This window comes from Budorcas taxicolor, chromosome 6 (assembly GCF_023091745.1).
Source record: "Budorcas taxicolor isolate Tak-1 chromosome 6, Takin1.1, whole genome shotgun sequence".
NCBI lineage: Eukaryota > Metazoa > Chordata > Mammalia > Artiodactyla > Bovidae > Budorcas > Budorcas taxicolor.
Genome location: NC_068915.1, coordinates 88686296 through 88758384, shown reverse-complemented (window position 1 = coordinate 88758384; position 72089 = coordinate 88686296). Strand labels below are relative to the sequence as shown.

General features: G+C 39.4%; 1 protein-coding gene across 1 annotated transcript; it reads left to right on the top strand.

Moving 5' to 3' along the window:
• The first annotated feature begins 17687 nt into the window (after positions 1–17687).
• On the top strand, positions 17688–71055 carry RASSF6 (Ras association domain family member 6). Its single transcript, XM_052642235.1, has 10 exons — positions 17688–17779; positions 42888–42966; positions 47337–47476; positions 59517–59614; positions 61016–61200; positions 64888–64989; positions 65859–65910; positions 70574–70692; positions 70784–70881; positions 70980–71055. Exons 1-10 carry the CDS (start codon positions 17721–17723, stop codon positions 71053–71055), a joined length of 1008 nt encoding a protein of 335 aa, XP_052498195.1. The 5' UTR covers positions 17688–17720.
• The last annotated feature ends 1034 nt before the right edge of the window (positions 71056–72089 follow it).

Genomic DNA, 72089 nt, shown 5'->3' with positions numbered 1-72089 from the left:
TATTGGAGTTTCAGCTTTAGCATCAGTCCTTCCAATGAATATTCAGGACTGATTTCCTTCAAGATGGACTGGTTGGATCTCCTTGCAGTCCAAGGGATTCTCAAGAGTGTTCTCCAACACCACAGTTCAAAAGCATCAATTCTTTGGCACTCAGCTTTCTTTAGAGTCCAACTCTCACATCCATACCTGACTACTGGAAAAACCATAGCTTTGACTAGACAGACCTTTGTTGGCAAAGTAATGTCTCTGTTTTTATTATGCTGTCTAGGTTGGTCATAGCTTTAGTGTAGCCAATGAGGCAGAAATAGATTTTTTTCTGGAATTCCCTTGTTTTATTTATGATCCAACAGATGTTGGCAATTTGATCTCTGGTTCTTCTGCCTTTTCTAATCCCACCTTGTACATCTGGAAATTCTCAGTTCTTGTACTGCTGAAGGCTAGCTTGAAGGATTTTAAGCATAAGCTTACTACCATGTAAAGAGAACACAATTCTACGATAATTTGAACAATCTTTGCCATTGCCCTTTTTTGGGATTAGAATGAAACTGACCTTTTCCAGTCCCGTGACCACTGCTGAGTTTTCCAAATTTGCTGACATATTGTTTCTTAAGCTTTTGTCATGGCCCTGGCATTGCTGTAGACACTGAGGACAGAACAGTGGATCTAGAAGTCAAGATTCCTATTCTCTTTGAGCTTATGTCTTAATGAGGGGAGATATAAAATAAACAGGTCATCCAAAGCAATAAATACACATTCAGTAATAAACAGAAAATAAAATTCATTCAGATAGTGATGATTTCCACTAATGCAACAAAACAGGTGACTCTTATATAGAAAGACTGAAAGATTTATTTAAATAGAGTGGTCATGGGAAGCCTCTCTGAGAAGCATCATTTGAGAAAAAAGCAAAAAATGCAAAGAAAGAAGTCATGACAAGGGCAGAGCTTTCTTGGCAGAGACAAAACCAAGTGCAAAGGCAATGATGCTGGAAGTAGCTTAGTCTCTTCTGGGAACAAAAATCAAACCGGGACAGCAAGAAAGAGTCAGTACTAAGGGAGCAGAGAATTATAAGTTCAAAGACATAGGGAAGAGCAAGGTCATGTGGACCTTGGAGGTCATAGGAAAAAGTTCAGGTCTAGATTTTACTGCAGATTTAAGGGACAACCAGCAGGAAAGTTTTCAGCAAAGGAGATGAGAGGCAGCATTGTTTTTTGATTGTCTTTTGTTTCTAGAAGATTACACTGGCTATAGGTGGAGAATGGACTATTGTGGAACAAGAGTGGAGGCAGCTTTCTGCCTCACTTAGGAGACCATGTGTAGTATCTGAGCAAGAATCTAATCTGCTGCCTGATCTAAGGGGTAGAGGAGATGCAGAGATTAAGATATAACTTCAGGACTTGCTGGGAGGGGAAGGACTGAAAGAAAAGAATCCAGTGACTATTAAACATTTGGCCTAAAGAAATAGATTGAGGGATACAGAGAAGAAACTAGTGGTTACTGGTGGGTAGAGGACAAGATGTAGGTGGGGGATTAAGAGGTACAGACTACTACCTATAAAATAAATAAGCTATAGGATGTATTATACAGCACAGGGAATATAGCCAATGTTTTATAATAACTTTAGATAGAGTCTAATCTATAAAAAGTTTAATCACTATGTTGTATACCTGGAATTAATATAATATTGTAAACTGACCCAATTAAATATGTCAATAAGTAAATAAGTGAATAAGTAAACAAAACTTTGACCTGAGTAACCATGAAACTGCTAGTCACTATGCTAGGATTCAGGGGTAAAATAGATCATAAGACATAGCTCTTCCACTTCTGGAGTTTACAATCTAAAACTGTTTACTAAATGCTACTTGGTTAATAGCTGACAGTTCAAAAAATCTATTTAGATTTAAATATCACAATTGTTAACATCATAAAATCCAGATGGGTTGAAATTTAAATTTAATAAACAATATCTAAATAACCTAGAAGAAAAAAATATATATATATATACTTTAAGGATGGGAAAGCTTTTTAACATGGTGTGTGTACTCAGTCATGTCCGATTGCGGCCCCATGGACTGTAACCTGCCAGGCTCCTCTGTCCATGGAATTTTCCAGGCAAGAATACTGGAGTGGGTTGTCATTTCCTACTCACCTTCCCAACCCAGGGATGGAACCTCCATCTCTTGCATCTCCTGCATTGGCAGGAGGATTCTTTACCACTGGACCACCTGGGAAGCCCCTTTTAACACGGAGGTGTAAGCAATAAAGGAAAATATTAATAGATTGTTAAAATTTTAAACTTTTGTAAGTTAAAAATCTACCATAAAATTAAAATGCAAACAGTACTGGGAAATATAGCCACAGCATATTCGATAACATGTTGATGTGATTAATATAGAAAGAGATCTTAGAAATCAATACAGAAAGAATGACCAAAGAGAATAATAAACAAAAAGCAAAAGTACAGGGTCAGTCTAAAAATGGGTTCAATCTTGCAGGTTATCAATAACATACATAGCTAAAATAGGATATGAATTTTTTAAAACCTTTCAAATTGATGTACTGTGTGTTAAGTTGCTTCAGTTGTGTCTGACTCTTTGCGACCCTATGGACTGTAGCCTTCCAGGCTCCTCTGTCCATGTGATTCTCCAGGTAAGAATACTGGAGTGGGTTCCCATGCCCTTCTCCAGGGGAATCTTTCCAATCCAAGGATAGAACCTGCGTCTCTTACATCTCCTGCGTTGACAGGTGGGTCCTTTACCACTAGCATCAGCTGTGAAGTTCAAATTCATACATGCTTATAGATAAAAATAATCCAAAAGTTAGTTTGGGAGAATAAAATTGACACGAGAGAAATTCTTCAAAAATGTACATTACCTTTCATCTGGCAACTTCAGTTTTTGAAATGTCTAAAGGGTATAAGCATGGTTGTGTGTAACTACATACAAACATTTTCTGTAGCATTGTTTATACTAACATAAATTTCTCACAATAGAGATCTGATTAAGTAAATAATGGTATATCCATATGGTGTAACACAGGGCAGCTAGTTAAAAATCACATTGCAGAAAAAAAAAAGCTGACATGTGGTACATTGTTTATAATATGTTCAATGTGATAAAAGCAGACTATAAAACAAGAAGGCAAGTGTAATAGCATTTTGGTAAATATCCAAAGAGAAAGTATATCAAACGTGACTTTTACTAAGTTGTTCTTGGTAACTATATTTCAGAGATGGAATTGTAAGTGATTTTTTTCTTCTACATGTCTGTGCTTTTCAAATTTTTCACATTGCACAAGTGAAATTATGGATTTTTATATTATAAAATAAAAATTTTTATTTGTAAAAGATTAAATACTCCAAAACAAAAAGAATCACTGAAACTAACAAAAGGAAACCAGTTGGAACCAGTCATTGGAACAAAGTCTTCAAGGATGGTTGCAGATAAAAAGGACAAAACAAGGTTTCTCTGATACTGATAATAAACAAATGTAGACAATAGGAGTGAGGCATGGATTTGGAAAAACATGTTCTGGAGTCTAGGATCTGTGGACACTGCAGTTGCTGTTAGTTGTCATTCAAAGGTCAGTCCATACCAGTGGTCAGTCACACAAGCGGGTTTGTAGAGCCAACATAGCCATCAAACTAAGATCCACAGATAATACCAGGTCACACTGTCCTCATATACGAAGCTGTAGAAGCTTTCATTGTGATCCAATAAGCCCACATGCCTGATTCTGTTCTGCTTATTAAACTAGCCCAAAGAATGGTCAGTCTGAACATCCCTGGTCTCCACACACCAAAAGTTAACTAGATAAACTGTCTGATCTTTTGAACATAGAGAATCCTTGAAGTATTGATACTATATCTAACTTATAACCTGCAAATCAGAGTAATACACAGTTAAATTGACATTCGCATATATAGGAAACCAGAAATCAACTCTACCTTCTGAGCTCATTGTAGGAATTATATTCAGTTCCTTTCGAGGTCTCTGAGGTTTATACTTGTAAAATAACCTTTTCTTTTCCCATTATCAAAGTGCTTTACATGGGAAACAAATAAAGTACCAATGATACCAAAAAGTACATTTGTGCATGTATAAATGAAAGCATTATTTCCAGAGCATTTACTATGAGTGTCTCTAAGTCTTTGTATCTTTGCGGGGGGAGGAGGAGTCTGATTTTAATTTAAATAAGTATTAAAATTTCGGTATTTGATAGTTTTCAATGCGGGAACTCTTTTTTAAAAGCTAATTTTATTTATTTATTTAAAATTTTATAATTTTGGCTGTGTTGGGTCTTCATTTCTTCCCTGGTGGCTCAGATTGTAAGGAGTCTGCCTGCAATGTGGGAGACCCAGGATCTATCCCTGGATTGGTAAGATCCCCTGGAGAAGGAAATGGCAACCCAGTCCAGTATTCTTGCTTGGAAAATCCCATGGACAGAGGAACTTGGCAGGCTGCCGTCCATGGGGTCTTCCTTGCTGAGGGCTTTTTCTATTTGCAGGGAGCGGAGGCTGCTCTCTAGTTGCACTGCACCGGCTTTTCATTGCCGCGGCTTCTCTCACTGTGCAGCACGGGCCCTAGGGCTCCTGGGCTTCAGTGCACTTTGACACACAGGCTCAGTAGCTGTGGCTCCCAGGCTCTTGAGCACAGGCTCAATAGTTGTGGCTCAGAGGCTTAGTTGTTCCCCAGCATGTTGGATCTTCTGGAATCAGAGATCAAACTCATGTCTCCTGCATTGGCAGCGGAATTCTTTATCACTGAGCCATCCCCCTTTTTAACTGTCAGTTCCTTTATCCATTCCTTTCATTTTGAGATATAACTGACATATAATAATGATTCAATATTTGCATATATTCTGAAATCATCACCATAATAAGTCTAGTTAATTACACTTGTGTCCTTTTTAAAATCAGAGGTATTGAGGGAAAGCAGCTTACCAACAGAATTCTCTAGTTAGTGACTAAATTACTATTCATTTCCTCCTGTATACTTTTATTACAGTAGTTTTCAAATTCAGATGTTCACCAGATTCTTCCGTGAAACTGATTTAAAAAACACCTGCCACCTGCCCCAAACCTACTAGATCAAAGTCTCAAAGATGCTGAGACCCGTGAAGTCTAGTGAGATACAGAAGCGTCTCTGGTTCCCTAGAAAGTGTGAGAACCACTGCTCTGTGTGATTAGGTGCTTTTTCCAAAAGGAAGTGGCAATAAAAACAAGGGGGTATATTTCAGAAATTTCTAATTAAAAGACAAATTTTAAAAAAAGAAAGACATGAATGATGACTTTCCATCCTCGTTGATGTCATTTCTTAAAGAAGACTGTTTCTCTAGAGAGCAAAGAGGAGAGACTAGAATGCGTCCAGTTCAGAGGGTAAAGCTTCAACAAATTCACTTGTCAGTTCACCTGTCCTCAAGATGTGTGACAGGACACAAAGGAGTGTCCCTGTCAGCTGCTGGGGAGAAAGAAAGTAAACACTCCCAACATGCACTGAGGCGCAGGGAGTGGCTCAGGTTCCAACACTTCCCTGCTGTGGCGACAGGGAGTAATAATTAACAGCTTCTTAGGCTGGATGATCGTCGGAAGGGCACTGCCAGGCGCCGAGGGCGCCCTGCCGCCCCTGCTCCCGCACCTGGCTCCGACCTCACCTCCAGCTCCGGGACAGGTGAGCGAGCGCTGACTCTCCGGCGATGATCAGAGTTTGTGACTGAGCTCGGGAACAAACTCCCCGGGGCAGGTTCGGCTCCACAACTAAGGTAAAAAGTCTCCTCGTATTCACACCGTAGGAGGTGAAAAATGGGAGAAGGGGGTGAAAAAAGCGCTCTAATCCACTCCCTGAGGTCAAGTTGAGGGCAAGTTGTTAGAAAGCAAAATCCATAGGCAGCCAGGTTTGAAGGTGTGCGTGTATCAGAGCAGCCTGAAACCCGGACATACTTTTCCTTTTGATTTTTGCAGAACACCCCTTCCTGATCCAGGTAAGCATGGAAGGGCTACGGGGCGGGGGACAGGGAAGGGCTTGAAGCTAAGTGTGGCCGCCAATCTCCCCTCACTTTTTAATAGGGAATGATCTCATGTTCTTTACCTGAAATTGTGATTTTTGCCAGGAAAAGATACTAGACTCTTGCAGGACTTACTGCTTCCTCTGAATAGCCTTAGGTTTGCAATGTTGCATTCAACCAGCAGACACAGAAGGTCTTTTTAATTGAGGGTTCAGCTAAACTTTTATTATTTTCCACAAATCAAAAGAGACTTCTCTCCTACCAAAATAGAAGTTAAAAAGGATTTCTGATACAATTCAGGACTGCACCAAACAATGAAAGAATAATCATAATTAAATAGGAGTTCTTGGGTTAAGGATCCAATTCTGAAGCAGGAGAGCTTTAGGTTCAAATCTTGCCTTTGTCACTTACTGGTTTGTCCCTTACTTAGCAAACAACTTAACCTAGCCAAGCCTCAGTTCATCATCTATAAAATAGGCATCATAAGAGGATGTTCCAATAGGGCTTTGGTGGGAATTAAACACTGGGCAAGCCTTCTATAAATAGCTATAAATAATTAGCATTAAGAAATAAACAGCTCTGCCAAAGTGTCCATTCAAGCAGTATGAGCTGAGCTGGTGAGACCAGACAGTATAAGGGTACTGGAGTTGAACTGGTTTCCAGTGAGTGAGTCCAGGATGTGTGAGCAGATGGCAAGTAGGCAGAGCATTACCTCTGAGAAACAATGAAATTATCTGGCTTCTTGCCACTTTTCAAATAGAGGTTGTGGTGGCCAGTTCAAACTTCTTGCTATGCTCAATCATTTTTTTTTTTTTAATTTTTTATTTTTTTTCATTTTTTTAATTTTTTTTAATTTTAAAATCTTTAATTCTTACATGTGTTCCCAAACATGAACCCCCCTCCCACCTCCCTCCCCATAACATCTCTGTGAGTCATCCCCATGCACCAGCCCCAAGCATGCTGTATCCTGCGTCAGACATAGATTAGCGATTCAATTCTTACATGATAGTATACATGATAGAAAGCCATTCTCCCATATCATCCCACCCTCTCCCTCTCCCTCTGAGTCCAAAAGTCCATTATAGACAGCTGCGTCTTTTTTCCTGTCTTGCATACAGGGTCGTCATTGCCATCTTTCTAAATTCCATATATATGTGTTAGTATACTGTATTGGTGTTTTTCTTTCTGGCTTACTTCACTCTGTATAATCGGCTCCAGTTTCGTCCATCTCATCAGAACTGATTCAAATGAATTCTTTTTAACGGCTGAGTAATACTCCATTGTGTATATGTACCACAGCTTTCTTATCCATTCATCTGCTGATGGACATCTAGGTTGTTTCCATGTCCTGGCTATTATAAACAGTGCTGTGATAAACATTGGGGTACATGTGTCTCTTTCAATTCTGGTTTCCTCGGTGTGTATGCCCAGCAGTGGGATTGCTGGGTCATAAGGGAGTTCTATTTGCAATTTTTTAAGAATTATTTTGAAGAAGTCATACTTATATTAATCTGTTATTTCTGACTGGAGAAGGGAATGGCCACCACTCCAGTATTCTTGCCTGGAGAATTCCATGGACAGAGGTACCTAGTGGGCTATACAGTTCATGGGGTTGCAAAAAGTCAGACATGACTGAGCAACTAACAATATTAGAAACTATAATTTTTAATAAGAGAGAACCACTCAATCCTATGTTGTGGAACCCATCAATTTTGAGGTTTATTGATAAAAGAGACTGCCCCTGAATAACGTCGATAAAATTAGACCATATACTCCATGTTCTAATATTGTAACACATATTGTACTGTTCACAGTAAAGTGATACAGATTTTTATTTGTGTATAGACAGGCAACATGAAACATAGAAACTGATGCCTGTGTTTTGTTGGTCTTTACCACCTAAACTTAAATTACAAGGAAGTGAACTTACTTCATGAATTTTTATTTAAAGGGTACTTTTGTTATTAATAATATTGCTGATAGGTTTATTAATGTGGATAACTTTGAGGTAGAAATAAACTTAGTAGGCATGACTAATAAAGTAATTCTATTGATGACATTTTATCTCTTTACTTTATTAATATAAAACATTTAAATATTTTGCAATTGAACTTAGGTTAGTAGTATTATTGTTTTAATGAATTCTGCCCTCAAATGCTGAGTTGAAAATCTGCACTGTATTTTTTTTTTCTTGAGAGGGGAAAATAACTTTTTTATCCAGTTTTATTGAAATATAATTGACATTTAGCACTGTATGAGTTTAAGTTGTACAACACAGTAATTTAACTTACATATTCATGAAATGCTCCATCATCTCGCATAGATATAAAATTAAAGAAATAGAAGGAAACTTTTTACTTGTGATGAGAACTCTTAAGATTTACTCTTTTAACAACTTTCATATAGCTCTGTTGGTAAAGAATTCGCCTACATTGCAGGAGACCTCAGTTCGATTTCTGGGTAGGGAAGATCCCCTGGACGAGGGAAATGCTACCCACTCCAGTATTCTGGCCTAGAGAATTCCATGGACTCTATAGTTCGCAAAGAGTCGGACACGACTGAGCGACTTTCACTTTCGTATACAACATACTTCTTTATTGTATCTGTGGCTCTGATGGGTCTTTATTGCTCTGTGGGCTTTTCTCTAGTAGCGGCAAGCAGAGGCTACTCTCTAGATGTGTGCGCAAGCTTCTCATTGTGGTAGGTTGTCTTGTTGAAACCCCGGGCTCCAGTTGTGGGCTTATTTGTTCAGAGGAATGTGGGATCTTCCTGGATCAGGGATCAAACCCGTAACTCCTGCGTTGGAAGGTGGATTCTTTACCCCTAAGCCACCAGGGAAGCCCTATCAGTGTTGATTATATTTATCATGTTGTATATTACATCCCTAGTACTAAATTTATCTTATAATTGCAAGTTTTACCTTTTGATACTTTTATATGATTCCCTCCCGCCCCCCTTATAATTGGATATTGACTGGAGAATTGGAAATAGAATTCTATAATCTAACTAAACTGAACTGTACCACATTACTGTCATCTGAGGTGTGATTGCATTTAGTGTAGTTTAACTAAAAACTTGCAAAATAATGCAATCTATTTAGAATAAGTTATAGTACCAGTGTTCACTAAACATTTTTCAAAAAAGAAATATGCCTTTATGCTAAATAAATATTTTTAGAATTTAAACAAGTCATTTGACTTTTTGTTTCATAATGGGCATATATCTAAATAACAAACAGTAGCCCCAACTAAAACAAATCTATTAACCATATTTGAGATTAATTTATTTAGCTACATAAATAGGTATAAATCTTCCTAAAGTTTATTTTAGTATATAAATGTATTTCTACTATTTCTAATGCCTATAAAATTTTGTGATAAACCATTAAATATTTTGGTCAGTCAGAAGAGAGAAATAACCAGCAGTGATTAAAACAAACTAACTTTTCTGGTTACATTTAAAATAATGTAACATATGTGTAATATATGTGTAGCATGTAATTTAAGGTTTCATATTTGATACTTATTTTAACTTCCTTAAATAAGAGGTATTCTATACTTTTCATTGAAATAGAAATCTAATGCTGTCAATTTACTTGTGCAGATTCTTTGATCACAAGGCAGACAAGGAATTTAAGACTGATAGATACATGGGCTTTATATAAAAGTTTTAATTTTTAAAAACAAGTCAAGTAAAGGTCAATTGAAGGTACAACCTCTGCAAAAGAACTTCTTTTGATTGCTCTCCTTTTCACTGAAGTCTGGACTTAGAAAAGATTGGGATCTGTTGCAAAATTTAGTCTTTTAAAGACGATCAGGTACAGTGATTTCATCATTTCATAACATCATCTCAAGTACCAAATGAACCAGTACTACCGCTTTCAGGAGTTGAACATGAAAGTGTCTCCTTCTTAAGGGAGGAGGGTGTTTTCTTAGTAGCGGAGATGGTTGAAGGACATCTCCATCATCATCCCAGAGTCTAGGAAATGGAGCTCAAGAGGAGAAAGGGATCATTCTTTTGCAGCCAAATAATGAACAGGAAAAATGAGCCTTGATCCCTGTAAAGTCAACCTTAGAATTTCCTCTTGAAAACCTAGATGAAGCAGAGAATTTGGAGCTGGGTCACAGCAGCGATTCCAGAAGGTGTTGTTGGCAGACTGAACAGCTCCCTCCCAGACTAAGCAGTGGCAAGGTACTTTGAATCCTGAAGGGGCTTCAAACTAGTTCACCCCTCCTACTGTTCCTGCTTTTCTCACCTCCCTGAGGGCACTCTGGGGAGAGTGGAGCGCCCAGGGTTAGCACCGTGTAAATGTGCAATAGCATTCTAATGGCTTGGCATTTCAAATTAGATTCCACTGGGACTGATGGTGATGGGATAGTCACATAAAAATCTGGTTGCTTGATCCACATTCTGTTTAGTCCTGTCTTAAAGACTATAATACATTTTTACTTGTATTTCAAAATAAACATTCCCTAACTGCAATCAATATCACCTGATAAAGTGATAATATTTATAGTCCAACACTCAACTTTTACCATCTCTGCAAATGAAGCACACTCCTTAGAAAAAATATGGTGCCAAGTATTTCCCAGAACCCATATTTTTCTTGACTTTTTTCCTGTTTTCTAATAATTGGATAACCGTTAGAATTACAGATGTTTTGTTTCCTTGAAGTGATATAATTGTATATGGCTCTGGACCTGAAGGAGATCAGCCCTGGGATTTCTTTGGAAGGAATGATGCTAAAGCTGAAACTCCAGTACTTTGGCCACCTCATGTGAAGAGTTGACTCATTGGAAAAGACTCTGATGCTGGGAGGGATTGGGGGCAGGAGAAGGGGACGACAGAGGATGAGATGGCTGGATGACATCACTGACTCGATGGACTTGAGTCTGAGTGAACTCCGGGAGTTGGTGATGGACAGGGAGGCCTGGCGTGCTGCGATTCATGGGGTCACAAAGAGTCGGACACGACTGAGCAACTGAACTGAACTGAACTGCTCTTCCGTACTATACAGTTTCAGGTCAGAGCTTAGAGAAAACAGCTTTATTTTAGAGTTAAATACATATTTGTAATATTCCATTGTTTTTTCAGGCCAAAATAATATTTAAAACAAAATCCTCCATGTGTACAGCCTTTAATATAATTTTACTTCATAATTGAAATACATTCTTGCTATTCTAATGTGATACTCTCTAGTCACCTTTTTTTTTTAGCAATTTTTATAATATGTGTTCTGGAGTTAGAAATGGCAACCAGCTCCAGTATTCTTGCCTGGAAAATTCCATGAACAGAGCAGCCTGACAGGCTACAGTCCATGGGGTCGCAAAGAGTTGGACCCTACTGAGCATGCAGGCATGAATTTGGTGTGTTACATAAGATATGCTCCTCATGTATGATTTAGAAAGTACATATGAAATCAAAAAGGAAATAATTATCACTCATAATTTCACAGCTTTCAGTTTCGCTGTTAATATTTTTGTACATCTCTCCATATACTGAATGACTTTTCAAGTGGCTCAGTGGTAAAGAGTCCACCTGCAGTGCTAGAGACACAAGTTCAGTCCCTGGGTCAGGAAGATCCCCTGGAGAAGGGAATGGCAACCCACTCCAGTATTCTTGCCTGGGAAGTCCCATGGACAGAGGAACCTGGCAGGCTACAGTCCATGGGGTTGCAAAGAGTCTGACTCGACTTCGCGACTGAGCACTCACATCACATACTGAACATAGAGATACTCATTGGTTTATATTAATATATGTTTTCTCTACATACTTGCATATATACATTCACTCTTGGAGTCAAAAAAATAAAATAAGCCATCATCCTGTTCTAAAGGAAGCTAGGTAAAATAAAATATGATTAGGGAGAGAAAGCGATAAGTAATTAGAAAGCCTCAGATATTTTGCTGTGAAAGTTCAAAGGAGAAACTCTCTTTGGCTGGAGGACCCGGGGAGTTAACACATATATTTTTCTAGCTTATTGTAAAATTATGACTGCTCTGACATTTCCTGCACCCAATGGCCTCAGGAATCAAGGGCTGCAGATAGAGATACAAATATAGGCTATGCTTCCTGGCCTAGCACGATAGCAGGCACAGAGAAGGAACTCTTGAAATATTTGTTGATATACAGAGGAGTGAACCAAGTTTCCACTTTTAAACAAGTAACCATTTAATTAATCCATGCTTGAACCTGGGAAGGTACTTTAAAGGACTGGTCCTTTTGGTGTTTTATTTGGGCTTCACCTCACATCCTTTGGCCTCATTCTGGTAACTGGCCAGTTCAGGCAAGTCCACACCTATGCTGGATGCAGAGCGGAAAGAGGTAAACCACTTCAGATGCTCTCAGATGCTTCCCATCCTCAGCATTGCCCATATACGGGTGCTGACTTCTCAGGGTCAGCACCTGATTTCCTGCCTTCTCAGCGTCTTCATCCCTGCTGCCTGCTCAGACTGATTCTATCTTCCTGGTCTTCTCTCTTCCCTGTTGTGCCTCCAAGGTCTATTTTAGCCTTGACTGACCTAGTACTTCCAGGACTGTTTATTTATCCAAGATTTAATTATTTGCTTATTTAATTCTATATTGAGCTGTACTCTATGTGGACAAAATTTTAAAATAGATAGCCAAACATTGAATAAGTGATCTTATTTCCTACACAAAGTCAATAAGCTCTGGCCCTAGGATGGGAGAGCCTGTAAGATTACCTCTACCAGTAAAACACTTAGATTTTTAACAGCTACCTTCCTCCTCAGTCGCTCGACTTTTTAGCAACTGAGCACTCATATCACATACTGAACATAGAGATATTCATTGGTTTATATTAATATATGTTTCCTCTACATACTTGCATATATACATTCACTCTAGGAGTCAAAAAAATAAGTTGCTAAGTCATAGTTTGTAGTTAGTCGCTCAGTAATGTCCAGCTCTTTTCGACCCCATGGACTGCAGCCCACCAGACTACTCTGTCCATGGGGATTCTTCAGGCAAGAATACTAGAGTGAGTTGCCATGCCCTCCTCCAGGGGATATTCCCAACCCAGTGTTCAAACCCAGGTCTCCCGCATTGCAGGCAGATTCCTTACTGTCTGAGCAACCAGGAAAGCCCAAAGTCATAGTTTATGTTCTTCCAAAGTAATCATGAGCATTCAAAGTAAGACCCTTAGGCTTCAGACCTGTAATTTTTCTTTTTTTTTTCATAAATCTTTCTGCCTATTTAATCATAACCTCTGGTTATCCTCCTCTTAAGCCTTTTGAGGAAACTAGCTCAGATCCTTAAATCTACCAAGTCTTTGTAATTTAGAGGATATTCACAAGGGCACTGCTGCTGCTGCTGCTGCTAAGTCGCTTCAGTCGTGTCCAACTCTGTGCGACCCCATAGACGGCAGCCCACCAGGCTCCCTCGTCCCTGGGATTCTCCAGGCAAGAACACTGGAGTGGGTTGCCATTGCCTTCTCCACACAAGGACACTACCAGATTTTAATTTACGATGAATCATGGTTAATGGGAATGGAAAGGGGAAACTGTTTGAATTCATAGATCTATTTCTCACTTTAGCAATTAATAATAAGCTGGGACTTTTACCAAATCACCTCATTACCTTTCAAGTATTTCAATTGTTTGAGTATTTTGCTTAGCCAACTTTTGGATTCAATCAATATTATTTCCTATTCAATTAGCTTATAATGCTTATCAAGAAAAATGTTACCCCGTTTTCATTTTCTTTCACAGATTTCATTCAACTGTCCTTCTTTCTAAGGTCAAAATAATGAAAGGACTTTTGAATTCTTATTTGTTTGTTTTGAAATTTAATTACGTCTTCTGAAGCTAGCTACAATTTGCTTCAGCATAGGTCATGAGTGACAATATAATTACATCACAGTTGTTTGCTATCTTTAATAATACTTTAGCTAATGTTTTTATGAATACAAACAGAGTGGGGACCAATCAGGAAGCCATTGCAATGATTCTTCAGCGCATGATTGTCAATTTGCCTTTGTACTTCAGTTCAAAATATTGTCCACTTCCAGTCCTACCTAAAATACCATATTAACTATGAGGTCAAGAAAAGTTTTATTAGTAGTGGACAGTCCTTTGGATCACAGGTACAGCTTGACATTTAGTCAGTCACTAAATAAATATTATCTAAATTCCTTTTACGTTCTAGGCAAAATTCTAAGAAGTGGAGGACATGATTGGAAAATGAGATAAGGTATAAAATGATCATGGCAATACCAGTGGGAGGCAGAGAGTGACATCACAGCAGTGTAGAAAACAGACCATGGGGAGACTGATTTGGTTCCTTCTGAGCAGAGACAAGAAGGAAGTATAGATCTGAATCTGCAGAGAAGAGGGAAAGGGGAATGGTGAGAGGAGACTGGATGACACGTGACTCCATTAGACTTTAAAGCCTGGTATTAAAGAAAGTTTCAGTGCTGTGTTTGGAAAGGTAGGTTTTGGTGGAAATACAGAAAGCCTGAAAGTCAGGTTATGGGACTTGAGCTGTATTTGCAAAGAATGAGAGCTCGGGAATATCTGATAGCAAGATGATGTGATGATCAAAATGGCAAAAGCATAAAGGGAAATTAGTCAAGCATTCAGCTTACAGACCATTATAATACGCCTGGTGGGACGTGCTCATAGCTTTCTAACAGATTATATAATTTCAAAGTAACAATGTGCATCAGGGATGGACTAAAGGAAAATACGCATCAGGGATGGATTCTACGAAATCTCTTTTCTTCTTTTTTTTTTTTTTTGTTGTTGTTTTTGACTGCAGTGTGTGTGTTAGTCACTCAGTCGTGTCCAACTCTTTGCGACCCCATGGACTGTAGCCCACCAGGCTGCTCTGTCCATGGGATTCTCCAGGCAAGAATACTGGAGTGGGTTGCCATGCCCTTCTCCAGGGGACCTTCCCAACCCTGGGTTCAAACCCAGGTCTCCTGCATTGCAGGTGGATTCTTTACCATCTGAGCCACCAGGGAAGCTATTCTCTTGGAAAAAGAAAACATGAAATATCTTCCACACACCTTACCCCAGCCAGAATGACCTACTTTAGAATCACCTCCCCTTCTTTTTAAAATTTAAGAAAAAAAATGGAATTTTTCTCTCCAGCCTATCCTTTTATTCTGGCTATAACCCCTCTGATTCTGTAGATTTGAAGCAATGGTAATTAAATATTCAATTTCTGCAAAAGGGAATGACTAGAAAATATTCTCTGGTCACACCCTAATGCCATTTATATGAAGATATAAATAAGGTTATTATTCATATCTGACCACAGTTCCCAGAGCCTGAAGGAAATCTGAAGGATGTTATGTCACACTTAATTAACCCCACGAGTCAGAGCTTGATTTTGGCTGCCTGGCAACTTGAAATTGTGTTTGTGGAATGGGACAGGGTTCAGTCAGTTTGAATTCAATTGCTGGAACGAAAGGAATATATTTTCTTGCACAGTCATACCAAAGAGAATTCTTTCTAGAAATATTCCAAAAACAGACTTAACAAACTAGTTGATCCTTCTCTGCCTTGGGCCAGTTTTTGTAGTTTTTCAGTTTATATAGTTTTCATAGCTTCATAGTTTTCAGTTAGCATGCCTTCAGACATTGCTCTAGAATTTCTTCTCTACTTTAACTAGCTCGTGTTCTCATGTTGCCCCCCAAATTTCAATGATTGCAAAATGCCTCTTTTTGGATCACATAAGCCTTTGGAAATTTAATATCTTTTTAAAGAAAATAACACTTGGCTGCTATATAAACAGAACTTTTAAACTAGATAGAAGTTTTCACAAGTGTCTAGAAATTTAACTTAAAAGTATAACAAGATATTTAATTTTTTTTCAAAAATACCTGGAAATTTTACTACAAAATCTAAAACCAAGAAGACTTCTGAAATATTATTTCAACCAGGCAGAATTCCTCAAGGAGCTTCTCTTTTTTTCCTTTTTATACTTCTCAATAAAGCATAAGCTCTGCATTAGGAAACAGCTGCTTCAAACACCCTGAGCCCATCTGTGCATTTATGAAGAGATGGAGCAGGAGGATGATTTTTAAATCACTGGAACCTGCTAGCATCAGAACTGTGGATAAACTGAAAAAAATGAAGAAAATTCTTCTCATGTATTCCAAATCAAATACTAAAAATTCATAGTAGGGTTCCTTACAATGGGAGTTATGCCAAATTTAGACATACTGGTGGGTACATTCATTACTGGGAGCATAGCTAAGTACAGCCATCAGCTGGAAAGTGACTGTCAGCACAACTTTGATCCAGGATCTCAGTTACACATTTGCACATCATTAGCATTTACCATGGGCCAACACTGTACTTTGTATGGTCCTTTGATATCCAGCCCCTTGTTGTACCTTTCTCTCTTCCCATTTCTCTGTCACACAGTTAGTTTCTCAAATTGATCACCAAGGGGAAATCTGTATGTCAGGCTAAGTATTTTTGACTCATCTACTGTTTCCTAGTATGCCCTCTTTATCATCTTTCTTTAGTGGGTCAAAATAAAATTATGTGTTCCTCTTCCTTCACTGGCTACACTGGTGGCTCAGCTGGTAAAGAATCCTCCTGCAATGCAGGAGACCTGGGTTTGATCCCTGGGTTGGGAAGATCCCCTGGAGAAGGGAAAGGGTACCCGCTCCAGTATTCTTGGGCTTCCTTTGTGGCTCAGCTGGTAAAGAATCCTCCTGCAATGCAGGAGACCTGGGTTCAATCCCGGGGTTGGGAAGATTTCCTGGAGAAGGAATAATACCCACTCCAGTATTCTGACCTGGAGAATTCCATGGACCGTATGGTCCGTGGGGTCACAAAGAGTCAGACACAACTGAGCGACTTTCACTTCACTTCATTTCCTTTACTAATATTTTCCATAAAGTAAATGAAGAATATAATTTTCAATTTAAAATAAGAAATGGTTATCAAAAGAGGATAAAAATGGATTTTTTTCTTAAAAGCACATACTGAATAATGAGAATGGAATGAAATACCTAAATATCTTAAAGATTACATGGAGGTGGTGGAGAGGAATGGAAGGGTCAGAAAAAACATGTTATTACTTGTTCCCAAAACAAATTATTCTCTGAAAAATGGGTTTACAGGATGCTATTTAATACCCACTCAAAGTGAGTTGTAGTTAAAACTCTGAACTCTAAGTTTATTTTCTTAAAATTGAAGATTGTGGAAAACATTTTACTTATCCTCAATATTAATTCCCTTGGATGTAGGAAAAATATATCTTTGAAAAAAATCTTAAAATGGACAAATCTGTAGAAAATCAACAATATTTAATCCGTACAACCTTTTTGCAAATTTCAAAAAGAACATTGGTGAAAAGGAAAAACAGGAAACAAACATATTCAGACCTTGCTTCAAATAATTTGTTCCACTACTTACTGTTTGAAATGGAGATAATAATGCCCCTTCCTTGCTAGGGAGGCCTGAGGAGTAAATCACATACAAAGTATGAGATTCAAAGCAGACACATGGTAAAAAGTCTGTTTACTTCCCTCTCCAATCTAACCTTCATGCTCACATACACAAAACACTACTTAAAAACTGCCCCCAGAATATTTTTACAAACTAGGGAGATAACAAACAATTTCAATGTAAACTAGAGACTAATTTATGAATGTATCCAGGAACATACCATTAATATTATTCTAATGTTTTAGGGCAGCCCCAGATGATCTCAGAAAGGGGCAGAAGAAGACTATGATGGCTTTCCAGCCTTCCTCTTGGATCTTCATCAATGAAAGGACATTCATTACTGGGTAACTATACACCTACAGCTATATACCTTATATATTATTCTGGTCATCAGTCATTTGTGGGTTATACCTTATGTTTATTATGCATTATGTCATTCTAACCATCATTTTAAAACTTCGGCTGTATTGAAAAAAAACTGGAAAATGACATCGTTACATTTTCTAACTATTCTCATTTTTCTATAAAAAGAACCCAGTGATATATATATTATAAAAATTATGGAAGGGCTTTGTAAAATATTTCAGAACATATGAGATAAACAGTGTATAAATTTGGTTTTTCCACAGGAATTATAATAAAGTCTAAATGTATATCAATAAAAAGCATGACATATGATCCACAAGATCAATGATGCAAATTATCAGTTGAGACTTTGAATATCAAATTAAGTAAATAAGTTCCTGAAGACGGCAAAGCCATAGCCTATCATGGAACAATCACTCTATTTCATAAGTAGTGGTCTAATGTCACCAAAAGCTAAATTTCTATGTTAATAGTTGGCACAGTTCTCAGGAGCAGCATTCAGTAAAAGATCTAAGACTCGTCATAAATGATGTATCAAAGGATTAGCCCACAGGCCTGAACCAGACTTTCCTGTCCTGTTCTGTCCTTCCCCTTCCTTGCTCTTCAGGACACACTTCATTATTTACTATTTCCCTCTGGATGTTAGGTTATGTAATAGATGACCAGTAGCTATAGTTATTTTCTTATACACAGCAAATAGCATATATCATGTTAGTTTAGGTATAATAGAGCAGGGATTTGAAAACTTTAAGAGTAGAGATAAAAATTAACCTGGCTGAGCTAAAGCAGAAGCTGAATAAGAGAAAGACACAAAAGTAAGGAAAAAAAAAAAAGTGGCCCTGAAACATGACCCATGTCTTACAGGGAAGAGAAACAAAGCCAAATAAATGATAAAGTAGTATAAATGGTGCTGGACTGCACAATGGGAAAGCAAAGAGAAAAATTTGGTTAAAATGGAATCGAAGCCACAGGTAGAGGATGAGCAAGAAATGAAAAGGCAGAACACAAAAGACAGAGAATTCACTCATTCATTCCTCAGATACTAGTTAACTGCTCCCTGTGGACAGGTACTCTTGTGGACCCTGAGAGTTCAGGAATAAATGAAACAAACCCTTGCCCTCATGGATGTGCTAAGTCACTCAGTTCTGTCCAACTCTGCGACCCCATGGACTGTAGCCCACCAAGCTTCTCCATCCACGGAACTCACCAGGCAAGAATACTGGAGTGGGTTGCTATTCCTCCTCCAGGGGATCTTCCTGACCCAGCAATCAAACTTGCATCTCCTGCAGTGTCAGTCACTCAGTCAGTCAGTTCCGTCGCTCAGTCATGTCCCACTCTTTTTGACCCCATGGACTGCAGTACCCCAGGCCTCCCTGTCCATCACCAACTCCTGGAGTTTACTCAAATTCATGTCCATTGAGGCGGTGATGCCATCCAACCATCTCATCCTCTGTCGTCCTCTTCTCCTTCTGCCTTCAATCTTTCCCAGCATCAGGGTCTTTTCAAATGAATCAGTTCTTTGCATCAGGTGGCCAAAGTATTGGAGTTTCAGCTTCAGCATCAGTCCTTCCAATGAATATTCAAGACTGATTTCCTTTAGGATAGACTGGTTGGATCTCCTTGCAGTCCAAAGGACTCTCAAGAGTCTTCTCCAACACCACAGTTCAAAAGCATCAATTCTTCTGCGCTCAGCTTTCTTTATAGTACAACTCTCACATGCATACATGACTACTGGAAAAACCATAGCTTTGACTAGATGGACCTTTGTTGGAAAAGTAAGATCTCTGCTTTTATTAATGTCTCAGCCTATTAATGCTGTCTAGGTTAGTCATAGCTTTTCTTCCAAGGAGCAAGGGTCTTTAATTTAACAGCTGCAGTCACCATCTAGGGTGGTTTTGGAGCCCAAGAAAATAAAGTCTGTCACTGTTTCCACTGTTTCCCCATCTATTTCCCATGAAGTGATGGGACCGGGTGCAATGATCTTCGTTTTCTGAATGTTGAGCTTTAAGCCAACTTTTTCACTCTCCTCTTGCACTTTCATCAAGAGGCTCTTTATTTCTTCTTCACTTTCTGCCATAAGGTTGGTGTCATATGCATATCTGAGGTTATTGATATTTCTCTCTGCAATCTTGATTCCAGCTTGTGCTTCATGCAGCCCAGCATTTCTCATGATGTACTCTGCATAGAAGTTAAATAAGCAGAGTGACAACATACAGCCTTGACATACTCCTTTCCCTATTTGGAACCAGTCTGTTGTTCCATGTCCACTTCTAACTGTTGCTTCCTGACCTGCATACAGATTTCTCAGGAGGCAGGTCAGGTGGTCTGGTATTCCCATCTCTTTCAGAATTTTCCACAGTTTGTTGTGATCCACACAGTCAAAGGCTTTGGCATAGTCAATAAAGCATAAATAGATGTTTTTCTGGAACTCTCTTGCTTTTTCCATGATCCAATGTATGTTGGCAATTTGATCTCTGGTTTCTCTGTCTTTTCTAAAACCAGCTTGAACATCTGCAAGTTCATGATTCATGTACTGTTGAAGCCTGGCTTGGAGAATTTTGAGCATTACTTTACTGGCATGTGAAATGAGTGCAATTGTGCAGTAGTTTGAGCATTCTTTGGCATTGCCTTTTTTTGGGATTGGAATGAAAACTGACCTTTTCCAGTCCTGTGGCCACTGCTGAGTTTTCCAAATTTGTTGCCATAATTGAGTGCAGCACTTTCACAGCATCATCTTCCAGGATTTGAAATAGCTCAACTGGAATTCCATCACCTCCACTAGCTTTGTTCTTAGTAATACTTCCTGAGGCCCACATTACTTCACATTCCAGGATGTCTGGCTCTGGGTGAATGATCACACCATCATGATTATCTGGGTCATGAAGATCTTTTTTGTACAGTTCTTCTGTGTATTCTTGCCACTTCTTCTTAATATCTTCTGCTTTGTTAGCTCCATACCATTTCTGTCCACTATTGAGTCCATCTTCACATCAATGTTCCCTTGGTATCTCAAATTTTCTTGACGAGATCTCTAGTCTTTCCTATTCTATTGTTTTCCTCTATTTCTTTGCACTGATCGCTGAGGATGGCTTTCTTCTCTCCTTGCTATTCTTTGGAACTCTGCATTCAAATGGGTATATCTTTCCTTTTCTCCTTTGCCTTTAGCTTCTCTTCTTTTCATAGCTATTTGTAAGGCCTCTTCAGACAACCATTTTGCCTTTTTGCATTTCTTTTTCTTGGGGATGGTCTTGATCCCTGCCCCCTGTGCAATGTCACAAACCTCCATCCATAGTTCTTCAGGCACTCTGTCTATCAGATCTAATCCCTTGAATCTATTTCTCACTTCTACCATATAATCATAAGGGATTTGATTTAGGTCATACCTGAATGGTATAGTGATTTTCCCCACTTTCTTCAATTTAAGTCTGAATTTGGCAATAAGGAGTTCATGATCTGAGCCACAGTCAGCTCCTGGTCTTGTTTTTGCTGACTGTATACAGCTTCTCCATCTTTGGCTGCAAAGAATATAATCAATCTGATTTTGGTGTTGACCATCTGGTGATGTCCATGTGTAGAGTCTTCTCTTGTGTTGTTGGAAAAGAGTTTTTGCTATGATGAGTGTGTTCTCTTGGGAAAACTCTATTAATTTTTGCCCTGCTTCATTCTGTACTCCAAGGCCAAATTTGCCTTTTATTCCATGTATCTCTTGACTTCCTACTTTTGCATTCCAGTCCCCTTTAATGAAAAAGACATTTTTTTTAGGTGTTACTTCTAGAAGGTCTTGTGGGTCTTCATAGAACCATTCAACTTCAGTTTCTTCAGCATTACTGGTCAGGGCATAGACTTGGATTACTGTGATATTAAATTGTTTGCCTTGAAAATGAACAGAGATCATTCTGTCATTTTTGAGATTGCATCCAAGTACTGCATTTTGGACTCTTTTGTTGACTATGATGGCTACACCATTTCTTCTAAGGCATTCTTGCCCACAGTAGCAGATATAATGGTCATCTGAGTTAAATTCACCCATTCCAGTCCATTTTAGTTCACTAATTCCTAAAATGTCGACGTTCACTCTTGCCATCTCCTGTTTCCAATTTGCCTTGATTCATGGACCTAATATTCCAGGTTCGTACACAATATTGCTCTTTATAGCACTGGACTTTTCTTCCATCACTAGTCACATTCACAACTGGGTATTGTTTTTGCTTTGGCTCCATCTCTTCATTCTTTCTGGATTCATTTCTCCGCTGATCTCCAGTAGCATATTGGACACCTACCGACCTGGGGAGTTCCTCTTTCTGTGTCCTTTGTCATACTGTTCATGGGGTTCTCAAGGCAAGAATACTGAAGTGGTTTGCCATTCCTTTCCCCAGTGGACCACATTTTGTCAGAACTCTCCGCCATGACCCGTCCATCTTGGGTGGCCCTACACAGCATGGCTCATAGTTTCATTGAGTTAGACAAGGCTGTGGTCCATGTGATCAGGTTGGTTAGTTTTCTGTGATTGCAGTGTCAGGCAGGTTCTTTACTGCTTGCACCACCTGGGAAGTCCCTACCCTCATGGGGCTGCCTCCTAAAAAAGGGAACCAGTATGTAGGGTAAGTATTAAACAGCATGCACTATGAGATGCTGAAAGATATGTAGGATAAAAATAAAGCTGGAAAGGGAATAATGATCACTGGGGGTGGAGACCAGTGAGTTAGGATTTCATATAAGATGGCCAGGAAAGGCCTCAAGGAGGAGGTAGCCTTGGGAGAAAAGCCTGAAGGAGGTGAGTGAATAAGCTGTGTTGGTATCTAGCTGGAAGGCTTCCAGGAAAGGGGATGCTAAGTTCACAGCCCTGAGGCAGTTACAGGCCTGTAAGAGTGGAGGAAGCCAGTGTGGAAAGTGAAATAGGAAGGACAGTAGGAGAAGGTGAGGTCAGAGATAGAATGGGGCCAGAATATGTAGGGCCTCGTAGGCCATTGAGACTTGGTCTTTCCCACTTAAAAGATGAGACCCATTGAAGAATATTGAGTATGTGAGTTTCTGGATCAGTCTGGTTGCTCTCTTAAGGACAGACCAAAGAGGAGACGAGAGTAGGAGCAGAGAAACTACTGAGAAACTTGGAGTGCAGAGTAGAGATGATGGTGGCTTGGACCAAGGTGACAGTGGTGGAGACAGAGGGAAAAAACAGTCAGATTCTAGGTATATTTTGAAGGGAAGGACAACAGAAAATCCTGAAGGATTAGATGTGGGGTATGAGAACAATTAAGGACGATATCAAGGATTGGATCTAGAAGGATGGAGTGAACACTTGCTGACATTATAAAGACTACAAGGGGACCACATTTGGGGTAGAAGATCAGGAGATCAGTCCTAAACATGTTACTTTTGATAACTACTAATATCACCAAGGGAATAAGCATGAACAGAGAAGATTCAAGGTCCAAGGGTAGAAAAGAGCAAAATGAAGTAGGAAAAGTAGAAAACAAGAAGGCAAGGCTTTGGATGGAAAGTGGGCAGAAGGAATGTGGGCACAGAACAGAGAGGAGGAGCAGCGATATAGTGGGTACGTATATAAAGCACCACTTTGGGATGTCAACGCAGCTAACATTTTGATGGAGATAAAAGAAGGAAGTTGAGGAAATGGGAAATTGAAAGGAAAGACAAATTACGCTTTAAAATAAGTGCAGATGACTGATAATGAAAGGGAGACAAGGTAACATCTGTATAAAACCAAAGGTGAGAGAGACAGAAAGATCCTAGAGAGAAGTAAGATGGACATTGTTAAAAGTACCTGAAAGATGATAGTTTGGGAAGAGAAAAGGGTGATGATAAAAGGATGTGAGTGATCTGCAGGAGAAGCAGGAAGCAAAGGAGATTCAAGACAGAGAGATGATGGAGAAGATGGGAGATGCTGTGAATAAAAGGGAAGAAGCTCACAAGAGGGTGGGCAGAACAGGGTAAGAGCCACTGGACAGCCTCAAGAAAGCCCCCGTACACCATGTGCCTCTTAGCCCCAAAATTACAGAAGCAACAAAGAAAGTGAAGAAAGAAAGTGAAGTCGCTCAGTCGTGTCTGACTCTTTGCGACCTCATGGACTGTAGCCCACCAGGCTCCTCCGTCCATGGGATTCTCCAGGCAAGACTACTGGAGTGGGTTGCCATTTCCTTCTCCAGGGGATCTTCCTGACCCAGGGATTGAACCCAAGTCTCCCACATTGCAGGCAGATGCTTTAACCTCTGTGCCACCAGGGAAGCAACAAAGGTGTCTCCAAAGACATAGCCCTGGGTCTACACCACTGTTTATTTGTGCATAAATGCCTTTCATGCAGAGTAAGTTTAACAAACCTGGAAAACACATTTACCACACCAGGACAGAAGTTTCAAGAAGAAACATTACACAGCATAAGAGAAGAATGTACAAACCCATGTATATATTTTCCTATTATTCAACTGCCTAATTCAGGTTAGTCTGTGAAATCCTGATTCTTATCCCCCATCCACACCAGGGCATTACTAAGCCGTACCTCAGGCCACCTCTCAGTCTGAAACTACAATAATTTTCGTTTTCTTCAGCTAGACAGCTGCTCTTCAACTCATGAATTCCCAAGGAAGCAAGATCCTTTCTCACTCACAGCTTTAGATTTACCCTTGTTGTTTAGTTGCTAAGTCATCTGACTCTTTTGTGACCCCATGAACTGTAGCCCACCAGGCTCCTCTGTCCATGGAATTTCCCTGGCAAGAATACTAGAATAGGTTGCCATTTCCTTCTCCAGGAGATCTTCCCGACCCAGGGATCGAACCCACATCTCCTGCATTGCAGGTGGATACTTTACCACTGAGCCACTAGGGAAGCCCAGAACCCTTGTCATGAGATTAAAATACTCTCTAAACAGGCACCACCTAACCCAAATAGGAATCCAAAGTCCCCTTCTGCATTCACTGGTGTCTCTTTGAACTAGCATCTCTCTTCCTCTATAAAACCTCAAGACAAACGTCATAGAGAAGCCCCAGTGCCCTCCCTAACTCATGTCTGCTCTGAGGGGCAGTCCTGTTCTTCCCAGTCCTGCTATTTGTACACATGTGTTTCTCTTTATTCTCAGCCTTGAATCATCTGTTTCTCTAGAACAGCTTCCTTCCACCTTCATGAAAGTTTGTTCTGTTCTAAATTGATGTATGTTAATCTCATTTGTATCTTAATGATAACTTCTCCTCCTGGACATCATGTTCCTTTTATTCACCTGTCTAATCACAGTATGAATATCAAGAATTTCACTGAAATTAACACCTATTCCATACCCTGGTTGTCACCAGGTCAACTTTGGGTTCCTTTATAATATTTTAGTTTCCCAGTCTCAGCTCCTTACTTTTTTCATGAAATCCTCCCTGAACTGCATTAAGACTTTAATTAGCCCATTAATTACTTGTGTATTTGTTCTTTGAAAATATTTCCTGATTATGGAAGTATGATTATTTTATAAATTATTGTTTTTATATATTTATTTCATAAACTGAAAAAATATAGAAACATATAGACTGAAAGAATAAAAATTAACCATAATTTTACTACTCAAAAAAAAAGGTTTAATTTTGTCATGTTCCTCATCTTCTGAGGATTCTATTTTATACAGCTGAGATTATACTATATCTTGTTTTATACACCTGGCATTATCAATATTTCCCCGTACAATTAAAATGATCTTCCTGAAGATGATTTTAATGACATTATATCACTCAATAGCATATAATATGTCATAATATAATCATTCCTTTAATTTTGATCCTCAAGATGGCTCCAATATTTTGAATACACTAGGACTAGTTCACACAAAGAAGGGAAGGGCAACCCACTCCAGTGTTCTTGCCTAGAGAATCCCAGGGATGGGGGAGCCTGGTGGGCTGCCATCTATCGGGTCACACAGAGTCGGACATCGCTGAAGTGACTTAGCGGCAGCAGCAGCAGTTAACACAGAAGTAGAATTCCTGAATCAAAGTATACAAGTAAATCTAATATTATTGTTACAGATTAGCTTTCTAAAAATGCTTGATGAGCCTTCTCTCCCACCAACAGCTTGAGGCTTCCTGACTTGTCTCATAATATATGCTTGGTTTCCCAAGGTAGAATGTAAACCCTTTAAAGGTAAGACCTAGTATCTTTTACAACTTCTTTCCCAAGATGAGATACCTAGATGACTTTGATACATGAGATGATTTTAGGTTAAGCATAAATAATTGATTTTTATTTAAACACTTATCGAAAATATTAGAAAAATGTAATTAGCACATGAAATCTTTGATTCCACAAACATTATTTCTCAGGACAAATAAAAACTTACTTAAACGGAGAATCAACTAAGCAACTTAGTTGGGTGTCAGTCACACACAACCACAGAGTTCTAACAATAAAAAATACCTATCCTGAAGCACATGCTATCAGAACACTCTCACTTTATAATGTGTTATGTTTTTAAATTTTATTCTTTAAATAAGACTGAAAATTTAAGAGGAAAGGGTGGTGCTTCATATATAATTCTGAAAATACGAACTCAATAAATAATACATGATTGTTGAGTAAATATGTAAAAAGAAGTCAACTAGAAAAATATTAAGTGACAACAGATGATACTTGGGAGTTGGTCAAACTCATAAAAGCAGTACATAAGTAATTATTTTGAACAGCACAGCCATAGCCCTCAGCCAGAATGGAGCAATCATTTTCCCACAAAGGAGCCTTAAAGTCAGCATTTTGTAATTTTTTTATCTCTAAAAATACTTTTATAAATGCATTCTAATAATTAGGAATATAAGAGAATAAGAAAACTAACCATATTTGAGAACTTATATACACTCCCATTTTATAATTGGCCTATAACCGAGTATAGGCTTCTTATGTGGCTGAGTGGTAAAGAATCCACCTGGTAATGCAGGAGACACAAGGGACTCAGGTTTGATCCCTGGGTCAGGAAGATCCCCTGGAGTAGGAAATGGCAACCTGCGCCAGTATTGTTGCCCTGGAAAATTCCATGGACAGAGGAGCCTGGTGAGCTACAGTCCAGGGGGTTGCAAAAAGTCGGACAAGACTGAGCAACCGAGCACACGTCATGATGAAATATGTCACAATGAAACCACATATTTGGGGGAGGATATTTCTGAAGAAGTGTCTGGATTTCCAGCAACCCTTATTTTGCATCGTATTTTACATTGACTAAATTAGAGACTTGCAGTTTATCTTCTACAGGCTAGAGCCCCTTTCAGGCCCTAGTATCCATGTATTACTGGCATTCTAGATGGTAAAGTAACATAGCCTTTACACAAACGCCAGATGAGAAAATAGTGTTTCTCAAAATGTAGTCATGGGTCACTTGCCTTCTGATTAAGATATTTGTTAACAAGCAGATGCTATGGTCCACCCCAGTGTTAATCAGGTGACTTTGATGCAGTACTGAAGCCTAGAAACTACTGCTTAGAGGAGGAAAAGATTAAAGTTTGAGAATTTCTGGACACCTGAAATAAATTTCTGGAATTCAGGAAAATCTTTACAAAATAATCACCAGAAATTATAGTGATACGACTGATCACCTACAACATCCAACTTGTCATAAACCTGACAAACACCTCCATTCATTTATTCACTTAAGTAGTTATTCAGCTCCCACTCTGCAACAGGGATTGTTCTGGCAAACAAGGCAGGAGCCACCAACTTAAGGGATGTTTATTTTCATGCAGAGAAATACATAAAAATGATGAAGACTAATAAAAAAAGTCCTTAATGAGAAATTTGCTTTCAGCAGATTTCATGAGAACTATATATGATCTGTGAAATAAGAGGTCTTGATTTAATAGTACAGTAGGCAATAGAACATTTATGTCTTAGTATTGAATTAGAGTTTGGAAACTTCTCTGAGTGAAGGGCGTTGGCAGAAGTTAACTTCATGCTCAAGTAACTAAGGTTCCAGTTGCTATTTCCTTGCCTGGGGTTATCGCTGCTCTGTTGTTTCACCTGGTAAATATTCTAAGTGAGCTGAGTCATTAAAAAAAAAAAAAAGTTGTTCCATATGGTTGCTTTCAAAGTGCTTTTACTTCAGGTCCTAGGCTGAAATCTGGGCATTTTAGGAGTGAGTAAATGCCTATCCTAAATTTGAAAAAAGATGTTCAAATCCAGTTTTAGGATATAGATCAGATTTCACCCTCAGAACTTGCTAGATTTTTTTCCCTTCCTACTTAGGAACCTAATACAAACCCTTGCAGGCTGCAGCTCTTCCAAAAGCAGTCACAAGGCACGTGTGCATTCTTGTCCTTACCAACTAACTTTAATTAGCATGATGTAATAAATTTTAGCAGAAAGTACATCATTCCAAACAGTTTCTTTTTCCAAGGGTGTTGGCCGGCACCATTTGCTGAAACAAAGGAACCAGCCACCTACACCTCTGAGTACAAGTTCAGCACAAAAGGGCAGTGTTCCTGAGGCTGCCTCCTACCTGGCCAGCAGAGCCAGAGGGCCATGTTTTCCCAGGTCTAGTGGCCAGAGTCTTCTCTGAATCAAAGGAACTGGAACAAACACCACGAGCCCTAGCATGCCCTGCGCTAGATGTTAAAGACTGGGCACCGTTGGACTTTCGTCTTTAAGAAAGCAGAAAAGAGCCCTCCCTAACATATTTTTATAGCAGTGAGGATTTTAAAATGAGCCAAGAAAAAAGTTTGAGACATAGGTAGGACCATCTCCTTTAAAACTGAAGAATATTTTTTCTGTGTGGGAGTTTTCTTTAGTTTTTAATTTATGTAAAAATTTCCATTATTCATGTTTGGTGGCCTAGTAAAAATACATTTTTATCAACAGAAATTGGATATCACAGTTTCACAAAAAGGTCAATAATGTCACTCTCAGACATGTACAAATGGTCATTCAGCTTTATATCAGATATTTTTCAATGAGTATATATTTTTCACAGTCATTGAGCATACCAAGATGATTGCTATTTGCAATAACATTTATCTACTCCACATTTTACTATTTGATCACTTTGGTCCATTAAAAAGGAAGATCATCTGTCTGCCCAATACACACTGAATATGCTTCAGTAGATAGTCTGATGAAGTCAAAAGTCAAAAACTCTAAAAAGTTTACTTGAATTTCTGGTCATGTTAGCTATGCTGGAAGAAGATCATTCCTCTCTAGGCTTTCCCCAGGACACCTGTTTGATCCCTTGTCTGTAAGTTCCCACATGCCACAACTTTTGAGGCTGCGTTCTGGAGCCCAAGAGCCACAACTACTGAGCCCACATACAATGAGAAGCTCGCATACTGCAGCTAGAGAAAAGGCCCCAAGAGCTGCAACTACAGAGTCTGCATACAGCCACCACTGAAGCCCAAGTGCCCTAGGGCCTGTGCTGTACAAGAAAAGCCACCACAATGAGAAGCCTGTGCACTGCACCTAGGAAGTAGCCCCCACTCTCCGCAACTAGAGAAAAGCCTGTGAGCAGCAACAAAGACCCTGTGCAGCCAAAAATTAATTAGTTAATTAATGTAAAAAATTGTTCCACTTTAAAAGCTGGTCAGGATTCAGTTTTCTGCATTTTATTCCCTAAGCAAATAATTACTAATAGCTACCGTGAGCCAGATGCTGTACTAGAAGCTGAGAAGCTGGGGTAGCAATTCTGAATGAAAAAGACCAGAGCCCTGCTTTCATGGAGGTTTTAATCTGAAGCCACAAATCTCCAATTTTTGAGCCTTCATCAGAGTCACTGGAGAGCTTGGTAAAATAAAGATTGCTAGGCCTCATTCCCAGAGTCCCTAATTCAGGAGGTCTGGGATGGCTCAGGGGTTAAGAATCTACCTACCAATGCAGGAGATGCAGGAGACATAGGTTCGATCCCTGGGTCTGGAAGATCCCCTGGAGGAGGTAATGAGAACCCGTTTCAGTATTCTTGCCTGGAAAATCCCATGGACAGAGGAGCCTGATGGGTTATAGTCCATGGGGTCGCAAAGAGTCACACATTCCTGAGCACACAGGCATGAGCATTTGCGCATATGACAGGTGCCGAGGTGGTACAGATGTTACTGCTCTCAGAATCACAGTGAGAACCACAGCTCTAAAAGCCTGATTCAGAAGCCAAAGAACCCTTATACTCTGACCCTTATACTCTGAGAGAATAAGGATCTAGTGTAAGCAGGAAAGGCCAGAGATCTGAAGGAGGATCAAGCTAACAAGTTTAAGGAAGTCAGTGGGAGACCACTCCTGATACAGGGGGCCAGCCCAACATCCTCAAGCCCAGACAGAGCACAGAGTTCCAGCAAGTCCGAGTTCCCAGAGTGGTGGAGGTGCAGGACCCAAGGAAAAGTGTCTCTGTCAAAGAGGCTAAAGAGGAAGAGAGACCAGGCAGGACTTCACCTGCTGTGATGAGGATTTGAGGTTTTTATACCAAGAGCAGAGGAGAGATATTTAAGGATGTTTGGCAAAGTAGATGATTCGCTTACAGGTGTTCTACATAATCTGGATTGAATGTGGGAGTAGATGGAAGATGCCCAGCATAGAAACAAGGAGGTTGCTTAACATATATATTTTTTCGAATATGAAGAGAATCTGTGGTTATAGTCTGGTGGCATTATCGAAGAGCCGTAAGAGCCGGTGGATCAGCAGAGTCCTGTCTCAGTCTTTAGTTCATGCTCACGTAGGTGGCCCCAAGGATCACTGACCACTTGCCATGTTTCAGACACTCTAGTGACAGTCCTGATGATCCAAGTGGCTGAAAGATATCAGTAAAAATAATTGAAAGTCTTCATTAACTGAATAGATAGATTATTTCCCCATCTCAAGGGAATAGGGACATCAGACTGTGAAATCAAGATAGTGAGTGTTGTGTGTGTGGTCAGTCATGTCCAACTCTTTGCAACCCCATGGACTATGGTCTTCCAGGCTCCTCTGTCCATGGGATATTTAAGATAAGAATTCTGGAGGGGGTTGCCATTTCCTCCTCTGAGGGATCTCCCCAACCCAGGCATCAAACCTGCGTCTCCTGCATCTCCCACATTGGCAGGCAGATTCTATACCATTGAGCAACCTGGGAAGCCCAATAAGTACAAAATTCCCCCGCTGTTCATACACAAAGGGTGTCCTTTTACAGTCAGCCTGCAACTGCTTCAATCATGACGGGTATTGTGTGGCACACTTGTGTTTACTTTTTAACTGGCTCTTAAAAAAAAATCTATGGGGCATGTATTAGAATGACTTGAAAGTTTAAATCATGGAAAAATGAGAAGCAAGATCTCAACAGAAACTAGACACCAACCTCACTGTTTCATTCCCTCATTGCTACACCCAGCCCCACAGCAAGTCCCATCAGCTCTACATCCAATATCCAACCACCTCTCACCATCCAGTCCAAGCAATCACTAGCTCCTGCCAGGACACCTACAACAGCCTCCTAATCAGGCTGCCAGCTACCATTTCCTGGGCCTGCAATCCATTCTCCCAGAGAATGGATTCTCTACAGAGTAGTCACAGCATTAAGGAGTCTCTAAGACCCAATGCAGTTTGGCCTGAAGAACTTTCACAACTCCTCCTTTCTTTATCGCCTTGAAATGTGCCAAGTTTAGTCCTGCACACAGGATATGGCACTGGCATCTCTTGTTTTGGACCCTCTCTGACTCTTCACATGGCTGACTTCTTCCCACTATTCAGGTGTCAGTTTAATAGGTCAGGCCTTCAGATCACCTTTTCTAAAATGCCTTCTTTCATGTGCTACATCACAGGATGACATTTTATTGCTCCCATACCTCTTACCCATATGTAAAATCAGCATATTTCCATATGTAAAATCAGCATATTTCTTTATTTGTTCTTTTTTCAATCGTCCTTCTCCAGACAGTAATTCCCATCACTGCAGGGGCCCCATCGGTTTAAATATTGCAGTCTTCCTAGCACCTGTTATTTTGTCTGTTACATAGTAATCCTCCAATAAATTTGTGTTGATGATGAGTGAATATGGGAGTATCAGTCTCAAGGAACTAAATTAGGACCTTAGTATTTTGGTTTGACGTGTGTGTGTGTGTGTGTGTGTGTGTGTGTGTGTGTTAGTCACTCAGTTGTGCCTGACTCTTTGCAACTCCATGGACTGTAGATGGCCAGGCTCTTCTGTCTGTGGAATTCTCCAGGCAAGAATACTGGAATGGGTTGCCATTCCCTTCTCCAGGGGATCTTCCCAATCCAGGAATCAAATCCGGGTCTCCTGAGTTGCAGGCTGATTCTTTACCTTTGGAGCCACCAGGGATGCCCTTTGGTTTGATGGGTGTTACTCTCAAACACTGTTTCATACCTAGTGGTAGGGTGATTATCTACATCAGGGTTTCTTTCCACTTTAATGTGCATGCAGACTTTCCTGGGGATCTTGGTTAAAATACAGATTGTGATTTCTAACAAGATGCCTCTCAAATGTTCAGACAATATTTGGATAGACAGAGTTACCCTTAAGTCTTGTGATAGCTAGAATAATGGCCTCCCAAAGATGGAGAAGGAAATGGCAACCCACTCCAGTGTTCTTGCCTGGAGAATCCCAGGGACGGTGGAGCCTGGTGGGCTGCCGTCTCTGGGGTCGCACAGAGTCGAACACGACTGAAGCGATTTAGTAGCAAAGATGTCTACTCCTTAATCCTTTGAACCCGTTAATGTTTTTCATTACATTGCAAAAGGGAATTAAGGTTGCCAATGGAATGGCAACCTTAGCTGTCAACTGTAGCTAATCAATTGACCTTAAGTTTGGGGGATTATCCAGATGGGCTCATTGTAATCACGTGCTGTGTACTAAATCACTTCAGTTGTGTCTCACTCTTTGAGACCCCACAGACTGTAGCCTTCCAGGCTCTTCTGTCCATGGGTATTCTCCAGGCAAGAATACTGAAGTGGGTTGTCATGCCCTCCTCCAGGGGAGCTTCCCAACCCAGGGATCAAACCCACGTCTCCTGCATTGGCAGGTGGATTCTTAATCACTAGCATCACCAAGAAAGCCCCAATCCTTAAATGTGGGAGGGGAGAAGAGCTATATGAGAAGATTCCATGTCAGAGTGATGGAGTAGGAACGACTGTGTGGCATTGCTGGCTTTGAAGATGGATGGAAAGAGATCCATAAGACAACAAATGTGGGCAGGCTGTGGAAACTGCAGAGAGCAAGGGAATGCATTCTCCACCCCAAGGGCCTTCAGAAGCAATAGCCCTACAGACACCTTTGTTATAGCTAGTGAGACCAGCTTTTGACCTGTGGAGCTGTGAGATAATATGTCTGTGTTATTTAAAGCCACTAAGTTTGCTGTAGTTTGTTTTAGCAGCCATAGGAAACTAAAACAAACCTCCTCCCAGAGAATGTCTGTGGGGATGGTGTCCTCCATCCTCTCACCTCAGTAATAAAGGAGGAGGGGCAGAAGTGTTAGTAGTGGGATTTCCGGGGCGGTCTAGTGGTTAAGACTGCACTTCAATGCAGGGAATATGCGTTCAATCCCTGGTTGGGGAACTAAGTGTTTTTTAATCACTAAGTCGTTTCTGACTTTTCTGCAACCCCATGGACTGTAGCCCACCAGGTTCCTCTATCTGTGGAATTCTCCAGGCAAAAATACTGGAGTGGGTTGCCATTTCCTTCTCCAGGGATCTTCCCAACCCAGGGATTGAGACCACATCTCCTGCATTTTCAGGTAGATTCTCTACCACCGAGCCACCTAGGAAGTCCGCTGTGTGGTGTGGCCAAAAAAAGTTAGTGGTCTGATTATATGTAACTATCTTAGTTTCAGTCTGAATGGCCACCTATTTCAACCTGCCATCTGCCAATAGATAAACTTCCCTTCCCCTTCTTCAGCACCCTGAGCTCTAAAAGAATGGATCTCAAAGTATGGTCTCTGGATTAGCAGCATCAGAATCACCTGGGAGCTTATTAGACGTGCAAATTCTCAGGATACACACCAGACGAACTCAATAAGAAACTCTGGAGGTGCCACTCATTGTTCCGTTCCAACAAGCACTCCCGGCAACTCTGATGCTCGCTTCGATTTAGAACCATTTCTCTAACAGAGTACTGTATCACTTCCTCTCCTGTTATCCACACGTTTGAGGGCACATAATTTTTCTGTAGTTTTCATACCGTATTTTCCTGGGCACTAAATGTTTCCTTGTTCTCTCCGAAATGATCAGCTACAACAAGAAACAGACTGTTTCATCAAAGGAGAGGTCGTCTGAAGTCCCTACTTTGGATTAGAATAGAGATCTAAAAATCAGTAGTGATTTGTAAATTGTGGCAGGGCAAGGAATTAGAGACCATACTTCTCTGTGTTTCAGGCCAGAAAAGGAGATGATAGAGCAAAGACTTCCCTCTTTCTTTCTTCCCTGTCCACACACTGCTCAGGCTGCCCCTAGGAAGTCAGCTGCATGTGACAACAGAAACTGAGGTCTGACGCAGAAGCAGTTCATTACAGCCACCAACTGGAATAATAGACAACGAATTTTTTAAAAAATTTTTTCAGAAGCTTCTTCAGAAGCCAGACCATAGAAGGAAAGGGAGCAGGTATGTGTCTTCCTTTATCTGAGGTTGTTAGAAAACAAGCTAATGTGTTAAAATATCAAATACTTATAAAGGTGTTTGTTAGTTCACTCAGTCGTGTCTGACTGTTTGCTACCCCAGGGACCATAGCCCTCCAGGTTGCTCTTTTCATGGGATTCTCCAGGCAAGAATACTGGAGTGGGTAGCCATTCCCTTCTCCAGGGGATCTTCCTGACCCAGGGATTGAACCCAGGTCTCCTGCATTACAGACAGATTCTTTACTGCCTGAATCATCAGGGATGCCTAACTTATACAGGGATTCTCTTCAGAATCAGATGTCACCTCTAAAACACTTTGCCCGTCTTCCTCAGAAGCACAAGTGTTTTAATAAATGATACTGTCCTTCTTTGCCGCTCCCTTTTAATCCTCTTTTCCATGTCACATCAGTATCTGGTGACATTGTTCCGAGTGGTTCTAGCCCGTCTCTTTAGCAGTGGACTTTTCAAATATTTGGGGTGTTTTTGTTTTGTGCCAACTCACTAGACATCAGTCACGTCAGATTTCTTTTTAAAATTGTGAAATTATACCTTAATCTTGAGTCCTTCTGTTCTCAACTGATTTTTAGGAGGAGTTAAGGACCTGGGAGAAGCCGACTCCAGGGCCACTGTTTACAGGGTAATTTTGAGATGATGAATACCCCCAAAAGTCACAAAATGGCTAAAAAAACAACCAGAGTGAGTGCTCAGTCGCTTCAGTCTTGCCTGACTCTCTGTGACCCCACGGACTGTAGCCCACCAGGCTCCTCCGTCCATGGGATTCTCCAGGCAAGAATACTGGAGCGGGTTGCCATGCCCTCCTCCAGGGGGATCTTCCCAACCCAGGGATCAAACCTCAACCTCCTGCTGCTCCTGCATTGCAGGCAGCTGAGCCACCATGGAAGCCCCAGAGGTAAGATCCATCTGGTTATATTACCTTATTGATTAGGTGACTAATGGATTGCAGGAAGCTCCCAGGTCCTTTTTATTATCAGTTGTCAGCACTGACAGAGTAAATCAGTCTTAAGACAGAACTGCCAGGAAGAACAAGACAAGCCACAGTCACCATTCTCCCAACCACCGGCAGTAATTAATGATACTTGAGCAGCGTTGTGAGGGATGTCAGAAAGGGCAGCGCTTCAAAGGAAGTCAGGAGAGTTCAATTCGGGGCTTCCTGATCATTTTGGTTTTGCAGTTTTACTTCAGTCGAGGAGATAGCGTTCCTCTCCCCAGCCTCTCAGTATTCAAATGATGGAACCCAATCCTTTCATTTGCAATGGAAATGAATAGCCTACTTTGAGAACTGAGGAAAGTCTCTAAGCAAAGGTTGAAAAGCAGCCTTTTTTCCTCATCTTCTGAGCCAGGAGATGAGGCCCAAGGCAAAAAGAACTGGAGCTGGGCTGCTTATTGAGAAAGGACTGAAGGAGTTCGCAATTTTAATTCCGGGATTCGAGCTGACGGTTATGAAGGATAAAGGAAGTTAAGAGAATCTTGCTACTTCTTGCAGATGTCAGGACTATGGAATGATGGTTTGTTTGTCTTGGCAAAAACCTTAATGATAAGGCTTTACTTGTTCTTTTGTCCTTGTATTTCCTGGTTCACCTTTCCAAAAACATACAGGACTCTATATACATTTTTACGGAAGTGAAATTATGAAAAAATCGACTGTATTATGCACTTACTATATGGAGTTTGAAAGCATATAGAACTACAACACATAAAATTAAAAAAATCCCAACCTTAATTCCCAGAATATGATCAATTTGCTATTTTACACGTCCATTAAGTTGTTTATAAAAATCACTATGAATTAAGTTTTTAATTCAGTTTTTTGAAACTGACGTTAAATTGTTAACCTCGTTGCTGAAATGTAACATTATGAACAAAATTTGGTGGAGGGGGATGACTAAATCTGTAAGAGAGCGTGCTAGCATTTTTATTCTGCTTTAATTTTTCACCTCTTTGAAGACACTGTTTCGAATGTTCTAGGTTCCTGCTCTTAAACATGGCAACACACAAGGCAGGATGCTGTCTCTACTGCTGTTGTCACTGTGATGTTCAGTGGCTGCCTGGCCAGGATCCTGAATATTTTTCAGCAAGTCTCCAAAAGGCAAAAATAACACAAACTAAGGAAGCACCGCCATGACCAAATATGTCTTTGGTGACTACATGGGATTGTATTTTCCACTGAAGTTTATTTTGTGTCATGTGGCACGCTCTGAAATTTGTATTGGACTACCACATACAAGAGTATTTCTGGTTTTCCTTTGTCCAAAGTATAGGAATCATTAGTAACTAGTGAGATGGGGTTTTTTGATTTCCAGGAAGAGAGTTGGAGACCCACTTAATTATGCTGCAAATCATTACTAAAAGGAGAGAGAACTCACAACTAAAATTTGACTTGCATTCTATCTATGGATGGAGGGCACAACTCACTTCCACCCATCATGCTGTCCAGTGTCAATATTTATTACAATTTATAAAATAAAATACAAAGTGTTTCTTCTGGCCAAGCAAATAGCGTGATAAGATTGAGGAACTCCTTTCTTGCTCAGTACATTATTCATGACAAACGTCAGAATGTGGGTAATTCCCATCTGCTGAGCAGATGCCATTCAGACCACAAAGTGCAAAGTACACCTAAGCATTTTACAGTCAGCTCTGGATCCACTATTACTCATTAAAACTGAGCAAGGAGCCTTAAAGGAACAGGGACCTTTAAAGGGACAGGAGCCCTGGCATCATCTCCCCTATACCTGTCACCCCCATGTTAAGTCTTTCCCTGGTGAGCACTTATCTGGGAGCTTTAATGACTAACTCTGGGTGTCCATCTGCATCTAACAGGGTCCTCTCTCTGCACTGTCATCCGCAGTACCAGCTTCTGTGCTGGGGAAGCTTATGATTCTATGTGTTCATTTAGTTAGAAGTCAAGTTTATATGGAGGCTTGTTATTCTTTAGATTTGTAAAAACACTATTCATGTTATATACTGTGTAGTAGTGTTTTTTTTAATCCTTGTGATACATTATGATACAGTATTCCATGTTTGAAAAACCAAGCTTTTCTTAGAAAATCAATTCATATATCACACATAAAGTAACGGGCTTCCCTGGTGACTCAGCGGTAAAGAATCCACCTGCCAATGCAGGAGGCATGTGTTCGATCTCTGGTTTGGGAAGATTTGCCTGGAGGAGCAGAGGAGGCAATGGCACCCCACTCCAGTACTCTTGCCTGGAAAATCCCATGGATGGAGAAGCCTGGGAGGCTGCAGTCCATGGGGTTGCGAAGTCGGGCACAACTGAGCGACTTCCCTTTCCCTTTTCACTTTCATGCATTGGAGAAGGAAATGGCAAGCCACTCTAGTGTTCTTGCCTGGAGAATCCCAGGGACGGGGGAGCCTGGTGGGCTGCCGTCTATGGGGCAGCACAGAGTCAGATACAACTGAAGCGACTTAGTAGCTGTAGAACTTAGCCTTGACCCCTTCACCCCAATGCCATTGCAGTGGTTCTACTCATCTTGCTGCCATCATGTTTTTTACCCTGAAATCTGGATGGCTCAGTGGGTAAAGAATCTGCTTATAATGCAGAAGACACAGGAGATGTGGGTTCCATTCCTGGGTCAGACAGATCCCTTGAAGGATATGGCAACCCACTCCAGTATTCTTGCCTGGGAAATCCCATGCACAGAGGAGCCTGGAAGGCAAAAGTCCATGGGATTGCAAAAAGCTGGACATGACTGAGCGAAAGTCTAGTTCATCTACCCCGTCTACCGTAAGTTCCCTAGTGGCCCTTAGGAGCATCATATCTTTCTCTACGTGAAAGCTCCAGTAACTGCCCATTCCCTGCAGAGTGAATTCTAAACTTCTTTTAGAAGTTCGCAAGCTTCTTGCCTGCTTCTTCATTACTTACCATACCCCATCCTAAATGTCCTATTCTCAGAATCAACTTTTTGAGCTTTCTCCACAAAAGCTATGGAAATATCTAGAAGGTCCCTGTTAATACTTTCTTTGCCTGGTAAGCTCCTCACACTCTCGCTTATTCCTTTGCCTCCAAAGTGCAAAACAGGCGGCACCAATTGCTTGAAGCTCTCACTCGTCCTCAGAGTATGACTGAGACCTCTTTATTGTGTTCACACAGCAGGTGTAGGAATGAATGACCACTAGGACGAGTCTTCTCTTAGAGGACAAAATTTGAACAATTCATCAAATAAAAAATGATTCATTTGACAATAATTTCTTCAGTTCCTTGTGGCCTGGTTGCCCAAAAAAGTTGAATTAGAATGTTGTAGGCTATAGTGTATTCCCAGTATTGTATTAGGTCCATTGTTTCATCAGGTGCATAAGCTAATGATCTTTAAAAAGTTCCTCAGGTAAGGTCCACAGGATAAAAACGTGACGAGGTTTTAATACTTGGAATGCATTCACCGTTACTATAGCTGTTCACCTAACTTCTGAATTTTCTAATCCCTCACTTTATTGCACCATTAACTTACCCAATTTTATCCCAACACTAGTCTCCCAAACTCTTCCCTTATTCTGCATGCCAAAATCCTTCAAAGTGCTTGCCATTGTGGCGTCAGAAAGATCCTGCCTGTGGTGAGGAAAATATGTAAGGTATCTGTGGTCTTCAGTTACCTTGTGTTACACACAGTTTATAGGTTGAGCAAATACCTCAGTAAAGGGTCAGATAATATGCATTTTAGGCTTCGTGGACCATATGGTTTGTGTCAATCAAATTATAGAAGGAGAGCAGCTTCAGACAATTAGCAAAAAAATTAGTGTGGCTGTATTCCAATAAAATTTATTTATAAAAACTGGGTGTCCTGGGAACCAGTTTGCAGACTCCTTGGGTCATATGGAGACTTATTTTTGTGGAGAAAGATTTAGCCTGGTTCTTTTCAGATATAGAAATATTTTCCAAAGAGCTTGCTCCCAGAGAATAATCTTTCTAGTTAAACATGGTCCTGAGGTAAATCCTTTGAAGGATACGTGTACCATTCCTTATCATGCAGTTTTATCAGAAACAGAAGCTGAGGGAACAAGATTATGTAAAAATTCATTTGCTTATATTACAATTCTCACAGCTTAGCATATCAGGATTTGCATCCCAAGTGAACTGGACATTTCCATATGCCACCCTGGCACCATAACGAAAGCTATAAAGTGTTCAGGCTATTTACCAGTATGTTAGTTTTTAGGAACTATCCCACAGCAATGACTTCAATGAAATAAAATCCCTTGTGTGCTCAGTGATATTTAAAACAGAAATATTCATCAACACTAGAATTCTAAAGTAAGCCAGTAGGAAAATGGTATAGTAGCATAAAGTAATTCTGCAGAAAATTTTTTGTGGTGTTTGTGTGGAGTATATTGATCCTTGGAAATAGGTACATTAAAATTAAAAGTGAGAAAAGTCAAATGGAAAGTATGTTTCAGTTCAGTTCAGTTCAGTTCAGTCACTCAGTTGTGTCCGACTCTTTGCGACCCCATGAATCGCAGCACGCCAGGCCTCCCTGTCCATCACCAACTCCTGGAGTTCACTCAGACTCACGTCCATCAGGTCGGTGATGCCATCCAGCCATCTCATCCTCTGTCGTCCCCTTCTCCTCCTGCCCCCAATCCCTCCCAGCATCAGAGTCTTTTCCAATGAATCAACTCTTCGCATGAGGTGGCCAAAGTACTGCAGTTTCAGCTTTAGCATCATTCCTTCCAAAGAACACCCAGGGCTGATCTCCTTCAGAATGGACTGGTTGGATCTCCTTGCAGTCCAAGGGACTCTCAAGAGTCTTCTCCAACACCACAGTTCAAAAGCATCAATTCTTCGGTGCTCAGCCTTCTTCACATTCCAACTCTCACATCCATACATGACTGCTGGAAAAACCATAGCCTTGCCTAGATGGACCTTTGTTGGCAAAGTAAAGTATGTTTATATGATCTCAAACATAAAAATCAATATACATGAATTCTGTCAATCAGTATTCATAAGAGCCTACCATGAGCAAGGCTATGCTCTAATCACTGGGAAGACAGCAATGAATAAAACAGACCAAAATCCCTGCCCTCATGGAGCCAGGATTCTTATGAGAGGGAGACAGATGTTAAAGATCAAAGGGATTTTAGCAATTACTATACCTGAAAATTTAATATCATGAGCTATCTCCCCCCTAAAACTGATGATATAAAAGAACTTTTCACACTTTGATATGTTTAGTTTTATTTTCTGAATAATATTTTTTTTCTGATCATTTCATTCAACCAGTATGTGTTGAGTTCTTACTATTTGCCATGCTCTCTTCCAGGCACATGAAATATAGCATGAACAAAATATGAAAACATGCTTATTTTCTTGGAGCTATAGTCTAGTGGAGGAGATAGAATGTTAGATAAATAAGTAGAATATATACAAGGTTAGCAGAGAAGGCAATGGCAACCCACTCCAGTACTCTTGCCTGGAAAATCCCATGGACGAAGGAGCCTACTGGGCTGCAGTCCATGGGGTCGCTGAGGGTCGGACATGACTGAGCGACTTCACTTTCACTTTTCATTTCCATGCATTGGAGAAGGAAATGGCAACCCACTCTAGTGTTTTTGCCTGGAGAATCCCAGGGACAGGGGAGCCTGGTGGGTTGCCATCTATGGGGTCGCACAGAGTTGGACACGACTGAAGTGACTTAGCTTAGCTTAGCTTATACAAGGTTAGATGGTGACCAAGGGGCAGAAGTAAGGAGGAAAGCAAGATATGAATGTGGGGAGAAGGCAAATTTTCAGATTTAGTTATAAGGAAGGACTCTTTGAGAAGGTGACTTTGGAGGAAATAGTTAAAGGAAATGAATGCAGGACAGTGTGATAGCAGGCTGGAGGTCATTCTGGATAAAAGTTCAACAGGTACAAAGGCTCTGGGGTGAGAATGTGCCTGGAGTACTCAAGGAACATCAAGGAGACCAGCAGCTGGAGTGCAGTAAGTGAAGGAGGGAGAAGCAGAAATGAGGTGGAAGGTGTAACAAGAACAAGATCAAAGCTGGCCTTTGAAGTTGTTGGAAGGATATTGACTTTTATTGTAATAATGAGAAATATTAAAGAGTTCTGCGCAAAGGAGAGAGGCTATTGGCTTTACATTAAAATTACTCCTGCTGTTGAGAATAGACAACAAATACAGGGAGGCTTTTAAGAGATTGCTGCCATAATCCAGGTAAGAGAAGGTAGCTTAAACCAACAGGTTGATAGAGGCCAGAGGGGGAGGTGAATGAGACAAGCATCTTGAGCCCTAGTGGCCCAAAGAGAAGGATGGAGGTGTGGCAGGAACCAGTGTTCCCACTGCCAGAGCCTACCTGCCACAAAGGTGAGATGCTTGGGAGCAACGACGGCTCCTGAACCGGTGCTGTGCCCACCCGACCCCCCACCCCCCCAGGGGGTAGCACAAGGTCAGGCACATACTAGTTGATGAACTTAAGTTGATTAAATTGTTGTAAAATGAAAAAGGAAATGTGAAACAAAATCTACTTTATGGCTGCCTCCTGCTACAGAATACTCTGCTCACTGCTTTGTCTGGAGTTATTTTCCATCCTTTGGTTATTTATTTATTTTTCTCTTATGAAAATATTTTTATTTTAGTTGCTAGCTGTCAAAATAAAACTAATCAAAAATTTAAAAAAAGAAGAGAAACTGGAAGACCTTGACAACAGAGATGACAGTAGAAAAAGAAAATATTAATAAAGTCATCTCAAATCCTACCTACTATACTATCCTACCTACCTACTATAAATATATTGGTGTATATACTCCAGAATTATTAATTTTTTTTTTGGCTGAGTCACATGGCTTGTGGCATCTTAGTTCCCCAACCAGGTATCTAACCTGGGCCCTCAGCAGTGAAAGCCTGGAGTCCCAACTACTGGACTGCCAGGGAATTCTCTTTTACTCTAGAATTTTAGACAAAGAATATTTTAAAATGTCAGTTTGTTACTGTCAGATAAAAAGAATCTATACTTAAACCATGTGGAAAATGACTCCTTCCTTGTTTATCAAGAAAATCTTTCAAAACATCACATAAATTAGCACACATTGTATATGCAAAACTATGTGTCTATATATAGGTTTTTTCCCCCACATAAGGAAGCCAAAGCTTTCATCAGGGTTTCAAAGGATACTGTGACTTAAATAGATTGAGATCCATTGCTTTAGATTTTATATTCAAGTCAAACTTTTGCAGCCAGTCATTTCTTCATTACAGAAAATTTTGAAGAACTTTCAAAAAATCAAATTCAACTTGGAAATTATTCATACATATCTTCACCAAGGGAAAATAACCATCTAAAAGTCAGATTTTGTTTGTTTTACTTTGGTTATTCATTTATGAATTAACACCTTCAACATTTGGTGATGTCCTAAGTTTTCAGCTTTCAATGATGTTCATTAAAATGACAGAATAGAAAAGATTTCATTGAACCATTTCATTCTATCTCATACCTTTATGAGTTGAAAGCATCATTATTGCCTTTTACCATTAAAGAGTCTAAGACCAAGTGTAAGTGAATGTAATTTATTTTTCAGGGAACAACTTGATTCTTTACTGAAGACCTATAACATCTTTTATAGGAACCAGAAAAATCTGCATATTTTATATGGACAGGTAAGCTCGTCAAAGAAATGCAATACAGTTTGAAAGTGAAAGTCGCTCAATCCGACCCTTTGTGACTATAGTCCATGGAATTCTCCAGGCCAGGATACTGGGGTGGGTAACCTATCCTTCTCCAGCGCATCTTCCTGACCCAGGAATCAAACTGGGGTCTCCTGCACTGCAGGCGGATTCTTTACCAGCTGAGCTACCAGTGAAACCACAAAGGGTAGGCCACATCCGCTGTATTGCCAGCCAGCACCCAGGGAGGTTTCTGGCACAGGTATGTGTGTGTTAGTCATTCAGTCATGCTATTTTGTGACCCCCATGGACTGTAGCCCGCCAGGCTCCCCTGTCCATGGAATTCTCCAGGCAGGAATACTGGAGTGGGTAAGCCATTTTCTTCTACAGAGGATATTCCTGACCCAAGGATCGAACCTGGGTCTCGTGCATTGCAGGCAGATTCTTTACCAGCTGAGCCACCAAAGAAGATTGATTTATAGGAAAAAAAAAAAATCCTTAAAAGTACAGAGAAGTCAGGATAAGTTGGACTCCATAATACAAATGGTCTGGGAAAAACAGGTGGATAATTTTAGTTTTAGACTATACTGAAAATCCTAGTCCTGAAACATCTGTAAATTTCTAAGTATTTTTTGGAATGGGCAAACATTTAAAGTAACTTTAATGACATATTTGCTTTCTACTTTAAAAACAGAGTATGAATATCTTTTGAACAGCAGTTCCACTAGAACTCTACCTTACAAATAATTCAGCAAAGTCCTGAATCTAGCAAGCATTTTTAAGGGTGCAACTGTTAGGCTACTGTATCAAGTGACCTTAGATTTTCTTTAATATGTTATTCTCTACAGGTCTCCCCACTCAGTCTTGTATCCTAATGGGACTCACTTCACATCTTTACAATATCTTCCTGGTCTTAGGGGACATTAGAATTGTCTACCTATGTTTAGATCTTCAGATGTGGTGGTACAGCATTGACTTTATGCCACCCTTGGCATTTGGGACAGAAGGAAATTTATAAGCCTCTTTGGCCTTTACTAGTGAGCCTAAATGATTTAGTTTGATCAGACATTTCAATTCTCCTCCCAAATGTAATTTTCTACAGAAGCAGGAAGTAGCTAATCCTTTTATAAAGAAATGGGCCTAAGTTTTCTAAATGGCCTAATTTAAAATAATTTCAATATTGTCCTATATCTTAGATCAGTAAAATGCATAACTGTAAAACTATAAACTTTAGGAAAAGATCAAAACTTTAAGGAAATTATTTTAGATTGTAATTCAATAGTTTCCATGTTTCCTTTAGGAAAATTTTGTATTTTGATGTGACAAGCATATGAATTGAGGCATGTCCTTTCTATTCTGTGAACTGGTGCTCAATTTACAACAGTCATTCGATTTTTTAAAATAAAGTCTGTGTCTTACATAATTTTTTAAACTGCATGAATTAAAGTATATAGTGAGAACATCAGACTGCTTAATCTTACATCTTTACTTGCTGACAATAAAATTAGAATCCAGAATTTTCCAAGTCTCTGACTTAGTTGTAGTGATGGACACAGTTCAAAGGGGCAGTGCGTGGAATAACTTCAGCTTTCTTAATCTCTGATTAATTAATGAAATGACTATTTATCATTTACAACACAGCAGATACTGTTCTAAAAGCTAGAGACAACAATGAATAAACGAGAGAATGTCCTGCATTCATGCTCGTTACATTTTAGTAGATAGAAAAAAAACAAAAAAGTAAATTGTGTATTAGAAGGTGAACAGGCTGTGGAGGAGAGCAAATCAGGGAAGAGGGCTCAGGAATCTAAGTGGATGGGTAAAGAAGATCGTTTGACCAAAAGCTGAAAGGTATCAGGGTGCTAACCTTGCAGGAGTCTGTGGGACATGCATTCTGGGTACAGACAGCAGTCTGAATCAAGGTCCTGAGCCTGGCTGGTGTAACTGAGGAACAGCGGGGAAGCCAGTGTGTCAGGAACCTCGTGAGAATGGACTGGTAGAGAATAAGGAAGCTAGAGAAAGAACTGAGAAGGAGAAGGTGCTAGAGCATGTGGGGTCTTGTAGATCACTGCAAAGACCAGCTTGCACTTGAAGAGAGATGAGAAGCCCCTTAGGTGTTGAGATATGATCTAAAGATTCATTTTAAAAGGGTCTCTCTAGCTAGTAGGAATACATAGAGGGATAAGAGAAGAATGAAGTAGACCACAGAGACACTACTGCAATAATCTGGCAAATAATGACAATGGCATAGACCAGATTTGTGGTAATGCACATGGTGAGAATAGCCATATCGGGTATATATTTTTAAGGTCAAGCTAATCAGATTGGCTAATGTATTGGATTTGGAGATGTTCAGAATGAAAGAAAGATTACTGGTGACTGTAACAATGTTAATGTGAGCAACTTGAAGAATAGGAGTGATATTTAACAATTTGGGGAAGGCTGGGAAAGGAAAATGTTTAGGAGAGAAATTTCAAGAGTTAACTAGTATCGTATTAAATTTGACATAAAGTTTGAAAGCTCAAGTTTAGGGGAAAGGTTAAGGTTTGGGCTGGAGATCTAAAATTGGGAGCTACCAGTTTAGAGACAGCATGTAAAGATCACTGAGGTCACCAAGGATATCGGTGTAGACCTACATGAGAAAAGGCCTAACAATTGAGGCAATGAGACTACAGAAGTGCAACCAACCATCAGGGGTAATTTATGTAGTTAATTTCAAAAGAGATGTTTTCTGAAATTAAAAAATATTCTCATATTCCTTATATGAGAAAACCTCATTGTCTGATTATAGTTGGAGTATTTCTTCTTGAAAGCAAAAATTAGATAACCTGAGAAGATCAGTTATTCTATGAGTTTTTGTTATAAAGGATTCATGGAAGTATAATTAGGCCAAGGAAAGATATCGTACATCAATAACTAACATGTAGGCCCTGCATCATGTACTGCCATTTCAGAGAGCAAATTGTGTTTGGTTATTAAGAAATGGGGCTTCCCTGGTGGCTCAGAGGTAAAGAATCTGCCTGCAACGTGGGAAGACCTGAGTTTGATCCCTGGTTCATTCCCTTGGAGGACAGCATTACAACCAATTCCAGTCTTCTTGCCTGGAGAATCCCCATGGACAGAGAAGCCTGGTGGGCTGCAGTCTGTGGAGTCACAAGGAGTCGGACAGAACTGAGCAACTAAGCACAGCACATAACATATTAAGAACTGAAAAGTGTCTGACCTCACAATAATCTGAAATGTGGACTCAAAAGTGGGGAAAAGAGCAAAACTTTGTTTCAGGAGTGACTCCAAAGTAGGTTTATCAGCCAAAGAAATAATAAGCAACAACATTTGCTGAGCACTTTAAATAGCAGTTCCTATGATTCAGGGACTGTTATGATTTAATTCTTCAGAAGAAACAGCTCAGGTTTAAAGGTGTTTGACATTTTGTCCAAAATCATACAGCTAGGAAGTAGCAGAACCACAGTTCAAACACAGGGCTATCTGATTCCACAGTCTGGAGTCTTCATGACACATTCAAATAAGAATTGAGTCATTTATGGTTTCTAATAATTGATTTTTCATAATAACAAGTAGCTATTGGATATTATAGTAGTTACTGAATAGATGAAATATCTTTCTATTTTTCAAATTTATTATAATAATATAACTCTAATAAGAGACTTTTGCATATACAAGAGAAAAATGGATGAGAAAATACATTCTATATGAATGTGCTTAGATATTAATATTTACATTCAGAGAATGAGTAAGTGTTCAATCCTGTTTACTAGCTTTTCTTTGTTTGCATGGAATTTCTTTCTTTTATTATATTTCCAACTTAAAAGAGATTAAGTGCTATTGATTTTTTCAAAAATATCATGTCAAGCATTTTACACCTTTTTACATACATTATTTCACTTTTTCTGCATAATAAGTGTGTGAGCCAAATTTTTCCTCTTCAGAAATTAGAGAACAACTGCTAAACTGATCAATGCTATTCAGATTTCTACCCTAGTACAGCTTTTAATTTTGCTTTAATTTTAAGCTAAATAGAATTAGAGAATTAAACTTCCACTTAATTGTAGAATCAAGAGTTCAGAAAACATTTTAGCATACTGTGTCCTCTGGTGGGCATGTCATCACCATTATGACTTACATTGCTGGTTGTCACTGTTTTTAAAAATAAAAGAATGTTTAAGAAATAGGATTGTTCTGTAGATAAATTTAAAAGCCAAATAATCCCACCTGGGAATTTTTTTTTTTTTTTTTTTTAGCTGTCAGGATGTCTTACAGACTTAATTTCTACACCTTCAGTTAAAACATTTACCTTCTATAAATAATACAAAAGCAGTGTTTGAGATGGTTGGCTTCTTCCCTAGACTGAAGATGGTAAGCTAATTGTTGAAGGAACGTTGGACATTTTCTGGGGAGTAAAACGGCCTATCCAACTGAAAATACAAGACGAGAAACAAATCCCTTCTTTCAGTGTGCTGGAGTCACCAGAAGATTTTTCCAAAAGGTGAGCTAGCTTTTATGGTTTTACTTCCTTAGAAAATGATCTTCATAATTATCTCTCTTGTGCACACTCTTGAAGATGAAAGCTCTAAAGCTTATATCCAATCTCATTTAATCCCCCAGCAACTTTAGAAAGTGGGTGTTCAGAAACCAGGGCTCTGAGAGGTTAGGTAGTTTGTGCAAGATACCCAGTTACCATCCAGCAGAGCTGGACTGGACCTCAGGTCTGTGGGCACCAGAGTCTGTGCCCTTGACCTCTCTGCTGTAGTCCTTCTCTTCTAGGAGCCTTCATTCTTTCACTAGAATAGATAAGAGATACAGGCAAGATTTCATTCAGTTCAGTTCAGTCGCTGAGTCATGTCTGAATCTTTGCGACCCCACGAATCGCACCACTCCAGGCCTCCCTGTCCATCACCAACTCCTGGAGTTCACCCAAACTCATGTCCATCAAGTCAGTGATGCCATCCAGTCATCTCATCCTCTGTCGACCTCTTCTCCTTCTGCCCCCAATCCCTCCCAGCATCAGAGTCTTTTCCAATGAATCAACTCTTTGCATGAGGTGGCCAAAATATTGGAGTTTCAGCTTTAGCATCAGTCCTTCCAATGAACACCCAGGACTGATTTCCTTTAGGATGGACTGGTTGGATCTCCTTGCAGTCCAAGGGACTCTCAAGAGTCTTCTCCAACACCACACTTCAAAAGCTTCAATTCTTTGGTGCTCAGCTTTCTTCACAGTCCAACTCTCACATCCATAAATGACCACTGGAAAAACCATAGCCTTGACTAGAAGGACCTTTGTTGGCAAAGTAATTCATTAGCCCTGTGCTTATCAGCAAAAAGGAGGATGAAATTTAAATTTCCCCTTTTCATGGAACAAAGGGCTTTTCCTGCTTTCTGGAAAGGAGACTTATGTTCCATCTGATCGCTGTGTCCTGTTAAACAGGATCAGGACAAAGTACAGGTGAAGTACAATACATGCACGAAACAGTTCCCTGTGCAGGTTAATGTGACTGTGAAAGGTTGTTGCTGAATGATGCAAAGACACCGGGACCCTTGGCCTCCAGAGGAGAAGAATTCAATCTGGGGCCAGAGACGAGGCTTAATCGCTCAGAGCTTTTGAGTAATAAAGTTTTATTAAAATATAAAGGAGATAGAGAAAGCTTCTGACATAGACATCAGAAGGGGGTAGAAAGAGTACCCGCTTGCTAGTGTTAGCAATGGAGTTATATACCCTTCAATATGCTACTGGAGATCAGTGGAGAAATAACTCCACAAAGAATAAAGGGATGGAGCCAAAGCAAAAACAATACCCAGTTGTGGATGTGACTGGTGATAGAAGCAAGATCCAATGCTGTAAAGAGCAATATTGCATAGGAACCTGGTATATCAGGTCCATGAATCAAGGCAAATTGGCAGCAGTAAAACAAGAGAGGGCAAGAATGAACATTGCCATTCTAGGAATCAGTGAACTAAAATAGCCTGGAATGGTGAATTTAACTCAGATGACCATTATATCTACTACTGCGGGCAGGAATTCCTTAGAAGAAATGGAGTAGCCATCATGGTCAACAAAAGAGTCCGAAATGTAGTACTTGGATGCAGTCTCAAAACTGACAGAATGATCTCTGTTCATTTCCAAGGCAAACCATTCAATATCACAGTAATCCAAGTCTATGCCCCAACTAGTGACGCTGAAGAAGCTGAAGTTGAACGGTTCTATGAAGACCTACAAGACCTTTTAGAACTAACACCCAAAAAAGATGTCCTTTACATTATAGGGGACTGGAATGCAAAAGTAGGAAGTCAAGAAACACCTGGAGTAACAGGCAAATTTGGCCTTGTAATATGGAATGCAGCAGGGCAAAGACTAATAGAGTTTTGCCAAGAAAATGCACTGGTCATAGCAAACACCCTCTTCCAACAACACAAGAGAAGACTCTACACATGGACATCACCAGATGGTCAACACCAAAATCAGATTGATTATATTCTTTGCAGCCAAAGATGGAGAAGCTCTATACAGTCAACAAAAACAAGACCAGGAGCTGACTGTGGCTCAGATCATGAACTCCTTATTACCAAATTCAGACTGAAATTGAAGAAAGTAGGGAAAACCACTAGACCATTCAGGTATGACCTAAATCAAATCCCTTATGATTATATAGTGGAAGTGAGAAATAGATTTAAGAGCCTAGATCTGATAGATAGAGTGACTGATGAACTATGGACTGAGGTTTGTGACATTGTACAGGAGACAGGGATCAAGACCATCACCATGGAAAAGAAATGAAAAAAGGCAAAATGGCTGTCTGGGGAGGCCTTACAAATAGCTGTGAAAAGAAGAGAAGTGAAAAGTCAAGGAGAAAAGGAAAGATATAAGCATCTTAATGCAGAGTTCCAAAGAATAGCAAGAAGAGATAAGAAAGCCTTCTTCAGCAATCAATGCAAAGAAATAGAGGAAAAGAACAGAATGGGAAAAACTAGAGATCTCTTCAAGAAAATTAGAAATACCAAGGGAACATTTGATGCAAAGATAGGCTCAATAAAGGACAGAAATTGTATAGACATAACGGAAGCAGAAGATATTAAGAAGAGGTGGCAAGAATACACAGAAGAACTGTACAAAAAAGATCTTCATGACCCAGATAATCATGATGGTGTGATCACTCATCTAGAGCCAGACATCCTGGAATGTGAAGTCAAGTGGGCCTTAGAAAGCATCACTACGAACAAAGCTAGTGGACATAATGGAATTCCAGTAGAGCTATTTCAAATCCTGGAAGATGGTGCTGTGAAAGTGCTGCACTCAATATGCCAACAAATTTGGAAAACTCAGCAGTGGCCACAGGACTGGAAAAGTTTTCATTCCATTTCCAGAGAAAGGCAATGCCAAAGAATGCTCAAACTACCGCACAATTGCACTCATCTAACATGCTGGTAAAGTAATGCTCAAAATTCTCCAAGCCAGGCTTCAGCAATACGTGAACCATGAACTTCCAGATGTTCAAGCTGGTTTTAGAAAAGGCAGAGGAACCAGAGATCAAATTGTCAACATCTGCTGGATCATGGGAAAAGCAAGAGAGTTCCAGAAAAACATCTATTTCTGCTTTATTGACTATGCTAAAGCCTTTGGCTGTTTGGATCACAATAAACTGTGGAAAATTCTTCAAGTGATGGGAATACCAGACCACCTAACCTGCCTCTTGAGAAATCTGTATGCAGGTCAGGAAGCAACAGTTAGAAGTGGACATGGAACAACAGACTGGTTCCAAATAGGAAAAGGAGTATGTCAAGGCTGTATATTGTCACCCTGCTTATTTAATTTCTATGCAGAGTACATCATGAGAAACGCTGGGCTGGAAGAAGCACAAGATGGAATCAAGCTTGCCAGGAGAAATATCAGTCACCTCAGATATGCAGATGACACCACCCTTATGGCAGAAAGTGAAGAGTTACTAAAAAGCCTCTTGGTGAAAGTGAAAGAGGAGGGTGAAAAAGTTGGCTTAAAGCTCAACATTCAGAAAACGAAGATCATGGCATCCGGTCCCATCACTTCATGGGAAATAGATGGGGAAACAGTGGAAACAGTGTCAGACTTTATTTTTTGTGGCTCCAAAATCACTGCAGATGGTGACTGCAGCCATGAAATTAAAAGATGCTTACTCTTTGGAAGGAAAATTATGACCAACCTAGATAGCATATTCAAAAGCAGAGACATTACTTTGCCAACAAAGGTCCATCTAGTCAAGGCTATGGTTTTTCCAGTGGTCATGTATGGATGTGAGAGTTGGACTGTGAAGAAAGCTGAGCACTGAAGAATTGATGCTTTTGAAGTGTGGTGTTGGAGAAGACTCTAGAGAGTCCCTTGGACTGCAAGAAGATTCAAACAGTCCATTCTGAAGGAGATCAGCCCTGGGTGTTCTTTGGAAGGAATGATGCTAAAGCTGAAACTCCAGTACTTTGGCCACCTCATGGGAAAAGTTGACTCACTGGAAAAGACTCTGATGCTGGGAGGGGTTGGAGGCAGGAGGAGAAGGGGACGACAGAGGATGGGATGGCTGGATGGAATCACTGACTGATGGACATGAGTCTGAGTGAACTCAGGGAGTTGGTGATGGACAGGGAGGCTTGGCGTGCTGTGATTCATGGGGTCGCAAAGAGTCAGACAGGACTGAGTGACTGAACTGAAGGAATCAAAAGAGTGTCTGGTGGTTTTAAAGACCTCACCAGACCCACTCCCATAATTTACATTTTAAGACAACAGGATTAGCCAGAAGGTTTAATCCAGAGACTGTCCTCTGGCAGGATACATAATCCTAAAGAATGTAGAGGGATAAAAATATTTGTCCTTTTTCCCTCCTTGAGAATTCCAGACCCCTCTCTCCTTGGGGACCCCTGGACTTCTTATCAACCTGCCTAGGAAATGACTCTCTCAACTGTACCTTGAAGACGTAAGTACAGTTGATAGATACTTTCATTATCCTTTACAATGTTTAGGCTTCCCTGGTAGCTGAGACAGTAAAGAACTTGCCTGCAATACAGGGAACCCAAGTTCTATCTCTGTGTTGGGAAGATCTCCTGGAAAAGGGAATGGCAACCCACTCCAGTATTCTTGCCTGGAGAATATCATGTCAGACGAGCCTGGTGGGCTACAGTCTTTGGGGTCGCAAAGAGTTGGATACGACTGACCATCTAACACACATATAAATCTTGTTTTCTTCTTCCCTCCCTCTCTTTTTACCTTCATTTTCAATCGTTGGCTTTCTAATGCTTCTTTCTTTTATATATTCATGGAGATATCAGTCCTTCTCTTCATCCACCCTTCCATACATAACTAGATGAGCTGGAGTTCCAGCAGGACAGAGGATGGAGAGAGAGCAGCCAGGACCTTTTCCTCAATGTGACCTTTGGCCATAACCAAGATGATACCATATCACCTTCAGGGAAGCCCTACTTTTCCCCTGGAGAAACACAGAAGTTCCACAAGTTGCACCTTGCCAGCCTTTCTCAAGTGCTATGCTCCCATAATTCTAAACATTTGGTAATTGCCTACACATGTCATATAGTCTTATTTCCTACCTCTGCCTAGAAGCCTACTTGCTTCTCGATATCCACTTGCTAGACTCTTCCACCACTCTTTTAAGATTCAGGTCAGTAACATTTCCTCCAGAAAGCCTTTTCTGACCCTTAGGTCTGTAGAGGTGCACTGACAACTTTTCTATGTCACTTTCAGAGCATGCTGTTAATTGAATTTTCATATACCTGCCTTCCCCTCTAGTCTATGAACTCTAATGGGTAAGGAGCATGCCTTACTCATCTTTATCCCCATGCTCAGCAGTGAGCCAGCACAAAGACGGGACTCAAAATATAGTATTGAATGAAACCCTCAGAATCCTGGTGGTTAAATACTTCTGCTCTGCTGTGTGAACTTTCTCTCCATCTACCACTTCTGATTAGTATCCCATCCAAGCTATCAAAGGACAAAGAGTCCAGCACTTATGAAACAGCAGAAGGGAAACCACAGACTCAGGCAACCTGATGAAATCCTGTATCCTTCACCTGCAGGTACTAAGTGATTGATGGGCTGGTGGTTCTAAATGACTAGGAACATCATTTAAAAGTAGAAATTACCCTGGGTCCTACTTTTAGGAAACTATACAAGATATGAATTTGGCAAAATTAGCTATCATTCTTCACATTGCCTAAGAACTCATTGCAAAGTTCTCTGAGCAGTCAGCTCCTTTCGATGCATTTTAATTAGCTGAATCATGAAAACTTAATTAGTATGAGACATTATGGGGAGATGTCAAGGAAATGCAGTAAGCTACCTAAATTATCACATTAAGCTCTCATGATCTTGAATATGTATCCCAATATATATACTTTTTATTTTCCAAATTAAAATTCAAAACACTTATTCCTAGAAACCCTGAACTTGAGGACAAGTTTCAAGAGCCCCAGTAGACAAGGTATATTAATGCCTTTCCATATTCTATGGAAGATTATAAATTAATATTCTCATGAGTTGCCTTCCATAGAATCCATTTGCCTTTTCCATTATTTATCAGAATAATGCTGTGAACCAAAGATAAATTATCTCCTGTAGGGACTTCCCTGGCAGTCTGGTGGTTAAGGCTGCACTTCTGACGCAGGGGGCATGGGTTCTATCCCTGGCCAGGGAATTAAGATCCCATATGCTGTGTGGTGTGACCAGAAAAAAAATCTATCTCTTTTTGTTTCAAGTTGAGAAAGACTACCCTTGAAAACTTTGCTTGCTCTTTACCACAGTAATGAGACTTACTGGGAGAATATTTGAGTGTATATTTGCAGGATATCAGATTTTTCTGGTGAGTAAAAATTGTCAGAAAATGACCCCACTCCTGTTCCACAAAAGAGCAAGATTAGATTCAATTGATTCAATTGTGATTAATTATCCAAGAAGTTTTTGTGGGAAGCAGCTGAACAGTTAGCCGGAATGTGCAGCACAATTTGGAATAACTGTTCCTTGACCTCTTGTTCCCTAGTGGGATGCAGTCCCACCTAAAGTATTATGTGTGCATGAGTGCTAAGTCACTCAGTTGTGTCCAACTCTTTGTGACCCTATGGACCATAGCCCACCAGGCTCCTCTGTCCATGGGATTCTCCAGGCAAGAATACTACAGTGGGTTGCCATGCCCTCCTCCAGGGGATCCTCCTGACCCAGGGATCGAACCTGTGTCTCTTAAGTCTCTTCCATTTGCAGGCAGGAATGGCAATCCACTCCAGTACTCTTGCCTGGAAAATCCCATGGACAGAGGAGCCTGGTAGGCTACAGTCCATGGGGTCGAAAAGAGTCAGACATGACTGAGCGACTTCACTTTCACTTTCTTTACCATTACCGCCACCTGGGAAGTCCCTAAAGTATTGTACTTTGTTTCAATTCAGTTCTAGACATCCTCACTCTGATTGCCATCCATCCTTTCAGTTCAGTTCAGTGCAGTGCAGTCACTCAGTTGTGTCCAACTATTTGCAACCCCATGAATCACAGCACGCCAGGCCTCCCTGTCCATCACCAACTCCTGGAGTTCACTCAAACTCACATCCATCGAGTTGGTGATGCCATCCAGCCATCTCATCCTCTGTTGTCCCCTTCTCCTCCTGCCCCCAACCCCTCCCAGCATCAGAGTCTTTTCCAGTGAGTCAACTCTTCCCATGAGGTGGCCAAAGTACTGGAGTTTCAGCTTTAGCATCATTCCTTCCAAAGTACACCCAGGACTGATCTCCTTTAGAATGGACTGGTTGGATCTCCTTGCAGTCCAAGGGACTCTCTAGAGCCTTCTCCAACACCACAGTTCAAAAGCATCACTTCTTCAGTGCTCAGCTTTCTTCACAGTCCAACTCTCACATCCATACATGACTACTGGAAAAACCACAGCCTTGACTAGACAGACCTTTGCTGGCAAAGTAATGTCTCTGCTTTTGAATATGCTATCTAGGTTGGTCATAACTTTCCTTCCAAAGAGTAAGCATCTTTTAATTTCATGGCTGCAGTCACCATCTGCAGTGATTTGGGAGCCCCCAAAAATAAAGTCTGACATTATTTCCACTGTTTCCCCATCTATTTGCCATGAAGTGATGGGACCAGATGCCATGATCTTCGTTTTCTGAATGTTGAGCTTTAAGCCAGCTTTTTCACTCTCCTCTTTCACTTTCATCAAGAGGTTTTTTAGTAACTCTTCACTTTCTGCCATAAGGGTGGTGTCATCTGCATATCTGAGGTTATTGATATTTCTCCCGGCAATCTTGATTCCAGCTTGTGCTTCTTCCAGCCCAGCCTTTCTCATGATGTACTCTGCATGTAAGTTAAATAAACAGGGTGATAATATACAGCCTTGATGTACTCCTTTTCCTATTTGGAACCAGTCTGTTGTTCCATGTCCAGTTCTAACTGTTGCTTCCTGACCTGCATATAAGTTTCTCAAGAGTCAGGTCAGGTGGTCTGGTATTCCCATCTCTTTTAGAAGTTTCCACAGTTTATTGTGATTCACAGAGTCAAAGGCTTTAGCATAGTCAAGAAAGCAGAAATAGATGTTTTTCTGGAACTCTCTTGCTTTTTCGATGATCCAGCAGATGTTGGCAATTTGATCTCTGGTTCCTCTGCCTTTTCTAAAACCAGCTTGAACATCTGGAAGTTCACGGCTCATGTATTGCTGAAGCCTTCTTTCAGTTCAGTTCAGTTCAGTTGCTCAGTCATATCTGACTCTTTGCCACCCCATGAATCACAGCACACCAGGCCCCCCTGTCCATTGCCAACTCCTGGAGTCCACTCAGACTCATATCCATCAAGTCAGTGATGCCATCAAGCCATCTCATCCTCTGTCATCCCCTTCTCCTCTGGCCCCCAGTCCCTCCCAGCATCAGAGTCTTTTCCAATGAGTGAACTCTTCGCATGAGGTGGCCAAAGTACTGGAGTTTCAGCTTTAGCATCATTCTTTCCAAAGAAATACCAGGGCTGATCTCCTTCAGAATGGACTGGTTGGATCTCCTTGCAGTGTATTATTTAAATATTGAGCCTTGAGTGAAAGTGTGTAAGGAAATGGACTATCACTACTCACTCCATAAGAATTTTTATTGCTCCCTTTCCCATACTGGACTTCTGCGGGCAGAACTTATACCTCTGTTCGCTCAGGTTCACAGACTTAATATCTCCAGCAGTTGGATGTGGTACAAAAGATGTGGAAGTTGTGTACTCAGCTGCAGAAAGGGCTATAATCTTTTCTTTCTACTAACCTTTGGAGAGAATCAAGCTACTTTGTTTACATTATCTTTGAAATGAGTCATACTGAATCAGCTAAATGGGAGTGGTAACAGTTTAAAAATAAATCAGTTTGAGCTGTGACCACTTGTGATCCTTTATGGAAACACTTCTGTGGGCAGTACTTTGATATCTCATAACTGGTCCAAGTATTTTGTTTTGGAAATTTTTTGTAAAAACAACCTTACTGAGGTTATGTTTGCTGTGGCACCGGTTTCCCTTTCCGTTTTCAATGTTTTTCCAAAGTCTGCTTTGACATGCTTTGGACAAGTCATGGCAGAATGGCATAAAGAGCAGAAACTGGACAGATGTCCATGTGAATAACATCAAGAGTGTTTTTCCTTTCTTACCATGTGGGTAGAGAAGTGACCACCTTCAATTTGTCTATCAAATGTTGACCTCCTTTTTATTTTGCAGCTCATGAGAATACTTCTCCACAGTTTAAATTTGCTAATGGTATATATCCTGAAACTTGGTCAGAATAAGGCTGACATGCCCGTGCTTGGGCAACTTAAACTATTTGATGTTACATAAAGTTCCACCAGTTTTCTTTAGAAAATTTTGGGTCACTGCATTCAAGCTTAGTCAAGTGCACAACTGTATATGGAGACACTTTCAATTACACAGTCTAGAGCTGAGAAGGGATAGGCTGGGGGCTGGCAATTTGGGGGTGGAGGTGCTTGTTTTTGCTAAGATGGTAAGGAAGAAAAGGGGCCCAACACTGGCTATATTAAGCCATGTTGGTTCCTCTGTATTTGTGTGACCTCACTGAGCTGAGAGAAGGAGAGGACAGGTGTCAAGTTGGCAGGACTACCAAGAATTTATAGCACATCACTGGTCTGGCATGCTTGGGCTCTCTCGTCTTCCCCCAGGGGAGACAGCATTGGATTGCTTGAGTTTTTAGTTTCTATTTTCACTGTTATTTTGTTGTTGTTTTTTTTCCATGGTTAACCCACTCCAGTATTCTCACCTGGAGAATTCCATGGGCAGCGGAGCCTGGCAGGCTACTGTCCACGGGGTCTCAAAGAGTCGGACACACTGAGTGACTAACACTTTCCCTTTCAACTCTCGTTCTATGATAATCACATCTGCCTTTTAAAATTAATCTTCTATACATTGATAATTTTGCCTTTCAAAAGAATAACTAGAAAAGGGAACCTTTCTATACTGCTGGTGAGAATGTAAATTGGTACAGCCACTATGGAGAACAGTATGGAGGTTCCCTAAAAAACTAAAAATAGAGCCTCTGTATGATCTTGCCATCCCACTGCTGAGCATATATCTGGAAAAGATGAAAACAATAATTTGAAAAGATGCATGGACACCAGTGTTCAGAGCAACACTATTTACAATATCCAAGACCTGGAAGCAACCTAAATGTCCACTGACAAATGAATGAATAAAGATGGTGTAGTATATATATGCATACAATGGAATATTATTCAGCCATAAAAAGAATGAAATAATTTCAATTACAGCAACATGGATGGACTTGAAGAATATCACACTGCCTGAAGTCAAAGGCAAATATCACAAATATCATTTACATGTGAAATCTTAAAAATGATGCAAGTGAACTTATTTCAGGAGCAGAAATAGACGCATGAAACAAACTTATGGCTACCAAATGGAATCGTGCAGGGAGGGATAAATTAAGAGTTTGGGATTAACAGATACACACTATTGCATGTAAAGTACATAAACAAGGACCTACCATATAGCACAGCAAATTATATTCATATCATCCAACAATCTATAATGGAAAAGAATCTGAGAAAGAAATATATATACATATACATACATATATCTTAACCACTTTGCTGTACACTTAAAACACTGTAAATCAACTATACTTCAATTTAAAAAAAGTAAAAGGAAGAATAACTAGGCTCTGAGTCAGGGCCGGAATTGTTCTCCTTTGAGTCAAAGTTACTAAGTAAAGTTATTGGACTTCTAGGACATTTGTTTTGACTGGCTATATCCTGGATGGTAGAGCTTAATGGAAAATTAATAAACCAGTATATTAGGATTATCTTATCTATATCACAAGGCTATTATTGTGAGACTCAAATGATACAGAAGTTGTAAAAGACTTCAAAGGAATTCAAAGGTCAAAGAAGAAAAGGCTCATGTTTATTCATATTTACCGGCATTAGTATGACTAAGCACTTTGTGTTATTGTTGCTACCAGTGACATTTGGGTAGAATTAATGTCACAAACTCCCTACGGGTTGATATTTTTTGGCCATAAGGAAAACAGACATTGGAAGAGACTCTTAGTAAGAGCTAAGACTAGTCCCAGATATGATAGTTATCTATTAACCTAGAGAGATCTAGGAATACCTTGGATCCCTAATGGCTCCAGACCCATCATGAAATACACACAGATGATGGGGACTGTGATGAGGATGGCAATGAAGATGAAGACAACCACGGTCATTTTTTTTAACACATCTTGAGTTCTTCCTGTGTGTTGGGCACTTTTTCAAGGGTTTTACATAAATTAACTCATTTAATCTTCTCAGCAGTCCTATCCTACCTCACTCTATGTTCATCTCCATTTTACAGGTGAGAACACTAATGCACAGAGAAAATAAGTAACTTATTTAAAGCCAGAAAGAAAATAAAAAATGAGCCTTGGTCCAACTGGTAAAGATAAGCAGTGGCCCAGTTTTATTTTTTCTGGGCATTAGAATGTATTGAAAATTAATAGCACACTTTGTAAATCATGATGTCCCAGAAAAGGAGTCTTTCCCAGAGATTTTCCTTCCTTATAAATTGAATTCTTTGTAGTGCTCAAGAGTCTTAAAGATAGGTTTTACATCTAATTATACTGGAATCATTTTACCTTAAAATGCTTTGAATACAATGGGAGCTCAATGCAAGTTAGAATAAACACTTTTGTATCTAAACTCACTGAAGAGCATAGTGAGATTTCTGTATAAGAATGGATTCTGTTGGTTTCTACATATTCCATATATTTTACAGAATCTATATAATTTTGTGTTTCAATATGTAACTAAAATATTGTGTCAAAACATGCTAAGAATCAGTACAAGAATTAATTAAAATGCATATTGATTACTCTGGTATAGATATAGATTTAATAATATAAAGATTATTATAATTTAGGCTGGTGTGTCTACCCACAGAGGCCCATGGTACTGTATTAATACTGTAAATCTGGAAACTATCATAGGCCCTTTGATAAATATAATTGATATCACGTACACAATTTATTACTTTTCAGGGGAATGACACGCTGGGGACAATTTGATGATCTTTATCGCATTAGTGACTTGGACAAGGATCAGATTCCAGTGACTGGAGGAACAGGTTCCCAAGAAGGTCAGTATCAAACTCTTATTAATGAGAAGAATTTTTTAGCTAATATAATGCATGAATCCTAAATGTTTCTCTGAAATATAACATTTTATATACCATTAGTTATTAAACTCTTATTTTATATTTAAAAAATATATCTTAGGAGCATACCAACTTAAGTCACTACAGTGCTCATATAATGTTTAAGAACCTTACTTTGCAATATAAAAGCATTATTTTAAAAAAAATGTATTAAGTCACTTAGCTTTATTAGATTGGGAGAACTAATGGTTTGAATAAAGTTTTTCATACATAAAATTGTTCAGTATTTCCCCCCCAAGGATTAGGATCATTCATAACTCAGTAGTTTTTTATATTAAGACCAAGCCCTTCAGGTTGAATTCTACATCTTTTGAGAAGCTAAACATTTTAGTTAGTACTTAATATGACATGACTTCTCAGAGGCAGATATACTTGGTTTGCTATATTTGATAGGGTTGTTTTAAGCATATATATGGCTGAGTTGCTCTGCTGTGTACCTGAAACTATCACAACATTGTTAATCGGCTATATTCCAAGATAAAATAACAAGTTTAAAAAAAGAGAGAAATCTACTTAAAAATCAAGTGAGTTCATATCAAATTTGACAAACCAATGGAAAATGCCAGCTCCTATGACTTGTGACATCAGTAATCATAACAACAATGGTATAATACTATTAGTTTTCTGTCATTTACTGAGACAGGCATGATATTTTGTATTTTACATCGATTTTCATTTTTATATGGTATATAGAGATCCAAGGAGGAGTTGATGACTGAGACTGGAGTGGGGTTCACATTTTTGGAATGGTGATATTACCAAGCTGATTTCAGACTGAACAAGGGTATCATGCTGGCATTATCTTCAGGAAGCTACCAGCAACTTCCAATGTGTAACCAATTTTTTTCAAAGCATTCTCAATTCATCCCCTCTACTGTCCTTTAACAACTCATATTCTATAACAAACATGATGCTCCTGTCAAGACTTCCTTATTTTTGTCTTATGGCCTTTTGGCATTTTTTTATGAGAATCCTTATATTAATAATTAATCCATTGACAACACTCATTTCAACACAGGGGAATCCCAATATCTTGACACCAAAGATATAATAAAAATCTATTTGTATTTAGCACCAGTGCTAGAGAAAGATGAAACATCACTTGCTTATACTCTAACTACAATTAAATTAAAATTCCAAGGTAAAATGGAACACAGGTGTCACCAGATGTCCCTGTTCTTAAACAAGATCATTGCTATTTTCTGTTTAAAAGAATTTTAGTTCATTGCTTAGCCACATAATTACTTATTAATACTAATCCATCCATGATGCAAAGAGATGAGCAGCTAAATTATATGAGTTTATAACCTTTATTCTTCCCAGACTATTTATTTTATCACAGTAGCACTCTGAAGCCTCATGCAAACGAAGAGCCTGAATCCCCATTACTCTACAGAACTATGAGTGAAGCAACCCTGGTGAGGAAAAGGATGAAGCCTCCAATGATGGACAGAAAAGCCAGACAGAAGCATAGGGCCTCTATTAATGGACACTTTTATAACCACGAAGTGAGTTACAATTCCATTAATGTCATTTAAAAGAACGCTGTCTATTGTGCTAACAATATCACTGAATTGAATTTACAATTCAAACTTACAGTACTATCAGCTATACTGCTATTATTACTGGGTACTCTCTGTTTATTTGGCATGAAATTGTTTTGCTGGCTTATCTCATTACTCACTAAAACATAATCATATGAAGTAGATACTATTCTTTTCCCTAATTTACATATGAGTTAACTGAGGTTCACAGTTGTTGTTCAGCCACCAGTCATGTCTAACTCTTTGCAACCCCATGGACTGCAGCACTCCATGTTTCCCTGTCTTTCACCATCTCCCAGAGTTTGCTCAAATTCATGTTTATTGAGTCAGTGATACCATCCAACCATCTCATCCTCTGTCATCCCCTTCTCCTCCTGCCTTCAATCTTTCTCAGCATCAGGGTCTTTTCCAATGAGTTGGCTCTTCACATCAGGTGGCCAAAGTGTTGGAGCTTCAGCATCAGCCCTTCCAATGAATATTCAGGGTGATTTCAGGATTGACTGACTGCTTTGATCACCTCAGATTCACAGAAATTCACAGAGGTTACACAATTTGTCACAGGTCACACTGCTTTTAAGTACCAACTCTGAACTCAAATCCAGCTTTGTCTGATGCCAGAACTCAAGTTCTTAACCAGCATGACTGGTGAACCCTAAGTGGCAGACCCTATGATACACACTGGAGATACACAGATGGCTCAGCTGGTGCCCACGTCAGCATGGAGCTCAGCACTTGGGCAAAGAATCCAATACATCCATAAATGTCCTTAGAATCATGTAAGTGCTACAAAAGATATTGGTTCAAAGTACATTCGAACATTAAATTTGAAATAAAAGGATTAAGTCAGCTATAGCCCTGTTTATTCTGGTCAGTTAAATTTCTAATTCTAGGTCTTACACATATAATATACATATCACTTTTTACAGAAGTGCAATTATAGTTTATATAATTTGTATTCTGATTTTTTCATTTAATATGTGTTGAACTTTTATGTGCCTTTCTGTAATATTTAGAAGACTTAACTTGGCTGAAGGTAGGAAATTGATCATTCTTTTCTAGAACTCAAATTTTTTATGTCATGTATTTTAGCAATCATTCATCCATTCATTTAATAAATACTTTAAAACCACTCTATGTGAGGCACCATTTTAAGCTTTCATACAAAATATTAATTCATTCATCATAAGCTTTTTCCTTAGAAGGCTTTCTACCTTTTTCTTTCTTCCTCCCTTGGAAGGCTATCCATATGTCTCTTTGGAGACTGGTGGGGAGAAATCTCCCTTGTGAATTTTTGGTTCAAATTAGACATTTTTCTGTCTCAAGAATTTCCTCCCTGGCCAAGATATAATATTGACAGTCCCCTACAGATATGCAACTACCAATAGTCCTGGTTTCTTCTCTTCAGAATTATGCTGTATGTCATCAGCACATGTAGGATGGTTTGTGTTAAGAAAGGCTGTGAAAGCCACATATTTCCAAATGAGCAGCTTCCAGATTGGTCTGCAGTACTAAGAACGAAATTGGCACTAGGTTGGCAGCACAGCATCATAATTAAAATTCCTGGTCTTTGCAGTTTGATGACTTGATTGCAAATTCTTGCTGAGCAAATAAAAAATCTCAATCTCTTAGCTTTCATCCTTCCTTCTTTACAAGGCTGTTCATGGGATTAAGTGGAATGAGGTGAAGTTAGCACTTAGCATAGTGTCTGCACAAAAGAAGAACTGAGTTTACATTAGTGTCATTGCTGTTGATTGAACAAGATCAAGTGAAACTAAAGATATTTCATACAAATGTCATTTACTACAGTATAATAACTAGCAAAAAATGAAACCCCAAAAGCCAAAGCACCCTATCAATGGGTATGCAATGCTGGATATCTAGGAATTTAAGTTGAAATAGTTGTAAGATATGTTTTTATATCATGAAAGCTCTTGATAATGCCATTATTGAATAACACACTTATTAGAGGCTTAGATTGTGATCCATAGTCCCAAGGGAATACGTTCCAAGACCCTCAGTGGATGCCTGAAACCAAGGATAGTACTGAATTCTGTGTATACAATGTTCATTCCTATACATACATACCTATGATAAAGGTTAACTTATAAATTAGGTAAAATAAGAGATTAACAACAATATCTAACAATAAAGTAGAATAATTATAATAATATAGTGTAAAAATGTTATGTGGATGTGGTCTTTTCCTCTCTCTCTCTCAAAATATCTTGTAGTACTGTATTCAATTTTATAAGGGCAGGAGATGATAAAATGCCTATGATGTAATAAGATAAATTGAGGTAAATGACATAGGCATTGTGATGCAGCATTAGGCTACTAATGACCTTCTGACAATATATCAGAAGGAGGATCATCTCCTTCAGATGATCCTGGACCATCAGGCTGTGATGAAGTTGATAGATGTCTGTCAGAAGCAGACATGGTCAGTGGTTGGGGATCTTGGGCAGGGTGGAGTAGGATGGTGCAAGATCTTATCATGCTACTCAGAATGGCTTCCCTGGTGGCTCAGATGGTAAAGACTCTGCCTGAAATGCAAGAGATCCGGGTTCAATCCCTGGGTCAGGAAGATCCCCTAGAGAAGGGAACAGCAACCTACTCCAGTATTCTTGCCTGGAGAATCCCATGGACAGAGGACCCTGGTGGGCTACAGTCCATGGAATTGCAGAGTTGGACACTACTGAGTAACTAACACTTTCAACACACTTTCTGAATGCCACACAGGGACTTCCCTGGCAGCCCAGTGGTTAAGATTTCGCCTTCTAGTTCAGGGGGTGTGGGTTTGATCCCTAGTCAAGTAGCTAAGATCCCACATGCCTGCGGCAAAAAAAAGGAAAAACATAAAACAGAAACAATATTGTAACAAAGGCAATAAAAACTTTAAAAGTGGTCCATATTAAAAAAAAATTTAAAAGAAAGAACAACACACAATTTAAAATGTGTGAATTATTTCTGGAATTTTCCATTTAATTTTTTCATCTCTCTCAGGACTTTATTTTTAAATAGGAATAAAATTATGAGTAAAAAAATTTATGGTTATATGTTTCTTATAATTTTTATGGTGCAGTACTAATCCCCAAGAGGGATGTGTCAGATTTATTGGATCATGGCAGCTGTTTACCAAATTTTATCTAAAGGGCCAACTACTGATTAGAGCAACTTGTGAGAAACATTGTTCTAAATGTTCAATTAGCAGCACTTTTACCCAAATCCTCAGTTGAGATATAAGCTGAATCACATGAAATTGCCAACATTGGACCATTTCTGACCAACTGAAAAGGAATGATTTCATATGGTTCAAATAAAAGCAATTTAGAACAATTACTCCCAAACAGGAGGGAATTTTGAAATCTTAAATTACAGTGAAGAATAGTATGATTATCTAACGAAAATATTTCAAACATTCTCAAATGATGTTTTACCTAACTTACTCTAGAAACAATATGAAGCTGCTTAAAGGCATACATAGTACTCAACAACCAAAACAAAGAAAGTAAAAATAAGAAAGCAAAATTTTAAACTCATGATCTCGGATTTTTTGTGCAAAGGAAGGCCAGATTCAAGAGACAGACTCTTGTTAGTTTGTCACATATGTCCTTAAAATTACAAAAATCTTTTTTTTTTTTTTTCTTCTAGACATCAATTTTCACTCCAGCCTTTGGATCAGAAACTAAGGTCAGAGTAAACAGTAATATGAGAACTGAAGAAGTAATAAAGCAAATTCTCCAAAAGTTTAAGGTAATCTTTATCAGTGAACTGAACTATGAATATCTTGTGTATAATTTAATTGTAAACACATAAATGGATTTTTCTGAAAAAGACATATAAGCATGTATATCTAAATTAAATATTCAGTTCCAAAAAATTCTTTCCTATGTATAGTTGACCCTTGAAAAACACGTTTGAACGCCATGGGTCTATTTAAATATGGGATTTTTGTTAACTTTTTATTTTGTATTGGGATATAGCCAATTAACAATGTTATGATAGTTTCAGGTAAACAGCAAAAGGACTCAGCCATATATATTCATATATATGGATTTTTTTCTTCAATGCATATATTACTGTTTACAGTACATGGTTGGCTGAATCCATGAATGCAGTCCCGAGAGTACAAAAGGCCAACTGAGGGACTAGAGTATATGTGGATTTTGGTATCCACTGCTGCTGCTGCTAAGTCACATCACTCGTGTCTGACTCTGTGCGACCCCATAGGCGGCAGCCCACCAGGCTCCCCCATCCCTGGGATTCTCCAGGCAAGAACACCGGAGTGGGTTGCCATTTCCTTCTCCAGTGAATGAAAGTGAAAAGTGAAAAGTGAAGTTGCTCAGTCGTGTCTGACTCTTCATGACCCCATGGACTGTAGCCCACCCAGCCCCTCCATCCATGAGATTTCCTAGGCAAGAGCCACAGCAGATACCAAAAGATAACTGTATAACATCTTTTAGTAACTGCACTGAGAAATTACCTTATCCCCTGGGAGCAGAGAAGATTTTATATATGAAAGTGTAAAATTAAAGTGAAGAAACAGATATATAATCTGGGTCTGGTTGGCTTAGAAAACACTAACAAAGAATTCATGTCTGTTCATTTTTTTCCATTGACAGATTGAAAATAGTGCCCAGGATTTTGCACTTTACATTATTTTTGCAACAGGAGGTAAGAAAACTTGCTTATTCTTATGTGACTGCATGTGTTGTCGTTTCCTGCCCATTAATAAGGCAGAAAAGCGGTTTACCTCTTTCCGCGGAAGAAAGGGAGGAAGGAAAGAAAGAAAGAAGAGAGGTGGAGTGTTTTACATTATTCATCCTTCACAGTTTCAAAGGAAGACAACCTAAGAATAAGGGGTCCTAGAAGAGCTTAACACAAAAGACTTTGCTTGTTGCTGCTGCTGCTGCTAAGTCATGTCACTCGTGTCTGACTCTGTGCGACCCCATAGACAGCAGCCCATCAGGCTCCCCCATCCCTGGGATTCTCCAGGCAAGAACACTGGAGTGGGTTGCCATTTGCTTGTTGGCCAGGCATTAAGCTATCTGAATGGTGATCAAAGAGCCCTGGAGAATAGGTGGAAGATTCCCAGGAATTGTAGGCATTTCAGTTGTTGATCTTTGTACTCCTTTCCTTTTCACTTTCCCTTATCATTCTAGCTTTTACTAGAGTCATCATTACATACCATTACTCCCTGATCTCATTGGTACCTCTTTCTTAACATTACCTCTTTCTGACACACTGTGGGAGTGTTCCCTCTTCCTCAGTAGAGAAAAATGTGCAGAGCTATGTGGTGGGGTAAAAGTTAGCATCAGGACCTTGGGAAGAGACTATGTGTGGGGCGCTAGGAGCAAAGAGTAAAAGATGGATTAGAGAAATCCTAAGGCAATATTGAAATGAAATTTTTGAAAGCCTTAAAATAGAAAACCCAGAAATAAACCCTTGCACCTATTGTCAATTAATCTATGACAAAAGAGGCAAGACTACACAATGTTGGAGACAGTCTCTTCAACAAATGGTGCTGGGGAAAAGGTACAGTTAAATGTTAAAAAAAGAAAAAAGTTAGATCATTCTTTAACCCCATATACAAAAATAAGCTCAAAATGGATTTAAGACCTAAATGTGAGATTGCATACTCTAAAACTCCTAGAGGAAAACATAGGCAGAACACTCTCTGACATAAATCACAGCAATATCTTTTTCAATCTGTCTCCCAGAATATTGGAAATAAAAACAAATGTAAACAATTGGACCTACTTAAACTCAAAAAAGTTTTTTCACAGTAAAGGAAATAGTAAACAAAACAAAAGTATAGCCCACTGATTGGGAGAAAATGTTTGCAAATGATGCAAATGATACAAGATCAGCCTCCCCAAACTGCAAACAGCTCATGATACTTAACAGCATCAAAACAAACAGCCCACTCAAAAAATGGGAAGAGGATCTAAACAGACACTCCTCCAAAGAAGACATGCAGACAACCAACAGGCACATAAAAGATGTTCGACATCGTTAATTATTAAAGAAATGCAAATCAAAACTACGATGAGATATCACCTCACACCAGCCAGAATGGCCATCATTAAAACTGAAAAATTTTGAAGTTAAGTTATAGAAATGGCTCAAGTTGTAATTGAAGTGTCTGATCGCTTGAGCCAGAAATTGAATAAATAAAATAATATATTTTGATCCAGAACAACTATAAGAAAATGGAAACTGGATATCCAAACATATATAAAATTGAAGTCCTTATAAATTGAAAGCTTAAATATATATATATATATATAAATTTTTGAAAGTTCTGAGTGTGTGTGTACTCATTCTGGTTGTTTAGGAGAAAACTACAAGATAAAAATGCTGGACTGTATAAAACATAAAAGATACAAACCAAAGATTATGAAGACTCTCAGATGAAAAATTAATACCTACAGTGTCAAAAAGTTCTTGCAAAGTGATAATGAAAAGGCAACCAGTCCAATAAAAATATAAAGAAGTATGATAAAGCAGTTCAGAGAATAACAAAATAACCTGTAAATATTTTTAGGAAAGTCTAAAGCATAAGGGAATGCAAGTATTAAAAGAAATGCAAAGGTCAAGGACATGTATATTCAACCCACAATGCCATGTTACCTTTTATCTGATTCTACCTACTGGTTGCCACAGATAAGAGTAAAAGAGAATGTTCATGCAATTCTGCTGAAGATCTGACTCCTACTTTCTTGGAACTCATTTTAGCAATATTTATTAAAAATCTACAGTATGCATATTCCTTAGCCCAGCAAATCCACTGGTGAGAATCTGTTTCACAAAAATCAAAGCACTATTACCTACAGATTTATGTGCAAGCTTATTTATAATGATAGAAAGCTAAAGGCAAAGTTACCCATCATAGAAGAATGATTTAATACATGATTAATATGCAGCTATTATGAAATGAGTTAGATCTGTACCAGTTGAATGGAGGGAACTTTACAATACATATTTATTAAAAATGCAACATGCCTATAAATGTATAGAACCCGGGTCTCCCATACTGCAGGCAGATGCTTTACCATCTGAGCCACCAGGAGGCCTTTACAATACATATTTATTAAAAATGCAACATGCCTATAAATGTATAGAGTATGACTTCATTTTTTAAAAAGAATTATAAATCCCTATTTAAATATGTGGTTTATATGAGTATATGATTAGGGAGAAAGGTATGGAAAGATAAATACCAAGCCATTAACATTGATTGCTTGGTTAGGGGTTTGGGGAGATACAGAAAAGACAATGGGAAGAAGAGAAAGCATAAAATAAAAAAAAGCAAAAAATAAACTTTGATTTTTAAAAATGTGTGCAATAAAAATAGCAAGTGTGATGTGACCACTTTTATGTATTGTCTGTGTGTGTAGCTAAAGAGACGTATGGAGGAGTATCCTCTCAAAGTGAAATGCTGCTTATCTCAGAGTTCTGGGATGATTTGAGAGAATAGCATTGAAACATGTATATTGCCATATGTGAAACAGAAGACCAGTCCAAGTTTGATGCATGAAACAGGGCACTCAAAGCTGGTGCCCTGGGACAGCCCAGAGGGATGGGATGGTGAGGAAGGTGCGGGGGGCGGGGGGTTTGGGATGGGGGACACATGTACACCTGTGGCTGATTCATGTCCATATATGGCAAAAACCACCACAATATTGCCTTCAATTAAAATAAATTAATTAGTTTTCATAAAAGAGGATTCTGGTGGGTTAACGAGAGGAGCTGAATTATCAAGGTCCCCCATTACTTCAGAAATCATAGAGGAATTAAAGCAGCAAACAATGACTCTGTGGACGCGTTAATGAATCATATCACTTGCTGTGGGGAAGCTGGGCTTCTAAGTTCTGGACCCTGCCTTGCATTTTTTTCCTGGAGAAGTCCAGTCCAGGGGACGAGAACAGTTCTGACCCTTGGAACTGTTAAAAGCCCAAAGAAACACATGATACCAGAGAGGGGACTAACTGGTCTACCTTTTCCCCATCAGTCTACTTCAACAGAGCAGACACTTCTTTAACCGTGCAAGTCTGACAGTGTCACACCTCTTCTCAGATCCTCCGATGGTCTCCCTTCTCACAGCAAAGTCAGAATCTTTGTGCTGACCCCATTACCTCTTCTCTTCATCACTGAATAGCCCTCTCCTCATCTCCATACCAGCCACCTTGTTCCCTAGGCGCTCTTCGACATCTTTAGGCATGCACTGACTTCATGGGTGCTCAATTTACTTACTTATTCTTTTGACACACACTTCCCCTAAATAGCGTCACGATTTCTCTCTCATCTCCTTCAGGTCTTTGCTCAAATATTATGTCTTCGGTGAGGACTTCCTCAGCCATTCTATCAATAATTTAAAACTTTTCACTTGCTCACACATATGTACACACATGCGCACTTCCTACCCCCTTCCTTGAGTAACCTTCCCCCTGAATACTTATCACTATATATGATAGGTTTTATGGCTGTATCTTCCTTATCACCATCCTCTCCATGAGTGTGAGGTCCATGAGAGAAGTGATTTTATCCTGCTTTCTTCTATAGTGTGCCCAGCACAGAGAACAAGGCCTGGTGCATAGTAAGAACTCAAAAATTATTTGAGGAAAGAAAATGATTGTAAGGACACTGTGTCCTGTTCATGCTTTATTCTGATAAAAATGAAATCACAGATGTGAAACTACTTAGGCAAAAAATTAGAAATATTTTGTGGTAGAAGTGTTTATAACTTTTGGAAATTTGAAGTTCTGGGAATATACCAAATTGGAAGTTATTTTCTTTCTCATGTCATTATTATGGCTGAATGGATGAAGCCAATAGATGAATGAAATAATTAAAAATACTGCTAATGTAAATAACAATTCAGAATATATTTTTAAAGAAAATCCAAAGATTGGATGTGGAGTGAGAGGGAAATGAAGAATTGAAGATAATTACAAAGTTTTGGATCTGAGCTACTAGAAGGATAGAATTACATTAATGGAACTAGGAAAGATCAATAAATATTTATTGAATGAATGTTTTTAGGTTTTGCAAAGGCATAAATGGGATGGCAGATTTGTCCGAACATCCAAACCAAAGGCAAGGTTAGAATTCTGAAATGGAAAGTCAAATCCCAAAGGAAAGCAAGAGAAAGTCTATTTTTAGTTCACTTAAAGGTTTTAATTTCAACTTGCTTTTTCGAGTGAGTAAACCAACTCCTCTTCTTTATAGGTTTCACAAAGTAAGTAGAAGAAGCAAAATGAATGGACAAATTATGTTCCTTTTTTTTCTCTATGGTGGCCTCCTGACTGTAGCTGATTCTTCTTTTCATTTGCAGAGCAGAAACGGCTAAAGAAGACAGACATTCCGCTGCTGCATAGACTCCTACAGGGACCATCCAAAACAAATGCTCGCATTTTCCTCATGGATAAAGATGCAGAAGAAATTAGCAGTGATGTATGGATGCCGTTGCCCTGAATCTGTCTTTGAGCTGTCCTGACCCAGTACCTCTCACACAAATGCTCTGCCTTTTTGTTTTTTCTTTCAGGTTGCTCAGTATATTAACTTTCATTTTTCTCTCCTGGAATCCATCCTTCAAAGATTAAATGAAGAAGAAAAAAGAGAGATCCAAAGAACAGTAGCAAAGTAAGTCAAGAGCCTACACACTGGGTGTTTGGTTCTTTAGTAGGTTCAATGCACGAAATGTGTCCAGTGGTTAATACTCTTTTTCTCCTTATTTTCAGATTCAGTACAGAAAAGGCAATCATATTGAAATATCTTCGAAGTAAACGGGTAATAAAAACAGAGACAACAGTTTAGCAGTACAAGTCACTATTGCTAAGCCACTTCAACAAAATTAGAAGGTTTTGGTACTATTTCAGTGCATAAATTCTATACTTGCATTATAAAAACATATGTGAACTTGAATCTATAGGAAATTGGATGTAAGGCTTGTCTCTCTCTGAAGTGAAGAGATTAGGTAGGATTCACAGTTGGACTAAAAGAAACTTGAATTTGGTTTCAGTAACTAAAATAAGCTTGGATACTATGTATTCCAAATAATTTTTAGAGTAAAACACTCAGTGAACTTGAATTTAAATGGTATCTTAAGATACCATGTAGCTTAAGCTTATTTAACTTCAACTGTCAAGAGAACTATCATCAACTAGCTCTCAGAAATGATTCAGAAGTAATAGCTTCCAGCTCTTGAAATAAAATATCAGTCCATTATTATCCCACCAAGAAATCTGATGGTGATGGTATTTCACAGTTTCTTAAACTCTAGCCTTTTCATAAAACCTAGGAGTGTCTTTTAGTCCTTTGAGCTATCTATAACATCAGAGCTACCTGTCCTTTGGGACAGAAAACATTATGGACTCTGCTAAGAAATCCAAATCATAATTCTCTCAACCCGAGCCCCTCTTTTTTACCCCCTCTGTTCTACTGATGAATTTCAAAAGTGTTCTTAAGATTTTTCTTAAGTCAATTGAACTAGTTTTCTTTATTTTTCCAAATAAACATATCACAGAGATTTAATGTATTTCATCAGCTAGGCTAAGACTTGATCCATGATAACCATTTGTTGCTGAATGAATACAGAAGATGATGCGAAGCTGTGGGATCTGAAGTTGGGCAGGAAATCTTGAGCTCTGTTCTTCTTCTCCAAAATAACTCATTCCACAAGACAGGGCTCAGGGTCCTTCAAGTCCACTTCACCAGTCTGAAAAAGCAGTGCAAATGCCGCAAGTTTCACCTGTGATTTTACTTATGAACTCTGTATTACAATGGAGATTCATGCAGCTTTTTTCCATTCTACTACTAGTTCTATTTGCATTCGTCGTAAGCATGGGACT

Excerpts from the sequence above, each read along its gene's own strand:
- RASSF6 (XM_052642235.1), top strand. The coding sequence starts at position 17,721 with ATGATGGCTTTCCAGCCTTCCTCTTGGATCTTCATCAATGAAAGGACA. Across the intron at positions 47,477-59,516 it reads CCAGAAGATTTTTCCAAAAG|GGGAATGACACGCTGGGGAC; the intron begins GTGAGCTAGCTT and ends ATTACTTTTCAG. Across the intron at positions 64,990-65,858 it reads AAATTCTCCAAAAGTTTAAG|ATTGAAAATAGTGCCCAGGA; the intron begins GTAATCTTTATC and ends TTCCATTGACAG.